This window comes from Sus scrofa, chromosome 6 (assembly GCF_054392235.1).
Source record: "Sus scrofa isolate SSC_HxYL_T2T_F1_AM1 chromosome 6, Sscrofa_HxYL_maternal_Yorkshire_Landrace_v2.0, whole genome shotgun sequence".
NCBI classification, from domain to species: domain Eukaryota; kingdom Metazoa; phylum Chordata; class Mammalia; order Artiodactyla; family Suidae; genus Sus; species Sus scrofa.
Window position 1 is genome coordinate 50209957 of NC_139388.1, and position 71884 is coordinate 50281840.

Genomic DNA, 71884 nt, shown 5'->3' on the forward strand with positions numbered 1-71884 from the left:
ACGTTGAGGCATCAGCATTCTGGGATCTTGATCCATGAGGTCTTGAGTCCTCCGGCCCCACCTTTAAACTTTACTCTGTCTGTACATCTTTCTTTGTCACCGTTTAACATTTCCTAAGATTTGCAGCGCCCGTCCTTCACCCCTGCTCGCTGAGCGAGTCCCGGCGCTGGGGCATGGGTAAGGGTATTAAATCTCAAATTAGAGGGCTGGCTAACCAACCTACCCTCCAGTTCCCACCTTCCCCCCCCCTTTTATTTTGTCTTTTTAGGGCTGCACCTGCAGTATATGGAGGCTCCCAGGCTAGGGGTGGAGTCAGAGCTGTAGCCATTGGCCTACGCTGTGGGAGGCTTGCCAGATGTGCATGTATACAGGCCACAGTGAATCAAAGAGACTAGATGGCTCTTGAAGAATGATGCTAATCTAGGTTTGCAAAATATATAAGACTTTCCCAGACCTCTGGGGGAAAGGGAGTGAGATGGGAAATGTACATTGTATGAGTGGCTGCTTGAAAGCAAGTTGCCAAATACTCCAGATGGCATCGAAGGAAAGCCACTGACATTGTTGTTCTCATGACCAGAACCCTAAGGGAGTTGGAGGAAAGGGTGTAAGAGCCTTAAGCATAAACAATATAATCTTTCTCTGGAGGGTTAATCATTTATAGCTTCTATAAATACAAAGGGTCTGTGCCTTGCATATCTGTAGCCTTTTTTTTTTTTTGTCTTTTTGCCATTTCTTGGGCTGCTCCTGCGGCACATGGAGGTTCCCAGGCCAGGGGTCTAATCGGAGTTGTAGCCACCGGCCTATGCAACTCGGGATCCAAGCTACATTTGCAAACTACACCACAGCTCACAGCAACGCCGGATCCTTAACCCACTGAGCGAAGTCAGGGATCGAACCCGCAACCTCGTGGTTCCTAGTCGGATTCGTTAACCACTGCATATCTGTAGCCTTGATCAGTAACATTGTAAATGCCATATGTGATCCTGTACATACAAGGAAGTGGAAAATAGCAAATAAAAATCATGACTTGGCTCAGAGGGTTGCTATTGCCTCTCGAAGGTGGTAGCTCCCTGATCCCCACTCTATTTCTTTGTCTCTTCTTTCTTAATTCTGCGTCACCGCTGACTTTGGGACCTGGGTTGACGAGCAGGTCTTGTCACTACACCACAGCCACAGTAATGCCAGATCCAAACTGCATCTTCGACTTACACCACAGCTCATGGCAACATTGGATCCTTAACCCACCAAGCAAGGCCAGGGATTGAACCTGCATCCTCATGGATGCTAGTCAGATTCCTGCTGAGCCACAACGGGAACTTCCTCCTCCCCATGAATTTACCTCACCCTGTGTGGGACACTTGGACAACCTCAACGCTACTTCATTCATTCATACATTTAACTAACTAATATCTAATAAATAAACTTAAATGTATGAATGAATGAGTATGAGTTTCTATTTTGTGCTAGTGCCACACTGGGCACCTTGGACACAGCAGGGACAAGACAAAGTCCTGACAACATGAGGCTGATGGTCCAGTGGGGACGGGAGAATGAAAAATTTAAAAAAGAAACATTTACCATTAGTTTAGAGGGAAGTACTTGCAGCACAAGGTTAGTACAAAATAGGAAGTGACTCCATGAAATGTTACTTCATATACAGTAGTGTGTGTGTATGGGCCCCCCAAAAATGGGAGAGGGCAGCAAGCTGCTTGGATGCTGAGGAAGCAGGGTACTCTCAGAGAACACAGCCAGCAAAAGCCCAAAGACAAACAAATTCATGTTAAGCACAGCCAGAATGGGCATGTCGACAAATAATAAAAATGTTGACAAGCTACAACTACAGGTTCTCCAGACCCTATGCCGCTTTTTATTATAGCTATAATTTTACACTATAAATATTAAACATGTAAAAATACAAATAAATTTTATGTGAAAGATTGATATACAAAGTATAAAAATTACATAACCCAATAAAATATATAATCATACAGTACATATTATATATTATAAAATAGAAACATTTTTATTGTAGTAAGGAATATACAATAACAAATGGTATTATGATGTACTATAACTGCACAATATTAATATAGTACATAATGATATGCAATATAAAATTATAACTAATGTACAAATCTATGTATATTTATTATCTAATAACTAATAAATAAATTTTATTAAACATAATTTAAATTATTACATGGTAAAACAATGCTTTTGAGATACATGTATGTTGTAGCTTGTGTCAATCATTTTTATGGTGTTATAAATCAGCCATTTTATGACTGAGTAGTAAGCATTCCATTATATAGATGTACTTCACTGAGTTTAGTTATTCACCTATTGATGGATATTTGGGTCGTTACCAATGTTTTGGTGATTATGTATGCAATTTCTGTGAACATTTGAGTACATACGTAATTTCTCATCTCTCTAGCAGAATTACCAGGGAGTTTGACTACTGGGTCGTAGGGTAAGTATGTTGCTAACTTTATATGAACCTGTGACACTTTTGTCCAGAATGGATATACCATTTTACCTTCTCATCCACAGTGCATTAAAATGTCCACTGCTTTACATCCTTTGGTCCTATGTTTATTTATTTGTTTGTTTACCACCATCCTACTATGTAGTGATATGGAAGTTCCTGGGCTCGGGGTTGAATCAGAGCTGCAGCTGCTGGCTTACACCACAGCCACAGCAACATGGCATCCAAGCTGCCTCTGTGAGCTACACTGAAGCTTGTGACAACACCTGATCCTTAACGCACTGAGCAAGGCCAGGGATGGAACCCACATCCTCATGGACACTGTGTTGGGTTCTCAACCTGCTGAGCCACAATAGGAAATGCTGTCATTATGGGGTTTTTTTTAATTTAATATTTTAAAAAATTAGTTTATTTACAATGTTCTCACTATGGTTTAATTTGCATTTTCCTGATCTCTAATGGTATTTAGTGTCTTTTTTTAATTTAATTTTATTTTTTTTTGTCTTTTCTAGGGCTGCACCCACAGCATATGGAGTTTCCCAGGCTAGGGGTCTAATCAGAGCTGTAGCCACCGGCCTACATCAGAGCCACAGCAATGCCAGAACCAAGCCGCATCCACAGCTCATGGCAACGCCAGATCCTTAACCCACTGAGCAAGGCCAGGGATGGAACCTGCAACCTCATGCTTCCTCGTCAGATTCGTTAACCACTGCACCATGACGGGAACTCCCGTATTGAGTCTTTTCATGAGCTTATTTCCATTTGTATCTCACTCAACCATACGGATGAATCTCAAATACATTACATCAAATGAAAGAAGTTAGACTCAAAAGGAGACACATATTTACATATACATGGATACACACACATTTATATGATGCATGAAAAGGGCAAAACTATAAGATAGGAAACAGATAAGTGATTTCAAGGGGTTGGGAGTGGATAGACTGACTAAAAAGAGATAGAAGGGAATTTAGAGGAGTGAAGGAACTGTTTTTTTAATTGTGGCATTGATTATATGATTGTATACATTTGTCAAAACTCTCAGAAGTGTACATTTTTAAGAGTGAATGTTGGAGTTCCCGTCGTGGCGCAATGGTTAACGAATCCGACTAGGAACCATGAGGTTGCGGGTTTGGTCCCTGCCCTTGCTCAGTGGGTTAACGATCCGGTATTGCTGTGAGCTGTGGTGTAGGTTGCAGATGCGGCTTGGATCCCTTGTCGCTGTGGCTCTGGTGTAGGCCAGTGGCTACAGGTCCGATTGGACCCCTAGCCTGGGAACCTCCATATGCCGCGGGAGCGGCCCAAAGAAATAGCAAAAAGACAAAAAGACAAAAAAAAAAAAAAAAAAAAAAAAAAGAAGGAGCAAATGTTACTGTGTGTAAATTATACCTCAATAAATCTGACTTTAAAATATCTCAACAATATAATGTAAAAGAGAAATAACTGAAGGTAATTTACACTAAAATAACATGATTTTCCCTCTGAGGTTTAGGCACAGCCATATGAGGTTAGTCAGATGCTTATGTCAATTTACAACTAGTTATATGATTAACTAGTAACAGGATATTCTCACTGGTCTCCACTAGCCCTATTCTCAAGAGACCCATATTAAGCCACTTCATCCTCCATAATTCTATTTTACAGATGAAGCAATTGAGGCTCAGGGGGAGGTTACTGGGCATTGGGATTTTAATCCACATTGACGTTTTCATGATTCAGCTTGCATAATTCCTCATGTAGTAAATGGGAAGCTCAGTCTGTGACCTCTCAGGGCCCCCAGATCCTCCTCAGCCTACTCTAGGCCAATAATCCCTGGAGGTTATCTACGAGGCTAGGACCCCATCTTCATTCCTTCTCCATCCCCTGGGGTTCCTGACCAAGCAAAGAGTGGGGACTTGGAGAAGCAATGCTGGGGGACTTGCAGCAGCCAAAACTGAGTGGCCTCACAAAGCACTGTGGGCAACTGGGAATCGGTAGACACTGTATTTACTGGGGGCCAATAGGGAAACAGTAGGTATTATTAGGCTTTAATGGAAGAATCACAGATACTGTATTAGTGGGTAATGGGCATCAATAGACTTTGTGCCATTCTTCCCCCCCCCATACTTTTGTCACATGGAAGTTCCCAGGCCAGGAATGGAACTCATGTCACAGCAGTAACTAGAGAGATGGCTAATGTAAGTTTATGTATTTCATCAGTCATTGCCCCTACAATGGAAGGAAAGCATGTTAAGGGCACACACACCAGTGTTTCAAGAGTATGCTCTGTTGGGGATGGTTAAAAACACTGCTAGGTTGGGAGTTCCCACTGTGGCTCAGTGGAAAGGAATCCGACTAGGAACAACGAGGTTACAGGTTCAATCCCTGGCCTTGCTCAGTGGGTTAAGGTTCTGGCATTGCTGTGAGATGTGGTGTAGGTTGCAGATGTAGCTTGGACCTGGTGTTGAGAGCTGGTAAAATGATTAAAATGCAGTATTTAAAAAACAAACAAACAAAAAACACTGCTAGGTGAAGTAATGGAATATAACTCATCACCATCATTGTAACTGACAAGCAATGGAGGGAGACATAAGCCATCCTGATAGAGGTTGTAATGAAGTTATCAGGGGATAATATTAAAAATTGGATTAGGTGGAGTATACCATGGTTCCCTACTCAGAATTGTAATAAATGGTCGTTAGTCACTAGTTAGGTGAACACGGGAATAAATGGGGAGGCAGAGGTTACCAGACTGTTGCACAAATGGAATGAAGTAACAAACATTATGCTGGAGGTAACTGTAGAAGAGATAATGACAGGATCTCCAGATACTATTTCATGCAATTAATAAGAGATGACAAACACAGTGATGGAGTAAAGTAAAAAGGGAATAATGGAAGTATCCAGACATTGTGCTGGGGTGGGTTAAGAAAGGGGTAATGGAGGGAATTCCAGATACTCTCCTGAGGGATCAGCAAACATTATCCTAGTTGGGGAACAGTCGTGGGTCACAAGACATTGAATGAAGCCCTAGATTAGTTCTTAGATAAGGTAAAAGTGGGTAGTGGATCACCAAACGTTGTTCTAAGATAGGGAAGTGTGTATGGTGGCTTATCGGAGACTGTGAAAGGTGACATAAAGGGGAGCTAATGATGGATTAGACATGGGTCTCAGGTATGGTAATGGGATATACCACAAAGCACTGCCCAATTTGGGTGAGGAGATTACAGGAGAATCTTTAGTCTATGGCATGAAGATGAGTAGAGAGAAGATAGCAAAGGTATGTTGGGGTCTCTTTTAATGAGTTATTGATTTGTTAATATCATTTTAAAGGTCAAGTGTTTAAGGAAGGCAAATGAGCTGGAAGAAATGTGACAGTGAAAGGGAGACTGAGGTGAAGAATTGACCGAAGTGACTGAACATTCTTACTTCAGAAGCTTTCCTGAAGGTAGTGAGAGTTCCCAGGACACTATGCTAACTGAAGGTCAGTAATTCTGGAAGATAATGGCAGTTAGCAGACATGATGTTTAGCACTAACAGGCAGACATAATACAATTATGAGTCAGAAGACAATGTACTATAATAGAGCTGAAGTCACTCTATTGGTGCTGGAGGATAATGGGTGAGTCAACATACACTCTGAGGTTTATACAGGTATACATAAATAACTTTTTTATTGTGGCATCCCTTTCTTGATAAAAATAAGCAACTGGGGATTGGATATGTAAGACCACATTGGATTCAACAGAAGAATGACACCAAAAATCCTGTTAGACAATGTGATCTGCAACAAACATCTTACAGAACTTACTAGGGTTTATCATCATTGTATACATTATACTGTTCTACCATTCAACTTGTTGGCACTTTACCTATTCCATAGTAAACAGAATTATCATTAACATGACTTCATGTAATATTTTCTACACAGAATTTGGTGACAGTGTTCCATTATATTTTTCATGAGGTGGGTTCTTTTAATGTATCACATTGACAAAGTTTCTTCTCAGTATGTGTGCCCCAAGGTTTACTAAGACTGGTGACAATATGAGAAGGGATCCCCTTGTTCAGGGCCCTTATGGGGGTCCTCTTCTGTATACGTGTGACATTTTGATGCAGCATTTCTACTTATATATTTTTCTGCTGCATGGATTCAACAAATGTAAAATCAGATCTGATCTTACTAAGGTTTTCTCATACTGTTCTCTCAAATGTGAATACTCTGATGCACACTAAGCACTGATTTCTGAACGAAGCCTTTCCCACAGACTACACACTTATAGGGTTTGTCTCCAGTGTGTGTTGTCTGGTGTTTATTCAAATTTGATCTGTCAGTGAAGGCCTTTCCACACTCAGAACATACATAAGGCTTCTCTCCTGTGTGAATTCTTTGATGCACTTGGAGCTGTGATTTCTTAGTGAAAGATTTGCCACAGTCACTGCATTCATAAGGTTTCTCTCCAGTATGAATCCTATGATGTATAATCAGCTCTGACTTTTGTCTGAAGGTCTTCCCACATTCAGAACAGATGTAGGGCTTTTCTCCAGTATGAGTTTTCTGGTGTTTGCTGAGATTTGACCTGCCACTAAAGGCTTTACCACACACAGCACACACATATGGTTTTTCTCCTGTGTGAATTGGTTGATGCACAAGGAGCTGAGATTTAGAGGTGAAGGATTTCCCACAATCATTGCATTTATAAGGTTTTTCCCCAGTATGAATTCTCTGATGAGTAATAAAGTTTGACTTTCGGATGAAGGCTCTTCCACACTCAGTGCATACATAAGGTTTTTCTCCCGTATGAATTTTCTGATGCACAATGAGTATTGATTTCTGGTTGAAGGCTTTCCCACATTCATGACATTCATACTGTCTCTCTCCAGTGTGAATTTTCTGGTGTATATTTAGGTGTGACTTCTGGGTGAAGGCTTTTCCGCAGGTACTGCATTCATAAGGTTTCTCCCCTGTATGAATTCTCTGATGTGTAATCAAGTCTGACCTTTGTGTGAAGGCCTTGCCACATTTAGGACACATGTAGGATTTTTCTCCTGTATGAGTCTTCTGATGTGTAATGAGATTTGACCTGTTGGTGAATGCTTTCCCACATTTAGTGCACATATAGGGTTTCTCTCCCGTGTGAATTCGTTTATGCACATGGAGTTGTGACTTAGAAGTAAAGGATTTCCCACAGTGACCACAGTTATAAGGTTTCTCTCCTGTATGAATTATTTGATGGGCAATCAAGTGTGCCTTCTGGATGAAGGCTAAACCACATTTCATGCATACATATGCTTTTTCTCCTGTATGAATTCTCTGATGCACTGTGAGTGCTGACTTCTGAGTGAAGGCTTTTCCACAATCACTGCATTCATAAGGTTTTTCTCCAGTGTGAATTCTCTGATGTATAATCAACTCTGATCTGTAGGTAAAGGCTTTACCACATTCAGTACATATAGAAGATTTCTCCCTAATTTGAACTTTCCTATGTGTATTGAGATTGGAACTATTGGTGAAAACTGTCCCATATTCATTATCTAGAAAGGTTTTCATTCTTGTGTGAGTTCGTTGATGGACCTGCAGTTGTGACTTGGAAATGAAGGACTTCCCACAGTTACTGCATTCATATGGTTTTTCTCCAGTATGAATTCTTCGGTGTGCAATCAAATGTGTCTTCTGGATGAAGGCCTGTCCACAGTCAATACATATGTAGGATCTTTCACCTGTGTGAATTTTCTGATGCATCTTGAGTGTGGACTTTTGCGTGAATGCTTTGCCACAATCACTGCATTCATGGTGTCTCTCTCCAGTATGAATTTTCTGATGTATACTAAGATCTGAGTTATAAGAGAAGCCTTTCCCACATTCACTGCATTCATAAAGTTTTTCTCCGGTATGAATTCTCTGATGCCGGAAAAGAGAAGATACTTGGAAAAAGGCTTTCCCACATTCACTGCATTTATAGGGCTTCTCTCTAGTATGGGTTCTCTGATGTGTAATGAATTCTGGTTTCTGTACAAATGCCTTCCCACAGTCAATACATACATAGAGTTTTTCTCCTGTATGAACCTTCAAATGTACCTTGAGTTGTGACTTCTGGGTGAAGATATTTCCAAATTCAGCACACTCATAAGATTTCTCCCCAGTATAAATTTTCTGATGTTGAGAGGGTGCTTGTTTATAGCTGAGGATTTTTCCACATTGATTATGGTCCCAAAATTTCTCTCTTGTTGGAGTATACTCATGTTCAGTATAGGAAGAAATTTTACCATATTCTGTAATCTTATTAATGTTCTTTGATCCACTGTTCCTGTTATGACTGTGTAAATCTAAATTATGCTTCAAAGCATTTCCAAATAAGTCACATTGATGGGGTTTCTTTGGAGAAGGAATGTTCTGGCTCACTTGAATTATTTTTTTAATGTCCTTACAGTCATAATCCCTCTTGATAGTCAATATTTTTTTGATGAAAGCAACATCTCTTACATATTTGTTTTCTTTTTGCTGATAGCTCTCTATCTGGTCACCGATCTGCCACAATTCTTCTAGAATAAAATACAAAAAAATGTGACTCGTAGTATCACCTTCCCTCTCAATGTAGAAAAAAGCTTTTTCAGAAATTCTCTTCTGTGAGGTTTGAAGCCCAAACTCTCCTTCTCAAAGGAGAATGAGAAGATGATTTTAAGCTCAAAGAGCAGCTAGCAGAGGCAAGCGGGGAGAGTCATATGGCTCATCCAGGTTGAATACAGAGAAAAGGGTGAGAGTGAATCATTGGTTGAGAAAGCTTAGTGATAGTCGTGACAGGAAACATTCTGGGATACAATTCAATTTATTTAGAAAAGAAATTTTATGAACATAATGCAGTGCATGCAGAAATTGGAAAGAACAAGATACACAGCACAGTAACATTTATATAAACTAATAATACACCTCTAAAGTCACTATAAATTTTATTTATTTATTTATTTATTTATTTGTCTTTTTGCCTTTTCTTGAGCTGCTCCAGCAGCATATGGAGGTTCCCAGGCTAGGGGTTGAATCGGAGCTGTAGCCACCGGCCTACGCCAGAGCCACAGCAACGTGGGATCTGAGCCGTGTTTGCGATCCACACCACAGCTCATGGCAATGCCAGATCCTTGACCCACTGAGCAAGGCCAGGGATTGAACCCGCAACCTCATGGTTCCTAGTCGGATTCGTTAACCACTGTGCCACGATGGGAGCTCCTAAAGTCACTATAAATTTTAAAAGAACACGTATGAATTTTAAAATACGTTTTTATCATATAAAACAACTGCCAATGGGAGTTCCCGTCATGGTTCAGTGTAAACTAATCTGACTAGCATCCATGAGGACTCAGGTTTGATCCCTGGCCTTGCTCAGTGGGTTAAGGATCTGGCGTTGCCATGGGCTGTGGTGTATATCACAGAATTGGCTTGTATCTGACGTTGCTGTGGCTATGGTGTAGGCCAGCAGCTACAGTTCTGATTCAACCCCTAGCCTGGGAACCTCCATATGTCTTGGGTGTGGCCCTAAAAAGAAAAAGAAAAAAAAAAAATTGCCCATGATGGGAAGTAAGATGAGTATGGGGAAAAGAAGGAAAAAGGAGAGAAGAGGATCCTTACTCATACTGAAGATAGGGTGTCCTGAATGAAGACATGATTAAACTCAAACCTCATCACATCAATTACATAAACAGAGCAATTACAGAAATCAGCCAACCAGGCAGAGAGCTGTAGTCAGTGTCAAATCTAAAGCAACACTGGAAGGAAAAGTCAGAAACGTACTCCTAAAGGTAAAGCAACAGTGACCCCCTAAGTTATCAATTGGATGAATGGCATGGGGAATGGGAAATGAGAAATCTTGTCAGTAACTATAGAGAAAATAGGAAGAGAGCATGACTGGAGTTCTAAAGCATCTCATAATGAGAAAGAAAGAAATCAAAGAGGACTATCAGGAGTGGGAGTGTGTGACATATAGTAACTTTAAAGGAGAGCAGATCCATGAATAAATGAATACTTAAGGAATGAATCTTGGATGATGGGGAAGGCAGGGGGAAAAAAAAAAGAATGATAGAGAAAAGGAACATAACCAAGAAAAAAAAAAAAATGTAATGAGACAGATTGACATGTGATCCAGGCTCCAAATCACCAAGGAAAAAGAAACTTAGATATGACAAAGGCATTTAGTTATTTGAGAGGCTAATGTCAAAGGTCCTCAAACAAAACAAATCAGAACTTTCCAGCATTTCAAAGATGCCAGTCTTTCTCAAGAAACCTGAGATTTACTCCAGCTTCCCATTAGTCTAGGCCCCACTCACTCACCTAGACAGCTCTGATGTGGGCTCTCACCCTGCAATGCCCATGGATCCTTTCCTTGTTCCAACTTGAGAACCTCTGGATCAGGAACTTGATACCCTATTCATGAGAAATGATAAAAGTCTGAGTTCAGCTAATTGTGTTTCAGAGCCCCATCAATCAAGTCTTGTTGTTCAGTGAGGCTCTGTTCTTCAGGAAAATAACAGTGTATCTCAGAGAACAGAGTATAGTTAACTCCACTGCATGGAACCACTTAAACATGGATTTTATTGGAAATATTGGAAAATCTTTTTGAGATCTGTGACAATTTGAAAAAACTCAAACTGCATTGCCTAGAAATATAAAAAAAAATTTAAGTATGTCATAAATGCATAAAATACATGTAGGTACTAGTCAGTTTTATCATTTGCTAACCATAATAGATTCACAAATCCATTATAAAAAGTTAAAATTTATCAAAACTTACACACACACAAAAGCTTATAGGCTGTATAGCACCATTCACAGTTGAGAGAAATGTAAGCAAATGTAAAGATGCAGAATTAAATCATAACTGCAAAAAATTAACTGTAGTACATATTGCACTATTTTAATAATTTTGTAGCCAACTTTTGTTACTATTTCAGTGAGCTCAAGTGCTGTGAGCATCCACTCAAAATGCCCTAATCATCACCTCCTGAGTAGTTCGCTGTACAGCAGTAAAATCTAATTGCTCTGGGTTCTCACATATTTTTCATGTTCAGTGCAACACCATAAATCTTGAATAACATCAGGGAACCCATACTAAGTGCAAGTAGTGATGCTGGAAATGCTCCCAAGAACAGAAAAAAAGTCATGATATTACAGGAAAAAGTTGAATTTCTTGATATGTGTCATAGACTAAGGGCTGCAGCTGTAGCTGCCAGCCATTTCAAGATAAATGAATCTAGCATAAGGACCATTGTAAAAAAAAGAAAAAGAAATTCATGAAGCATCACTGTAGCTATACCAGCAGGCATGAAAACCCTGCACTTTTTGAAAAACATTTTTTAAAAATCTCGTATTAAAAATGTAGCAAGTCCCCCATGTGGATTAGGTTAAGGATCCAGTGTTGCCACAGCTGTGGCATAGGTTTGCTCCCTGGCCTGGGTGTGGCCAAAAACAAACAAAATGTAGTCTTTATGTGGATGCAGGATTCCTGTAAAAGCGCACCTTAGATGCTAATATGATTTGAGAAAAATGAAGTTATGATATGATAATTTATTTTTATTTACTTATTTTTTAATTTATTTTTTATTGTTATTTCCCCCAACACACTTTTTTTTCCCACTGTACAGCATGGGGACCCAGTTACACATACATGTATATATAATTTTTTCTCCCATTGTCGTGCTGTGTTTTAAGTATCTAGACATAGTTTTCAGTGCTACACAGCAGGATCTCATTGTAAATCCATTCCATGAGCATGATATGATAATTTAAAACAAAAGGAGGTTCTTTTTTTTTTTTTTTTTTTTTTTTTTTTTGTCTTTTTGCTGTTTCTTTGGGCCACTCCCGTGGCATATGGAGATTCCCAGGCTAGGGGTCCAATCGGAGCTGTAGCTGCCAGCCTACGCCAGAGCCACAGCAACGCAGGATCCAAGCTGCGTCTGCAACCTACACCACAGCTCACGGCAACGCCGGATCGTTAACCCACTGAGCAAGGGCAGGGACCGAACCCGCAACCTCATGGTTCCTAGTCGGATTCGTTAACCACTGCGCCACGACGGGAACTCCAGGGGGAGGTTCTTAAGCTAAAGAATTTTCATCTAAATTTTTAAAAACTATTGTGGCATAAAGCTAGAGAATTTAATGCCAGTAAAGGATGTATTGATAATTTCAGAAAGAGGTTTGGCTTAAAAGAAAATCAAGATAGCCGGAGAAAAAGCTTCTGCTGACCAAAAGACAGCATATGAGTTCCTAGATGCCATTAAAGAAAATCATTTAGGAGAAAGGATATCTGCCTAAATGGGCACCAGGAATTAAGACAAGAACTTAAATCCTAACCAGCTCCACTGTTTTGGCAAATGCAGTTGGGTTTATGATCAGGACTGTCCTTATCTATAAAGCTGCTAACCCCCAAACCTTGAAGGGAAAAGATAAGTGCCAAATATGCTAGCCTTTTGGTTATAAACAAGAAAGCCTGGACAACAAGAACCTTTTTTCTGGATTGATTCCATTGATGCTTTGTCCCTGAACTCAGGAAATACCTTGCCAGTGAGGGACTGCCTTTAAATTGCACGTGTGTGTGTGTGTGTGTGTGTGTAGCCCATGGAAGTTCCCAGGCTGGGGGATGAATCATGGCTGCTGCTGCTGGCCTTCACCACAACCATAGCATGTTTCCAATACTGCATTATGAATATGACTATAATACTGTATGCCATAAAAATGTTATAACACTTCATTCATTAGTGTATAGGCTAGGCTACCTATAAGTCATCTTATCAATTACATTAGGCTACCATAAAGCAATAATATTGCTGCTTCTTCATTATCAATACATGAATTATTCATGATACCTGTAGTAAATATGAATTTCTTATTTTTATTTTTTTAGCTTTGTAGGGCCACACCCACGGCATATGGAAGTTCCCAGGCTAGGGGTCAAATTGGAGCTGAAGCTGCCAGCCTACGCCACAGCAACACCAGATCTGAGCCACATCTGTGACCTAACACAGCTGACAGCAACACCAAGGCCAAGGATCAAACCCGCATCCTCATGGATACTAGTCAGACTCGCTACCACTGTGCCACTACAGGAACTCCATGAATTCCTTTTTCATATTATATTTTCATTTGCAATGCCTAGTGCTGTAATACATATACCATCTACAGTGTTTTATATTATTTAAGACAATATTGATTTAGGTACTGACAGACAGATGATTCATCTTGCAAACAGATGACATAAATCTAGGGTGTGAGGAGTTCGCATAGTGGCTCAGTGGGTTAAGAACCCGACTAGTATTCATGAGGAAGCAGATTAGATCCCTGGCCTTGCTCAGTGGGTTAAGGATCTGGTGTTGCTGTGAGCTGTGCTATAGATTGCAGATGCAGCTTGGATCTGGAGTGGCTGTGGCTGTGGTGCAGGCAGGCAGCTGCAGCTCCAATTCGACCCCTAGCCTGGGAACTTCTATATGCCATAGGTGTGGTCTTAATAAGCAAAAAAAAAAAAAAAAAAAAAATGTATGGTGTCAATAAATACAGCATAGTAGTGCTGTACTGTTAATGCATTTTCTCTTTTTTAGATTTTCTCAATAACAGTTTTTCTCTAGCTTCCTTTATTGTAAGAATACAGTTATGTGAAACATATACAAAATATGTGTTAATCAAATATTGATGTTATTGATAAGGTTTTCAGTCAACAGTAGGCTATTAGTCGTAAGTGCTAGGAGGTCAAAAGTTACGTGTGGATTTTCAACTGTGCAGGGCATCCATGCCCCTAACCCCTGTGTTGTTCAAAGGTCAACCGTAATATGTGGAGTGCCCAAACGGGATAAAGAATCCTAGACAAATTAAGGACAAAACCATTATATAAGTCAGATGTCTCACAGCATTCAGCAACTGAGAATGAAAACACTCTCAGTAGGGTCTTTTCCCAGACAGCCAGGTGACTGCTTACCTACTGAGAGCAGGTGGCTATAGGTCTCCAGCATCACATCCCGGTACAAGTTTTTCTGATCAAGGTCTAGTTGCTGCCACTCTTCTCTGCTGAAATCTACAGCCACATCCCTGAAGGATACTGATCCCTGTAAGGGTACATTTCTGTTCAGTATGAATAGTTAGCTTTGGGAATTGGAGGGACTACATTTAAGAATATGGTACTTGGATTTTGTTGTTAATTTACCTCCTCTTTCTTTTTTGTGTGTGCTTTTTAAGGCCACACCCACGGCATATGGAGGCTTCCAGGCTAGGGGTTGAATCAGAGCTACAGCTGCCAGCCTATACCACAGCTGCAGAAACACAGGATCCGAGCTGCGTCTGCGACCTACATCATAGCTCATGGCAACGCCGGATATTTAACCCATTGACTGAGGCCAGGGATCAAACCCTCAACGTCATGGTTCCTAGTCAGATTTGTTTCTGCTGTGCCACGGCAGGAACTCCATCCCCTATTTTTTTTATTTTTTCTTTTTATGGCCACACCGGCAGCATATGGAAGCTGCAGACCAGGGGTTGATTTGGAGCTGGCCTACGCCACAGCCATAGCAACACTGGATCTGAGCCACATCTGTGACCTATGCCACAGCTTGGCAACAACACTGGATCCTGAACCCACTGAGGCCAGGGATAGAACCTGTATCCTCACAGAGACTACCTTGGGTCCTTGAAACAACGAACCACAGTGGCAGCTCCTACCTACTCAAAAACTCATCCCCTCTTCCCTAACATTTAACTATGACATTTTACAAACATAAGAAAATGTGAAAGAATTATATAGCAAAAACCTATATATCCACTACTGAAACATTAGTAATAATGAATCTATCACTAACATTTCACTCTACTTGTTTTATCACACATTTATCCACCTTTTTTTTTTTTGGCCATGCCCGATGGCACGCAGAAGTTCCCAGGCCAGTGATAAAACCCACACTGCAGCAGTGGCCTAAGCTCCTGAAGTGATAATGTTGGATCCTTAACCCCTTGCACCACAAGGTAACTTCCACCCATCCTTTTATCCATGCACCAACCCATCTCACTTTTTTGTGCATTTCAAAGTGGACTACAGATGCCAGTACACTTGACTCCTAAATACTTCAAAATGCTAATCATTGATCAGAGTATAATATTTTTTTCACCCCCTCACTTTTTTTGTCTTTTGTCCTTTTAGGGTCAAACCCGTGGCATATGGAGGTTCCCAGGCTAGGGGTCAAATCAGAGATGTAGCTACCGACCTACGCCACGGCCACAGCAATGCGGGATTCAAGCCATGTCTGCAACCTACACCATACATCACAGCAATGTCAGATCCTTAACCCACTGAGCAGGGCCAAGGATGGAACCCGCATCCTCATGGATACTAGTCGGGTTCGTTAACCACTGAGCCACGATGAGAACTCCACCCCCCCCCCCTTTTAAGGTTAGCTTTATATACAATGAAATGCACAAATCCTCAGTGTACCATCTGACGTTTTTACAAATGCATACCTGTGTAATCCAGGAACTTTAAAAAAAATGGTATTTCATATAGAGTATATATTAAATATCAAGTTTTACATAATATTTAATGGAAGAAAGAAACCCAAGAAAGAATTTCTGCTATTATTCTATACTATCGTCAGTTAACTATCCTTTTTTTGCTTTTCTTTTTCAGCCACACCCGAGCCTCATGGAAATTCCTGGGCCATGGATTAAATCAGACCCTATACTACAGCTGCAGCAACTCCAGATCCTTAACCCACTGCGCCAGGCCGAGGATCAAACTGGCATCTCCACAGAGACAAGCAGGATCATTAACCCACTGTGCCACAGAGGGAACTCCAATTATTCATTTTTCAAACCTGAAGACTGAAATAAGCTCTCTGTAGTCTTCTAGCAACTAGACCTGTGATAGTTTCTGAGCAATATAGGACCAGCCATTATGCTAGTCCTGGGAACACAACAATGAATTATTTATGCTTCTAATTTTCTGACAACATAAAAGACTTGGAAAATAGGAGTTCCCGTCATGGAGCAGTGGAAATGAATCCAGCTAGGAATGATGAGGTTGTGGGTTTGTTTCCTGGCCTCACTCAGTGGGTTAAGGATCCAGGGTTGTTGTGAGCTGTGGTGTAGGTCACAGACAAGGCTCAGATCTGGTGTTGCTGTAGCTGTGGTGTAGGCTGGCAGCTACAGTTCCAATTAGACCCCTAGCATGGGAACCTCCATATGCCATGAGTATGGCCCTAAAAAAGGACAAAAAGACAAAAAAAAAAAAAAAAAAAAGACTTGGAAAATAAACAAGACCTATGTTTTAAAAGAAAAGAAAGACATAAGTTCACTAAGGTGTCAAAAAGTAAATCTCTATGTGGAACACACTGAGGTCCCCCAAAGGGAAAAAGCATATTCTACATAGGCGTGCAAATTTAAATTAGTTGAAGAATTTAAGTTGGAAGATGAGAAGTGTAATGCAGACTGGGTGTAGGAGGTCATTTTCCAGAAAAGACAAGAGCAAAGGTGTGGATATAGGAAAATACATGAATTTGGAGAAAAGCAAATAACTCTGTAAATGGAGAGAAGGCTGCATGACATGCCAGGAAGGTGGTTAAGGGAAAAACAGTTTGCTCACAGTACAAGTACAAATTTTTCACTTTAAGTGAAGGTAATTAAGATAATCAGATTTACATTAAAAAATTTTTCCTATAAGAACTGTATCACAGGGAGTTCCAATTGTGGCTCAGTGGTTAACAAATCTGATTAGGAACCATGAGGTTGCGGGTTTGATCCCTGGCCTCACTCAGTGGGTTAAGGAACGGGCATTGCCGTGAGCTGTGGTGTAGGTGGCAGACGCAGCTTGGATCCCGCACTGCTGTGGCTCTGGCGTAGGCCGGCAGCCACAGCTCCGATTCAACCCCTAGCCTGGGAACCTCCATATGCTTCAGGTGCAGCCCTAGAAAAGGCAAAAAAAGGCAAAAAAAAAAAAAAAAAAAAAAAAGAACTGTATTGCAGAATAAGCAAATGAATAATGAGAAAAAAAATCCTTATGAAATGATTTCTAGCTAATAAATGAAGAAGTTAGGACAGAATTAGAATAACATCATTTTATAACTCCTAATGAAAAAATGGATTCAGACAATAATCATTAAGGGTTGCTCAACTGTTTCATGTGAAAAGCTAAAGAGGATTTTTTTGGGGGGACCACAGTGTGCAGCAGCTTGATGAGAGATCTCAGTTCCCAGACCTGGGACTAAAGCCAGGCCACAGTGGTGAAAGCATGAATAGACCACCAGGGAAGTCCTGAGAATTTTTTATTTTTTACTTATTTATTTATTTTTTGTCTTTTTAGGGCCACACCTGTGGCATATGGAGGTTCCCAGGCTAGGGGTCTAATCGGAGCTACAGCTGCCAGCCTACACCACAGCTCACGGCAATGCTGGATCCTTAACCCACTGAGAGAGGCCAGGGATCGAACCCACAACCTCGTGGTTCCTAGTTGGATTCATTTCCTCTGCGCCACGATGGGAACTCATTGAGAATTTCTTAAATGGGTGAATCAGCTAATAACATCTGCATCCACCAATCAATTTTAACATCACAAAAAGAGAGACTGTCAGGTATTAAGTGTCTCCTGACATGATATAGTAATTAATTTCACTATACCACACATACTGTATGATCTCACTCTTATGTGGAATGTAAAAAATAAAAAAACCTAAGTCACAGATACAGAGAACAGATTGGTGGCTCCCAGAAGTGGGGAGTGGGTGGTGGGCAATGTGGGTGAAGGTGGTCAAAAGTACAAACTTCCAGGTGTAAAAAGTAAGTCATGGGGATATAATGTACAGCATGGTAACTACAGTGAATACTGTATTGTATGTACATTTGAAAGTTGCTAATTTTTGAAGGTTCTCAACACAAAAAAATTTTTAATGATATGTGGTGATTGATGTTAACTAAATTTATTGTGATGAGCATTTCACATTGCTATATATCAAATATCATTGATATCACTGACATATATAAATATCAAATTATGTTGCATATCTGAAACTTATGTGCAGTATGTCAATTATGATTAAAAACAAGGAAATGGAAAAGTTCTTAAATCAATAATCTAAATTCCTACTTCATTAAACTAGAGAAAGAAAAGCAAAATAAATCCAGAGCAAGCGGAGAGAAAAAAGTAATAGAATAGGTATCAATGAAATTGAAAACGAAATTAAAAAAAAAAACAGAAAAATCAATAAAAACAATGTAGTTACTTTGAAAAAAAAATCAATAAAATTGATAAATCCTGCTGACTGACCCAGTAGTAAATGAGACTGACAAGGATAGAAAGACGAGAACAAATTACCAATGTCAGGAATGAAACAGGAGTATTGTTACAGATCTGGCAGCCATTAAAAGAAAAATAAGTGAATAAAAAACTCTATGCTAATAGTCAACAACTTAGAAGAAATGGACCAATTCCTCAAAAACCACAATCTACCAAAACTCAACATTTGTGAAATAGATGATAATTTCATAACTATTAAATTAAATTAATAATTTAAAAGCTCCTGCAAAAGAAATCTCCACGCCTAGAGTTAGTCTCATTTTCACACAATCTCATTCAGAAAATAAGAGGAGGAAACACTTCTCAATTAATTTTGTGGGGCCAGTATTACCACCCTGATACCAAAACAGTACAAAGTACCAAAAAGAAAACTAAAGACCAATATTTCTCATGAACTTAGATGTAAACATCCTAAACAAAATATTGGCAAATTGGGAGTTCCCATGGGATTGGCAGTGTCTCTACAGCACCAGGGTGCAGGTTCACTCCCTGGCTCAGCACAGCGGGTTAAAGGATTGGGCGATGCCGCAGCAATGATGAAGATCAAAACTGTGGCTGGGATCTGATCCCTCGCCCAGCAACTCCATGTGCTGCGGGGAGGCCAAAAAAGAAAAGTAAAAAAAAAAAAAGTATTGGCAAACTGGATCCAATGATGAATAAAAAGAATCATGTACCACAATGGAGGTCCCATTGTAGCTCAATGAAAATGAACCTGACTAGTATCCATGAGGATGTGCTTTGATCCCTGGCCTTGCTCAGTGGGTTAAGGATACAGCGTTGCTTCGAGCTAAGGCTTAGGTCACAGAAGTGATTCGGATCTGGCATTGCTGTGGCTGTGGTATAGGTCAGCAGCTGCAGCTCGGATTTGAGCCCTAGCCTGGGAACTTCCATATGCTGTAACTGTGGCCCTAAAAAGAGAACAAAAAAATCATGTACCACAATAAACTGGAATTTGTGGGAGAACTGTATAATATATTTTGCAATACCCTTTGAATTTATAATCATTTCAAAATAAATAAAAAGTTTAAAAAATAAGTTGAAAAGGAAGTTCCTGCCGTGGCTTAGTGGAAATGAATCTGACTAGTATCCATGAGGATGCAGGTTCCATCCCTGGCCTTGCTCAGTGGGTTAAGGATCCGGCATTGCCACAAGCTGTGGTGTATGCTGCAGAGGCAGCTCAGATCCTGCATTGCTGTGGCTGTGGTGTAGGCCAGCTGCTATAGCTCTGATTCAACCCCCAGTCTGGGAACCTCCATATGCCACAGGTGCGGCTCTAAAAATACCAAAAAAAAAAAAAAAAAAAAAAAATACCGAAGGAAGATTAGTCTCAAAATAGAGTATTTTGAAATGGGCAAGACAGAAAAATCAATCATGAGAAACTGCACAATTCAGATGAAAGAATACAAATTTCTTATCTAAAGTAAAGCTGTAGGAAGGCCAAAGAAGAGAATGATATTAATTATTAAGGAGGTAAAACTGATACTGAGTGTGAAGGTGAGAAAGGGGGACTCAAATAACTCTTTGGTTATCAGTTTTGTGTTGCTATAGATTATGTTGTCACAGATGAATTTAAGGACGAGAGGAGGAGGCTGCAGGAAGAAGACAAGAAATAATCAATTTTGTATGTATTGAGATTTAGGTGATAAGACACATTCAAGGATGGACACTAGGTAGGTGGATAGGGAGTTGAATGGAGATGAAGATTCAGGAGGTGTACACAGACAGCAGGTCACTGAATTCAGGTGAGGGGATGAACATGAAGGAAAGACAGGATAGAAAAAGTATTAAAGATATTTTTGGTTTTTAGCATCTAAAATTATGATGCTTGAAAGCTATCCTTTTTTTGGGAGGGGTGACGAAAGAAGTTTATTCAAGCTTATCCCTTGATAAAGCCATACATGTAAAAAAATATAACTTAAAGTCAGAAAAATAATCCTCTCTGAAAAGTAGAAAATACAAAGGAAACAGTATGTATAACCACACTTCAGAAAGAGAGCAGAGAAAATATTTGTGTTGGGGGAAGCAGTTTAGGAAGAAATAGAAAAATACTTTCAAAGTCTCGCATGTACGTGATTTCCAACCAAGAATTTCATCCTCGGCCGAAAGATCAATACAGCATTAGATCAAAATAAAGGACAGTTTTCCCTGACATCCTATCTCTCCACTGTCATAGCACTGGCCTCCAGATGTGGAGACATTACATGTGCGTTGCTCACTCTTGGCAGAAAGATCAAGATGTTTCGGGGCAGTGGAAAGTCTGGCAGCTTCCCCTGGCCCAATCTGCCTCTGCCCTGAGGCTCTGGCGACAGATCAGAGTTTATCTACTCCCAGAATTAATTCCCACCCCCTTGGACTCCTCATCCTTACCTCACGTGAGCTTCCATGTTCCTCTGAAGCCAGGCCCAGGCATTTCTGGGAAGAGGTCCAAATAGCTGGCATGGTCATGCTGGGTCTCAACCTTTATTCTCTCAGGCGCCTAAAGTTTGGCGGACATCTACGAACTCAAACAAAGCTGAGGGGGAGAGGTGAGCTGGAGTCTGAAGGAAGATCTGGCTCAGGGGTTCCCCAGAGACACAAAGAAACCTGGAAAGACAATGACCACATGGTCAGTCATCACATAAACATTTCCAGGGAACTCCAAGGTATAGCTTCCTGAGCTAGCACCACAGACCAGTGGCTCTCAAATTTGACTATGCATTCGAATCACCTGGAGAGCTTATTAAAATACAGTTAAAAATCCTAGGGTAGGGCCTGTTTTAGTGTATTCAGGCTGCTCTAACAAAATACCATAGACTGGGTAGCTTATAAGCAATAGAAATACATTGCTCACAGTTCTGGAAGCTGAGAAGTCCAAGATCAAGCTGTCAGCACGATCACGTTTTGGTGAAGGCCCTCTTCCTGGTTTATAGTCAGCACCTTCCAGCTGTCTCCACATGCTGAAGGGGGCTAGGGAGCTCCGTGGAATCTGTTTTGTTGTTGGGTTTTTTTTTTGGGGGGGGGGTTTGGCCACACCTGCAGCACATGGAAGTTTCTGGGCCAGGGATTGAACCTACACTATAGCAGCAATCCGAGCCACTACAGTGCCAGTGCCAGATCCTTAACCCACTGTGCCACAAGGGAACTCCCTGTGAGATCTCTCTCTCTCTTTTTTTTTTTTTTTTTTTTTTGTCTTTTGTCTTTTTAGGGCAGCACCCACGGCATATGGAGGTTCCCAGGCTAGGGGGTGAATCAGAGCTGTAGCCAGCGGCCTACACCAGAGCCACAGCAACACCAGATCTGAGATCCGAGCCACATCTGCAACCTACACCGCAGCTCACGGCAACGCCGGATCCTTAACCCATTAAGCAATGGCCAGGGATCGAACCTGCAACCTCATGGTTCCTAGTCGGATTCATTAACCACTGTGCCACGACGGGAACTCCAACAAGATCTCTTTTTTAAGAGTACTAATCACATTCATGAGGGCTCTACTTTCATGACCTAATCATCTCCCCAAAGCCTCACCTTCTAATACCATACATTTGGAAATTAGTATTTCAACACACGAATTTGGGGGGAATAAACATTCAGATCATAGCTAGGCCCAAGAATGTGCATTTCTTTTTTTCTTTTCAGGGCCACACGTGCGGCATATGCAAGTTTCCAGGCTAGGGGTTGAATCAGAGCTGCAGCTGCCAGCCTACACAGCAGTGCTGGATACTTTACCCACTGAGTGAGGCCAGGGATCGAACCTTCATACTCATGGTTACTAGCTGGGTTCATTACTGCTGAGCCACAATGGGAACTCCCAAGAATGTGCATTTCTAACTAGTACCCAGGCAATGCTAATGTTGCTGTTCCAGGAACCACATTTTGAGAGCCAGTGTTGTGGAGAACATAAAGTTTAACAAAATTTGTGACAGGTTAATATCACGGTAAAATACGGGAAAAAGATGGAGTAACATTACTGAAGATGTGAATTATATCTATACTACTTTTTTGGTTATGAGAAAATGAAGAAGTTATTTTAGCTTTAGTTTCAAAAATGAGAATGAGATTGCCTACCTCACAGAGTTATGAATATTAAATGAGATGATGCTTGCAAAGGGCTCAATACCTCCATACAAGAAGCATGCAATAAATATCAGCAATTATCATGCACTATTAGATATTAAAACTTAATACAAAAATATAATCAAAGCAAGTAAGACAACAGACCAGACAATACTAATTTACATATGACAAAAGTGACCTTCAACTGAGAGTACACAAGACATTCATTGTATAAACTGTACTGACATGACTGGCAACCCACCTGGAAGAAAATAAACTAAATCCCCATCACACAATATACATTAGACTGAATTCCAACAGGAATAAACATTTTAAGTACATGTATTTTTTTTTGTCTTTTTGCCATTTCTTGGGCCACTCCCGTGGCATATGGAGGTTTCCAGACTAGGGGTTGAATCAGAGCTGTAGCCGCCAGCCTACGCCAGAGCCACAGCAACTCGGGATCCGAGCCGAGTCTGCAACCTACACCACAGCTCACGGCAACGCCGGATCATTAACCCACTGAGCAAGGCCAGGATCGAACCTGCAACCTCATGGTTCCTAGTGGATTCGTTAACCACTGCGCCACGATGCGAACTCCCCAAGTATGTGTATTTTTAAAACCTCACAGAATATTAAAATAAATTTGAATAATATACATTTGTATGATATTATGGTGGAGTAGGTGGAATCTTATTATACATGAGAGAAAACTCAAACTATAAAAGAAAAAGCAAATATTTCCAATTAGGTATTTCCCAATTACATGTTAAGATAATTACACCTTAAAAATAAAAATGAAGGCGTTCCCGTGGTGGTTCAGTGGGTTAGGAACCCAACTACTTCTCCATGAGGATGTGGGTTCAATCCCTGGTCTCGCTCAGTGGGTTAAGGATCTGGCACTGCTGCAAGCTGCGTTGTAGGTCGCAGATGCAGCTCAGATCTGGTGTTCACTATGACTGTGGTGGAGGACAGCAGCTGCAGCTCCAATTCAACCCCTAGCCTGGAAACTTTCATATGCCACAGGTGCAGCCCTAAAAAAAGAAAAAAAAAAAAAATAGAACAGACATGAATATGGGATTTCCCTTATGGTGCAGCAGGTTGAGGATCTGGTGTCACTTGCTGTGGCACAGCTTTGATCCCTGGCCGAACAACTTCCATATGTCACAATTTCAGCCAACAATAAATTTTTAGAAATGAAGATTTTATACACACATATATGTATATGTGTATATATACATATATACACGTCTTTCAATATGCGATGGTAGGTTATTCCTAATTTTTTTTTTTAATCTAGCAATCAAATAGAAAAAAAAGCCCAGAAAAAAAGGAAAAAGGGAGTTCTCGTCGTGGCACAGTGGTTAACGAATCCGACTAGGAACCATGAGGTTGCGGGTTCGGTCCCTGCCCTTGCTCAGTGGGTTAAGGATCCGGCGTTGCCGTGAGCTATGGTGTGGGTTGCAGACGCGGCTCGGATCCCGCGTTGCTGTGGCTCTGGCGTAGGCCGGTGGCTACAGCTCCGATTCAACCCCTAGCCTGGGAACCTCCATATGCCGCGGGAGCGGCCCAAAGAAATAGCAAAAAAAAAAAAGACAAAAATACACAAAACTGTTCCTAGTAATAGTTTCAAATATTTAAGAAACTGGTAGAAGCAAAGGCAGGTGGACAAATTACCTTTTCAGTGTGAGTTTACCTTTCTCGGTAATTAATTAAGCAGTAATCTATATAATACAATATATGCATGAAACAATACAGTACAATGAATAAAGAACATACACATTATTTTTACGTAATAAATGTGACATTTATGAAAACTGACCCTGGACTGGGCCATAAAGCAATTTTTACAGTCTAGCATCAACCAGAGGCATTATTTTATTTTTTGTCTCTTTGCCATTGCTTGGGCCGCTCCCGTGGCATATGGAGGTTCCCAGGCTAGGGGTCGAATCGGAGCTGTAACTGCCAGTCTACGCCAGAGCCACAGCAACGCGGGATCCGAGCCGCGTCTGCAACCTACACCGCAGCTCACGGCAACGCCGGATCCTTAACTCTCTGAGCGAGGCCAGGGATCGAACCTGCAACCTCATGGTTCCTAGTCGGATTCGTTAACCACTGAGCAAGACGGGAACTCCCAGAGGCATTATTTTAAATAGACAATGTCCTTCTAACTAATTCATGCGTTAAAAAAAAAACCTGACATTCAAAAAAAGATAAAAACAAAAACACTGAGATATGAGCAATAAAGAGAATGCTATACATAAACTTATGAATATTTAGAAAGCAAGCTCATCACAGACCCCCATTAAATCCTCATAGTGACGTAACAGGCTCTATCACTGACTACAGTCTCCCATCACCGGACCCCCAAATCCCACTCATCTCAAAGATACTCATCATTGCCTAGAACCTTAGCACTGACCAGTCTGACACCCATCAACGGACGCCACAGACCCCACCCCTCAACAATGAATCCCAAAACTACCATCATTAACTCCATAGACAATCCTTCCATCACTGACTCCACAGAATTCCTAGTCAAGACTAAACAAAAATCACCTGAGTCCTCTCTGAACCAAAACGTGAAGATGCTCCTGACACAAGCGTCAAAAAAACCTCGGAGGGCTACTTCCGCTACCAGCCAGACCTCTAGCACCGCCCCTTACGACTGTGGGTATTGCGCATGCTCTAATTACCTTGGAAGCCGTTTTCAGCCAACAGATAACGCGGCGAAAGTACGTTGTTAGGGACTTTGCGTAGTTTCCGTTAAGAGGCGCTGTTGGGCAGAAATCATGGCGGCATCTAGTGGCGCTTCCGCATGCGGGTCGCCATCTTGGACGAGTGTGCCTTCCGTACAGCGGAGGAATTGGCCTCATATCTATCGGTTTTCCTAGAGTCGGACTAGGTTGACACATAGAATGCAAGAGTGTGGCCCCGGTCTAGGTAGTAAGAAGGTATTGGAGATTGGGTCCTGGGCTCCATGTTATATTTAGAAAACCTAAATTGCCCCTCAGGATACAGCACTGTGTGGAGAGCAATTACCTGCTTGGAGAAACCACCAGAGAAGCGGGGAGCCAGGGAGGAAAAACAAAGAAAAAATCACCAAGCGAGGACAGATGTTTTCTCAGGTCCTGGGAGAACCTGACTAAGGAAGAGGGGGAAATTCTGGATGGTACAGTGCACTTTTTGGAGAAACCGCTCAAGGAGTGGAGAGGTCAGAGTGGGAGTCCGCCGCTGGATGAAACCACTGGGAAGATGGAACAATGTCGGAATGAGCAAATCCGCTACAGGAATGATGGTACACCCTTTAGCGTGAGAAAGCACCGGGGAAAATAGGGTAGAAGTCAGAGTAGTCCTATCCTCTCCTGAAAGATAATACCATAAGAGGTTATCACCTTCTGAAGGGCCAGTGGGGAGTGGGGGGGGATGGAGACTTAACTACCTCAAGTAAAACAGTAGTAGGCAGCAATAATAATAAGTAATAATAGTCTTTAGGATGGTCAATTGTAACTAAAAGCATTTAATGAAAACTATTTTTTTCGATAATCGTACTTTTAAAATTTTCTGACAATTGTGTATAAAAATGACATTACGATTTTAATCTGTATTTTCCTTATTAAATAGTCAAATATATCTTTATATATATATATAATGATTTTTTAAAATTAGAGCTGGTTTACAGTGTTCTGCCAATTTTCTACTCTACAGCATGGTGACCCAGTTACACATACACATATAGGTTCTTTTTTCTCACATTATCATGCTCCATCATAAGTGACTAGATACAGTTCCCAGGGCTACACAGCAGGATCTCATTGCTTATCCATTCCAAAGGCAATAGTTTGTATCAATTAACCCCAAGTTCCCAATCCATCCTACTCCTCCCTTTTCCCCTTGGCAACCACAAGTCTATTCTCCAAGTCCATGATTTCCTTTTCTGTGGAAAGGTTCATTTGTGCCATATATTAGATTCTAGATATAAGTGATATCATATGGTATTTGTCTTTCTCTTTCTGACTTACTTCACTCAGTATGAGAGTCTCTAGTTCCATCCATGTTACTACAAATTATTTTGTGCTTTTTTATGGCTGAGTAGTATTCCATTGTGTATATATATCATATCTTCCTTATCCAATCATCTGTCGATGGACATTTAGGTTGTTTCCATGTCTTGGCTATTGTGAATAGTGCTGCAGTGAACATGCAGGAGCATGTTTCTTTTTCAAGGAAAGTTTTTTGGGGACATATGCCCAAGTGTGGGATTACTGGGTTATATGGTAGTTCTATGTATAGTTTTCTAAGGTACAACCATACTGTTTTTCATCGTGGTTGTATCAAACATCTTTTTATGTGTTTATTGGCCAAGTTTCTTCTCATAAAATCTCCATTTATACTTTTTGTCCTTTTTTTTTTTTCGGCCTCTCTGCATAAGGAAGTTCCTGGGCCAGGATCAAAAATCCGAGCCACAGCTTTTCTGGATCTGTTGAGATGATCAGGTGGCTTTTATTTTTATTCTGTTAATGTGAAGTGTTACTTTGGTTTTCATTGATTGGTTTTCATGTTTCACATATCTCGCATTCCTGCGATAAATCCTAATTGGTTGTTTACTTGCATTATTTTTTTTATATATTGCTGGATTCCATTTACTAGTAATTTTTGAGGATTTTTGTGTCTTCATAAACGATAGTTGCCTCTGGTTTTTGTTGTCTGATTTTGGCATCAGGGTAATATTGACCTCAAAGAATTAGTTGAGAGGAGTTCCTACTGTGGTGCAGTAGGTTAAGGATCCAATTTTAGGAGTTCCCGTCATGGCTCAGTGGTTAATGAATCTGACTGGGAACCATGAGGTTGCGGGGTTTGATCCCTGGCCTTCCTCAGTGGGTTAGGGATCCAGCGTTGTGGTGAGCTGTGGTGTAGGTTGCAGACGCAGCTCAGATCCCGAGTTGCTGTGGCTGTGGCATAGGCCGGTGGCTACAGCTCTGATTAGGCCCCTAGCCTGGGAACCTCCATATGCTGAGGGAGTGGCCTTAGAAAAGGCAAAAAGACCAAAAAAAAAAAAAAAAAATCCAATTGCAGCTGCTTGGATCACTCCAGAGGCATGGGTTCAATCTCTGACCTGAGAACTTCCATATGCTGAGGGTGTAACCATAAAAAAAAAAAGTATTTTTTAAAAGAATTAGTTGAGTGTTTAATATAATAGCTTTTGAATATTTATTTTGCTTAACCTAATCCATGCATGTTTTCCCTGATCCATATGATCCTGAGAAAAAATTACTATTATCAAAATTTTTGGAAGGTCCCGTCGTGGCTCAGTGGTTAACGAATCTGACTGGGAACCATGAGGTTGAGGGTTCGATCCCTGGCCTTGCTCAGTGGGTTAAGGATCCAGCATTGCCATGAGCTGTGGTGTAGGTCACAGATGCAGCTTGGATCCCACATTGCTGTGGCTGTGGTATAGGCGGGTGGCTACAGCTCTGATTAGGCCCCTAGCCTGGGAACCTCCATATGCCGCAAGAGCGGCCCTAGAAAAGGCAAAAAGACCAAAAAAAAAAAAAAAAAAAAAAAGATTGTTGATGATACTGGGCACAGAGCACAAGTCATTTGCTCAAGGTCACAAATAGTAATTTGCCTTTTTTTTTTTTTTTTTTTTTCTTTTTAGGGCCTCACCCATGGCATATGGAGATACCCAGGCTAAGGATTGAATTGGAGCTGCAGCTGCTGGGTCTATACCACAGCCACAGCAACAGCAACACAGGATCTGGGGCTTGTCTGCAACCTACATCACAGCTCACAGCAACGCTGGATCATTAACCCACTGAATGAGGCCAGGGATTGAACCCACATCCTCATGGATACTAGTCAGGTTTGTTACTACTGAGCCACAACGGGAACTCCAGGAATAGTAATTTTCAGAAATGGAATTTGAATCTCAGGCCTGTCATAATCTGAAGTATTAACAAACCTAACAAACTATTTTATTTCACATTTTATGCTATTCTCCATAATTATTTTCTTCCCTCATGCCTTTTTAAAAAATTCCAGTAGTTTTATTTTATTGATTTTTTTTTTTTTTTTGGCCATACCCACAGCATGTGGAAGTGCCCCTGGCCAAAGATTGGATGCTCGCCACAGAACCACAGCAGTGACAACACCAGATCCTTCCACTGAGCCACAAGAAAAACCCCCCACATGTCTGTCTCTCTCCCTCTCTCCCTCTCTCTCTCTCAACTGTCAGCCTAAACCACAGCCTGGGCAACGCCAGAACTGAGCAGCATCTATGACCTACACCACAGCTCGAGGCAATGCCTGATCCTTAACCCACTGAGCAAGGCCAGGGATTGAACCTGTATCCTCATGAATATTAGCCAGGTTCTTAACCGGCTGAGCCACAATGGGAACTCCCCCCTTCCATGTCTCTAATTGCTTGCATCCATGCCCTTTTTTCTTCTAAGGATTTCTCATGCCATCTGCTCCATCAATCCTACTCATTCTATTCTAATTCCTCCATCCTCTTTCACTCATATCAGGATCAGTCAACACTTTGGTGTCTTTTTTTTCTTTTTTAGCTACTTTTTATATTTTAATCACCATCCTCCGTTTATTCTTATTAGCATGAACCAGTCTACTCTTTTTTTTTTCCCCTTGGCCTCTCCTGCAGCGTGCATAAGTTCAAAGGCCAGGGTCAAACCTGTGTCACAGTAGGACCCAAGCAATGGCAGTGACAATGCTGGATTCTTAACCTGCTAAACCACCAGGTAACTCTGAGACGTATTTTAGTTTTCTGGATCAATTTTACCTTAAACATGACTCCTGATCTTGGCACATGTGTTCTACCTGTTATTCTGCTTGACTCTACTCGCTTCACAGCAGTTCCCTCTCCAAAGTTTACCCTTTATTTATTTATTTATTTTTTTGGTCTTTTTTTTGCCATTTCTTTGGGCCGCTCCCTCGCATATGGAGGTTCCCAGGCTAGGGGTTGAATCGGAGCTGTAGCCACTGGCCTACGCCAGAGCCACAGCAACGAGGGATCCAAGCCGCGTGTGCAACCCACACCACAGCTCACGGCAACGCCGGATCCTTAACCCACTGAGCAAGGGCAGGGACCGAACCCGCAACCTCATGGTTCCTAGTCGGATTTGTTAACCACTGCGCCACAACGGGAACTCCAAAGTTTACCCTTTAGAATAAGGAACTACTCTTCCTGAAATGATTTTTCCCCCTATTTCTGGAGTCTTCTCTAATAGGAGTTACTAGCTCCTAAGCATTACTTCTCACGTCTGCTTACCAGTCCTCATTCTCTGACATGCTTTTACCTAATTTCAACTCTATTGGGAAATGCTTGTGTGTCTTTTGGAGTTCATGGGCTTTTCCTTGTCTGACTGTCACAGAAACTGGAGTTTTCTGTTTTGTTTCCCACTTGTGACTTTTAATTATTTCCAAGAGGTGAAAGGGGTGGAATTTATATGTAAGCTGTTGTACTGACCATACTAATGAATTATTTCCCCCTAACTGGGAGAGTCAGAGGTCAAAACCAAGACTGAGGAGGAATTGCTAAATGCTACAAAGAGAGATGGAAATTTGTGAAAGGAAACTAAAAATGGAGCCAGTATTGCTAACAGAGCTCTCTAAAACAGAGCTGGGTGGCCATGGAAAAAGTATGTCCTATGTATGCCTCAGCCCAGGTGTAATCCCAACTTCCAAAAACTCAAGATACTTATTAGAACCTTACCCTAAAATGACAGTGACAGGCTACCCTTACTGACAAATATTTCCTTTTCTACAGTTAGAGTCAATCACAATCCTTCTAGACAACTTTAGTAACTTTGTGGAGTTTGCCTTTATAAACCCCTCTTTCTCTTCTGAAACACTCGGTTTTACCCAAATCTGTTTCCGGAATTGCAACACCTAAGATGCTCAATTAAACTCTTATTTGTAGCCTTCTGCATTTTCTTGGAAGAAAGAAAACAAGATCCCTAAGGCATCAGCGGGTAGAGATCCACAGCCATACATGAACAGAGATACGATTTTATAAAAAGACAAATCTGAACCTACGTGTCAGACCAATTGGTTTGCTTTTTGCTTCTTCAAAAGTCAAATAAAACTGACGGTAGCAGAACATACACCCTGCAGCATCACTGTTTTCCAGATGAAGAGAGTGGTAACTCATCCAATTTCATCTATGCCCTTACATACTGAGGCCATCACCAGAGTCAATACTGCTATCCCCAACAAACACACTGCTGGATGCTGCCATCCCCCTCAGCCCCATTCCAGCCTAGCCACTCTCCTTCAGTTTCCCTGGTGCACGTCGGGTCTCAGACTCCCGGCTTTCGGCTCCCCAAGCAGTACAGGTCCCACACCATGTTAATCCACACAGTAAGGCAAAAACGGCGATTCAGCCAGTCCGGAATATTTTCAGCGTGAGCTACAACTCCTAGAAGATCTTGGGCGCCATTCCTTCACTGTGGGGTAAGCTCTGTGCAAAAAGCCAAGGCAATCTTCTACTTGGACCGGGGCTTCACCCACTCTGACTCTAGCCTACATTTCCCAAAAGCTCTTGTGGCTCTAATCAACTTCCGGCGCGAATCCAGTGATCTTTTTCTGTTTCTCAGGGAACATATGTCTCCCCGGGATTGGCCAGGCCCTTGCAAGAAGCTTGTTCCAGGGTGTGGGCACTGTATCTCGATTTCCAGGCTCCAGGAAGCGATTCCGAGAGGGGAAAAGGGGTGTGGCCTGGCCCGGGCTGTGCGATGGCGGATAATTTGAGGGCCGGGAGCCATCTTGTCCGAGCGTATCTGTCCGGACTACATTTCCCAGAGGCCCCGAGGCGGCATAGGGCCGCCTCTTCACTCGCCTGCAGGACCCTCGGCCTCCGGGGAAGGGGAAGGGCAAGGTGAGCGGCCTAGGTCTTGGGGGCTGGACCAGGTTCCGGAGGTGCATCTCTTAGGGTCTGAAGAAACAGTCTAGGCGGGTCCGGAGTATCGGGCCTGTAGGATTTGATTGGGCTGGGGGAGGGGGAAGTGTCGGATTCCATGTGTGCGATGGTGACTTTTTGTGACTGTGCGGCGCAGTATGAGAGTGTGATTGTATGTCCCTGTGGTGGGTGTGTCATTGTGACTGACCATGCGCGTTGAGCGCTGTGTGCAGGTGTAACTGAATATCCTCATTGTGGTGTGTAATTGTGACAGTGTTCGGTTCTGTGTGTAGGTGTGATCGTGTCCCCGTAGTGGGACTGTGGTTGTATGTATCCAGATAACTTTGTGTCATTGTGTGTGTTGGGGGGCGGAACTGTAGAGAATCTGTGATTATGCTGCTATGACTGTGTTATCTGAGGGCAGTATGTGATTGTGGTTTTATGGATGTTAGCAGTACTAAGTAAATGTGCTGGCTGGCTGTGCCTGTGAGGATGTGTGAGTGTGATCATGTAGCACTTTACATGGCACTGTGTGTGGGGTCGGACGGTGCTTGTAATTGTGTCAGGCTGACAGTGTGTGTGTTCCTGTGGTTGGTGTGTGAGGTCAGGACTGATTTTGGTCTCAGGCAGCAGACTTTTCCCTTTCTCAAACTAGGAATGCTCAGGGCAGCCTAGATTTCCTCTGACTTCTTTACATACCTCCTCTCCTTGAGTGATAGGTGTAAGTCCAGGGTAACCTCTGATCTGATCAGTCTGAGCCACAAGAAAGACCTGGCATTTCACGGTTCCTTTCTCCTTCCTCAGCTCTGCTTTTCTCAGAGAGGTCCCCAGAGGAAGAAGGAGGAATGGCTGTAGACCAAGCCAAATACAAGGTGCGCTGGGATTTGGTTTTCGATTTATAAGTAACCTGGAGCACATATGCATGCTTTCCTAGGGTATAAACATACTAGTGGAATTGCTGGACCATAGGATATGTGTATTGTGGTGGTATACTAAAAAACATTGAATTGTATGCTTTAAATGATTAACTTATGTGGTGTGAAGTGTATCTCAATAAAGCTATTAAAAAATAAAGCTAACCTAAAATGAGTGGATTAGAATCTAGATAAAACAATTTTGGCAGTGACTTGATAATTGTTGCAACCTGTTAATGGGTACATGGAAGTTTTTTATACTATTTAAATTCTGCTTTTGTGTATGTTTGGAAATTTCTATATTTAAAAGTTAAAACAAAAAACTAATGTCCAAGAGTGAAATACTGGAAGCCTTCATAGTAAAATCAGGAAGAAGGCACCATGGAAAGTATTATTTAACTTTTTTTCTCTAAATCTGTTAGAAAAACAATACTCCATAGGAAACAACTACAAAACAACTGCCTTATTCTTTCCCATAACTTCTGCTATCAGACTTTTCAATAGGCCAGTTGATTTCCTGCCCATAGATGAGTTTTTAGTCAGTGTTGGATAATAAACAGTGTCCATTTCACTGAACTAATCAGTACCATAAATTTTTTTTTTTTTTAAGTTTAACTTCCTGGTTCCTTTAGGTAGGAGTTTGCAGTGAGTGAGATAGGTTTTTGTTTTGTTTTGTTTTTTGTTTTTTGGCTATAACCATGGCATGTGGAAGGTCCTAGGCCAGGGATTGAACCTAGCCACAGCAGTGACCTGAGCCACTGCAGTGACAGCACCATATCCTTAACCCGCTGTGTCACAAGGGAACTCCTGCAGCGAGATAGTCTTGATAGCTTCTCTTTCCTTTACCTGAACTTCTCCTCCATCGAACTAGATATTCTAAACTACCTGAGGTTGGGAGCAGGGAAGGGAAGAGTGAGTAAGAGACAAGAAAGGTATTAATTATATTGACACTGGTCCTCTCTTGCCTTAGGATATGTTCACATACTTTTTTGTTATTCTTGTTGGCCACGCCTGCTGCATGCAGAAGTTCTAGGGCCAGGAATCGAACCCATGCCACAGCTGTAACCAAAGCCTCAGCAGTGACAATGTGAGATCCTTAACCCTCTGAGCCATGAGGGAACTCCCTCACATCTGACTTTCATGAGGAGAAGGCAATGGCTCTGTAGTTCCTACATTCAACCCTTGGGCATTAGTCCTTCATGGAGCCCTTCTCTAGAGGGCAAGGTCCCCTACTGGAAATCCTCTTGGTAGGCTTGGAATAAACCTAAACCCTGTCCAGATCCTATTGTTGTGTCCATGTCTAGTCCCAGGGGGGGAAACAGTCCCCATTCTTTGTGCCTTCTAAACTCTGGGGACACAAGGAAAGTTCTCCTAAGAACTCTCATTCCATTCCACTTGAAATCCTGGTGGCACTGGGGTCCCCTCTTTTTCCTTATGAGATAGCATACCATTGCTTTCCAAAAATATACCTATCTCATACACTCTTCAATCTCTGAAATACCTTTGGAATAGCAATTGAAATGAACCGAGGACACAAAATCAGTTTCCAGCCAGCTCTTATGCATCATAACACAGCCAAGGCTTTCACTGTGGAATCAAAGTTTTGTGGCCCATGTTATCTGGCTCTCCTCCAGGGTTTCTCTTAAACTGAGGATGAGAGAGGCACATTTTAACATCTCGTTACACACTGAAAACTAGTGCAAATAATAAAATTCAAATAGGTACTAAGTCAGCCTCCTTAAATCAATAGACTTTGTCTATTAAAAAAAAATAGGTGGAAGATATATTGGGAAAAGACACCATTTAAACAACCATAGGAGGATAGTGTAACAGAGCTCCCACCATGGTGCAGCAGGATCACTGGCATCTTGGGAGCACTGAGACCCAGGTTCAGTCTTCAGCCCAGCACAGTGGGTTGAGGATCCGGCGTTGCAGAAGCTGTGGCTTAGGTTGCACCTGTGGCTCAGATCTGATCCCTGGCCCAGGAACACCATATGAGGCCAAAAAAAAAAAAAAAAAAAAAAAGTGTAGCAGATTTCTCATTGTGGCTCAGCAAGTTAAGAACTTGACAATAGTGTCTGTGAGGACAAGGTTCGATACCTGGTCTCGCTCAATGGGTTATGGATCTGGTGTTGCCACAAGCTGTGGTGTAGGTCACAGATGGGGCTTCAATCTGGTGTTACCATGGGTTCAGCATAGGCCTGCAGCTGCAGCTCCATTTTGACCCCTGACTTGGGAACTTCCATATGCTGCAGGTGTGGCCATTAAAAAAACAAAACAAAACAAAATATGCCGCAGGAAGCGGCCCAAGAAAAGACAAAAAGAGAAAGAAAGAAAGAAAGAAGAAAAACAGTGTAAGACACCTAGGAATAATCTGAATAAGAAATGTGCATGATAGATATGAAGAAAACTTTTAAATGTTCCTGAAGGTCACAAACATTAACTTGAATACATTAAAAGTTATTCCGTGTTCAAGGGAAGCAAGGCCCAACATAATCACAGAATTCCTTCAAGTAATCTATTCATTTTATGCAGTCTCAGGGGGAAAAAATGCCGGTACAGTTGTTTTTTTTTTTTTTTTTTTTAACTAATCTGTGTTCACATGGAAACTTTTGAAAAAGATGAGTAATGAGAAGTTATTATTATTTTAAAAAATCTAGATAGTCGGGCTTTGGAGTCAGAATCTCTTTTTCTTTTGCTCATTCATTAGGGCAGTTTTAGATTTACTGCAAATTTCAGAGGAAGGTATGGTGATTTCTCATATACACCCTCCCTCCACCTGTGCTTAGCCCTTTTTTTCTCTTTTTTTCTTTTTTTTGTCTTTTGAGGGCCGCACCCGCGGCAAATGGAGTTTCCCAGGCTAGGGGTCCAATCAGAGCTGTAGCCAACTGTCTATACCACAGTCACAGCAACATGGGATCCAAGCCACGTCTGCAGCCTACAACACAGCTCACAGCAATGCCTGATCCTTAACCCACTGAGTGATGCCAGGGATCAAACCCACAACCTCGTGGTTCCTAGTCGGGTTTGTTAACCACTGAGCCATGATGGTCCACTTAGCCCATTTTTGACATCCCCCACAATAGTGGTACATTTGGTACCATTGATGAACCTACATTAACATATCATCACCCAAATTCCATAGTTTACAATAGGGTTCAATCTTGGTTTTGTATAGTACGTGGGTTTGGACAAATGTGTAATGGTCTATATCTGCCATTGTGATATTGTACAGAGTTGGGTTTTTTTGGTTTTTTTTTTTTGTCTTTTTGCCATTTCTTAGGCCGCTCCTGCAGCATATGGAGGTTCCCAGGCTAGGGGTCGAATCGGAGCTGTGGGCACTGGCCTACACCAGAGCCACAGCAACTCGGGATCCGAGCCACGTCTGCAACCTACGCCACAGCTCACGGCCACGCCGGATCCTTAACCCACTGAGCAAGGTCGGGGATCGAACCCGAAACCTCATGGTTCCTAGTCAGATTTGTTAACCACTGAGCCACGACGGGAACTCCTGTTCAGAGTATTTTAACTGCCCTAAAAATCCTCTGTGCTTCACCTATTCATTCTTCTGCTCCTCTCTTCCATCCTAACCCCCCATCTTTTTAATGTCTCCGTAGTTTTACCTTTTCCAGAATATCATATCGTGGGCAGATACAGCTTTTCATATTGACTTCGTTCACTTAGTAATATGTCTTTCCATCACTCCATAACTCATTTCTTTTTAATTGCTGAATAAAAAACTCCATTATTTAGAAGTCCCCAGTTTATTTAAGCATTCATCTACGAAAGGACATCTTTTTTTTTTCTAATTATAACTGAATTTTTTTTAAACGAATGTTTTTGTAATTATGACTAAAGCTGCTATAAACATCTGTGCACAAGTTTTTGTGTGGCCTCATTTTTCAACTCCTTTGGGTAAATACCAAGGAGTGCCGTTGTCAGATCATATGGTAAGAGTGTGTTAACTTGTGTAAGAAGCTGCCAAACTGTCTTCCGAAGTGGCTGTACTGTTTGACATTCCTACCAGCAATGAATGAGAGTTCCTGTTGCTCCACATCCTCACCACCATTTGGTGTTAATCAGTGTTCTGGATTTTGGCCATTCTGATAGGTATGGAGCAGAGGGGTCTTAATATATCAAGATGTTAAAACTTTTTTTATTTTTTCATGTTTGGCCACCCCACAGCACATGGAATTCCCAGGCCAGGGATCAGATCTGAGCCACAGTCACAACCTAAACCGTAGCAATGCAGGATCCTTAACCCATTGTGCTGGGCTAGGGATTGAACCAGTGTCCCAGCGCTCCTGAGACACTGCTGATCCTGTTGTGCCACAGCAGGAGCTCCTAAAACATATTTTTAAATTATAATAAATAGAGAATGAAACGGATCACTGAATCACAAATACAGAATCACACATACATCCAAACATGTATCATCTATAATGGTGGCATTTATTTATTTATGTATTTATTTGCTTTTTAGGACTGCACTTGCAGCATATGGAGATTCCCAGGCTAAGGGTCTAATCGGAGCTACAGCTGCCAGCCTACACCACAGCCACAGCAACGAAGGATCCAAGCCGCGTCTGTGACCTACACCACAGTTCACAGCAATGCCAGATCCTTAACCCACTGAGCAAGGCCAGGTATTGAGCCCACAACCTCATGGTTCCTAGTCAGGTTGTTAACCACTGCGCCACGATAGGAACTCCGATGGTAGCATTTAAATCAGTAGGGAAAATATATTCCATAGTCGTCTGTTCTGAGGCTCATCTTTTTTCCCCTCATTTCAGCATACCCAAAGTCAGGTTATATCTTAACTAGTTTCTTTCTTTCTTAGTGGCATATAAAATAATGATTATTTTGAAATATTGTATTACTCATATGTGACTTGGCATACTTGGGTAGGCCCCTGTGGGGGAAGATGAAGTAGAATTCCTAACTCATATCTTATACTAAAATAAAATTATAATTCATATTCTTATTCTATTTTCCTTTACCAAATAGTTTTATACCAAAATAAAATAGCAATTGATTAAAGACTTAAATGTAACAAATGAAAGCATTAAAGTTGTAGAAAAAAGAGAAATTTATATAAATATGTCTAGGTAGGGGAGCCCCATTGTGGCTCAGTGGTAACGAATCCCACTAGTATCCATGAGAATTTGGGTTCACTTCCGGGGCTCGCTCAGTGGCTGTGGTGTAGGTCACAGATGTGGCTTGAATCCTGCGTTAATGTGGCTGTGGCATAGCCTGGCAGCATTCCCATAGGCCTGGGAATGCTGTGGATGTGGCCCTAAAAAGCAAAAAATAAAAAAATAAAAATAAATAAAAACCAACCAAAGCCAGAGCATAAGGATGAGGAGTGCCCCACTGTGAGTATGGGTGTGGGTATGTAGTGGGAGAAGTTGACTTTCTTAGCTTTGGGAAATGAGATTTGATTAGGGAAGCCTTTTTTTTTTTGTCTTTTTGCCATTTCTTGGGCCACTCCCACAGCATATGGAGGTTCCCAGGCTAGGGGTCGAATCGGAGCTGTAGCCGCTGGCCTACACCACAGCCACAGCAACACCAGATCCTTAACCCGCTGAGCAAGGCCAGAGATCGAACCTGCAACCTCATGGTTCCTAGTCGGATTTGCTAATCACTGAGCCACGACGGGAACTCCCTGATTAGGAAAGCCTTTTTAAAAAATTAATTTTATTTTTTATTACTTTAAAAAATTATAGTTGATTCACAATGTTGTGGCAATTTCTGCTGTGTGACAAAGTGACGCGATCATACACATATTTTATATTTTATATATATACATATCCCTTTCTTATATTATCTTCCATCATGGTCGATCTGATTAGGGAAGTCTTTAGTCCTTCTAATTAGCGTGAACTATGTTCCTGTCCAAAGGTACCATTTAGGTGAATGTGGCTTGGGGACCTGAGGGCTGCAGAGGAGGGATCTGCTCAGAGCAACAGCATCACCGGGATGGGGCAAGGTCTTGCCTGAATCACTTGGCTGAGGCAGGAACCTGGGTTGCTCGGGTGGAGGAGAGGGAATCTGCTTCTGCGTTCGTTTGGATCACCTAGCCAGGGTCTATCTTGCTGCAGCTAAAGCGGGGGTTTCTGGGGTTGGAACGGAGGAGGATTTATTCCATACTCCCACTAACTGGAGTTAAATCCTGAGATCAAGGGAAGTGGAGGTAGTTTTGCCTGGACAGTCTGAGAACTGTAGGGTCAGTGTGATTTCTAGAGTATGTCTTTGCTTCCCCTGCCCTCTCAGAACACCTTCCTTTTCCAGGAGAACGGCCCCAAGGAGGATTGATTGTCTCCTCTAACACTGAAAGCCATGGCCCAGGTGAGTTAATTAATGTTTTTTTTTTTTTTAACCTTTCTGACATCCAGGTTTTCTTAAGAAAAAAACCCTTCTTTTAAGGGCATGTGAGAGTTTGTTTTCCTTTTCCTGACCTTTCTGGCTGTTAGGGTCCTAGTCCCCCTTTCCTCTCATTCTAACCAAATAATCCTGTGCCTAAGCGCCCCTCTTCTTTTGACTCAGCATTAATATTTTCATTCAGTAAATAATTGAGCATCTCTTTTCTCAGCCCTCTCCCAGGGCCTGAGGGCGGGGAAATGCTTTTTCTTAAAGGAAACAAGAGAAGATTTGTAGAATAAACTTGACCTATCTGGGTGGTGATTTGATGAGGCGGAGGTATGAGTTGCTTAGCTGGGAGATAAACATGGAAAAGATTATCTCTGCAGGGTAATTCCATTGGGGCTCAGTGGTAATGAACCTGACTAGTATCCATGAGGACATGGGTTCCATCCCCAGCCTTGCTCCATGGGTTAAGCATCCAGCAAAGCTGTGAGCTGTGGTGTAGGTTGCAGATGTGGCTCAAATCCCACATTGCTATGGCAGTGGTGAAGGCCAGCAGCTACAGCTCTCTAGCCTGGGACCTTCCATATGCTGAGGGTGTGTTCCTTTAAAAAAAAAAAAAAAAAAAGATTATCTCTACAAATCAGTATTTTCTAGTAAAATAGTTCGGGTGTGGCCCTAAAAAGCAAAAACAAATAAAAAAAAAGTGTTGCTCAAATTTCACATGTTAAAAATTCAATGAGTGGAGTTCCTGTTGTGGCTCAGCAGGTTAGGAACCTGGCCAGTATCCATGAGGGTTTGGGTTTGATCCCCAGCCTCACTCAGTGGGTTCAGGATCTGGCGTTGCTGTAAGCTATGACATGGGTCACAGATGGGGGTCAGATCTGGCATTGCTGTTGCTGTGGCTTTGGTATAGGCTAGTAGCTGTGGCTCCAATTCAGCCCTAGCCTGGGAACTTCCATGTGCTGCAGGCATGGCTTTAAAAACAAATCAAAAAAAATTTTTTTTTAATAAATCTAGGAGTATTAAGACCAGGCCCCTGCCTTACCACTTCATCCTACTCCCTAAAGGCAAACATTCTCAACTCTTAGCTAAATCCAATAGAATTTAACTATATTTTATTTATTTATTTATTTTTGTCTTTTGTCCTATTATATTTATATATATAAATATAAATATAAAATTTATATATATATATTTTGTCTTTTGTCCTTTTGCACCCTCCACATATGGAGGTTCCCAGGCTAGGGGTCCAATCGGAGCCATTGCTGCCTTTGCCACAGCCACAGCAACACGAGATCCGAGCCGCGTCTGCGACTTACACCACAGGTCAGGACAACACCAGATCTTTAACCCACTGAGCGAAGCCAGGGATCGTACTGGCAACCTCATGGTTCCTAGTCAGATTCGTTAACCACTGCGCCACGCACGACAAGAACTCTGAATTTAACCATGTTTTAAATTAACATTCCTGTGTTGCTCTTTCTTGATTAATCCATTTTTAGACATTTTCTAGGTATTTAAATGAAGGTATATGTGGATTTAGAATTGCTACCTCAGGAGTTCCCATCATGGCGCAGCAGAAACGAATCCGACTAGGAACCATGAGGTTGCGGGTTCGATCCCTGGCCTCAATCAGTGGGTTAAAGATCTGGTGTTGTCCTGACCTGTGGTGTAGGTCGCAGACGCGGCTCGGATCTCGTGTTGCTGTGGCTGTGGCATAGGCCAGCAGCTACAACTCCAATTTGACCCCTAGCCTGGGAGCCTCCATGTGCTGTGAGTGTGGCCCTAAAAAATAAAAAAAAGAAATTAAATAATATGAAGGAGTTCCCATTGGGGCTCAGAGGGTTAAGGAAAAAAATAAAAAAACAAAAAACCAAAAAGACAAAATAGAATTGCCACCTCACATTCTCTACTTCCTTCCTCCACAACAGAGTTATATTACAATTATGCTTAAATTGATGCTATACACATGATTAGGACCTTGTAAATATTCTACTGTAACTATTCTTTACTACCTCACTTTAGAAAACCTTATAAATAATAACCTAATAAATTCCAGGCACAGAAAAGTAGTCTTCTGAAGTACCACATGGTCACCACTGAGTTTCTGTTATTATCAGCTCCAGTCAATCTTGTTTCACCTGTTATGCCACCCATTTCTCCCATGCATACTCCCCTCCCCTCACTCCCGCACACAGGATTCTTTTATTATTTTGAAGCAAATACAAATTAACATATATCGCTAAAATATAAATATTATTTATTTTTTGGCCATGCCTGTGGCATGTGGAGGTTTCTGAGTCAGGGATCAAACCCATAGCAGCAACGCAAGCTGCTACAATGACAATGCTGGATCCTTAATTTCCTGTGCCAGAAGAAAACTCCAAGATAAAGACTATTTTAGAAAACAATCAGTTTGCCATTATTGCATTGGAAAAGGTTGAAAATAATTTGTTAATATCGTCATCTAGTCATTCTTCAACTTTTCCTAATTGTCTAATTTTTTAGTTGAATCGGTTCCAAGTCAGGACTGTGCCCTGCAATTGTTTGCTGTCTTTAGAGTCTCTTACTTTGTAGGTACCCCTTCCATCTCTTTTCTCTTTGTACGGTTTTTTAGGTTTTGCTGCTTGCTTCTCTGTGATATCATGTAAGTGTTTCCTAAAAATTGGTAGTTGGATCTAGGAGCTTGATCAGATTTAGTTGGGATTTTTTAGTCAAGAATATTTCATAGGTGGTGATGTGTGATTCCATTAGGAAGCACATTATTTCTGCTTCTCTTTCCTTTTACAGTGTTAGCCATTGGTGATGCTTATTGTCTAGATTCATTAGTTCATTAGAAGTCACAAAAGGAATTCCTTCTTCATAGATTGGGTAGAGTACTATCTGTACAGTAAAACATCAATTGTTCTTTTACCCTAAAGGACAGCAGGACAGCTTGTATGGAAGAGAATCAAGCTTTTTTTTTTTGCTCTTTTAGGGCTGTGCCCTCAGCATACGGAAGTTCCCAGGCTAGGGGTCTAGTCAGAGCTAGAGCTGCTGGCCTACACCACAGCACAGCAACTCGGGATCCGAGCCATGTCTTCAACCTACACCACAGCTTGAGGTAATGCCAGATCCCTGACCTACTGAGCAAGGCCAGGGATGGAACCTGCATCCTCACGGATACTAGTCAGATTTGTTTCTACTATGCCACAATGGGAAGTCCAAGAATCAAACATTCTTTATTTGCCTTTTTTTTTTTTTTTTTTTGTCTTTTTGTCTTTTGGGGGTCGCACCTGCGGCATATGGAGGTTCCCAGGCTAGGGGTTGAATCGGAGCTGTAGCTGCCGGCCTATGCCACAGCCACACCGGATTTGAGCTGTGTCTGCGACCTACAGCACAGCTCATGGCAACGCCAGATCCTTAACCCACTCAGTGAGGCTGGGGATCGAACCCAAAACCTCATGGTTCCTAATTGGATTCATTTCCACTGTGCCACGACGGGAACTCCTATTTGCCAATTTTTTAAATAATTAGTTGGTTTCTTAGAATCCTACAAAGATGACTAGCAATTTTTTATTCAATATTGTTATGAGCTATGGATTTAAACATTTTTGATCTGATCAGACGTTTGATCCTTGAATTATACCATCTTTGACTAGTGGGAGGCTCTTCAGTTTGGCTCCTGTGTCCTTTTAATATGATTCTAATAGTTTTTTATTGCTCTCTTGTTTGCTGATATAGCAATGTTCAGACTCATCCAGTGCTTTCTGATTCAATCCTGAAATCATCTCTTTCTCCAAAGAATTTTGACTCTTTTCATTTGAATAGGGTCCTTAGAGACTATAATCTAGACAATAAGGATGTTTATTGCTGCTGGGTTAATTATTGTTTTTAGGTCTTCTCTATGGATTGAGTCAGGAATTTACATATATAAATTGTATATGAATTTGTAACAACTCTGGCACATTTTTCTAGGATTCAAATATGTATATAAATGATATATATCATATATATCTTTTTATAAATTATATATCTTTTTCTAGGATCCAAACATTCTGTTCTCAGTGACACCAATGAAATCGCTCATTTGCTTTGCCCCCAAACATAAGCATAATGGTCTCTGAAATATTTCTTTTGTTACACAAGTCATATACGTGTTTATTGTTTCAGGGGTCAGTGATGTTCAGCGATGTGTCTGTAGACTTCTCTCAAGAGGAGTGGGAATTCCTGGACCCTGCCCAGAGGGACCTGTACAAGGACGTGATGTTGGAGAATTACAGCAATCTGGTGTCAATGGGTAAGGGCATCTATACCAGTAATTTTGAGTTCTCCTCTGGAATGTCAGTTTCTTCCACAGTGAATTTCTCAGCTGCTTTTCAAGTCCCCTGCTGGATTTCTGCTCCCTGTTCCCAAATAAGTGGTTTGAACTGAAATGAAGAGTGGGAAATAGGAAGCTCCAGCTGGCAATGGCTGAGCCTCATCTTCTTCTTTCTTTGACTGTTCCTCTAGTGGCATCTCTTCCTTGATCATCAGGAGTCTGGGATCTTATTTCTGGACCTGATTTACCCACAGCATAACTATGTTCCATATCTTTTCTTGTGAGCAGGACTTTGCATGCCTAAGCCGCAAGTGATCTCCTTATTGGAACAAGGGAAAGAGCCCTGGATGGTTGGCAGAGAGCTGACAAAAGGCCTGTGTTCAGGTGAGTGAGAAATGATTGGTCAGCAGCAGGGCATTGCAGGTAATAACTGATCAGTGAAGAAACAGCATTTTTGAGATGTTCTCAAGCGCTCCCATCAAAACTGCAGGACTGTTGGAGCCTTGCAAGTGACTGTAGTCTCTGTCTATAGTCTTTTTAGCATGAGTTTACAAATGACCTGTTTCATTCCTTCCGTCACCTACTGCCCTTTCTACTCCTCTTCTCCAATACCCCTCTTAATTTCAAGTGGAAGGTGCCCTCACCTCCCCTGTAAAGAAAACTCTTTTAACCATGGTTTTTCAGGTTTTTTGTTTGTTTGTTTGTTTTTTGTTTTCCCACCTTGCCCAGAGCATGTGGAAGTTTCTGGGCCAGGCATTGAACCTGAGCCACAGCAGCGACAACACTGACTCCTTCACTGATAGGCCGCCAGGGAACACCTACCCATATTTTATGGGTTCCTTGCCAGCTTTTCTTCCTTTTGGACTCATCTAAATAATTTGTATCCACACTCCCAAAATAGTAGATGTGTATGCATGTATCTGCACTTCCACTCCCCTCCAAGTACTGGTCTTCATTATAACTGCTTGCCAGTGACTGACTTTTTTCGGTTTGTTGTCCGTTTTTCCTTTATTCAATAGTTTTGATTTCCTAATTTGTTCAAAGTAGTCTGCCTTAGGCTGCAGTTTGCTGATTGTGTCACTTCTTAAGAACTCAGAGTCTAAGGGAGTGGATGGGATGGACTGGGAGTTTGAGGTTAGTAGATACAAACCATTATATTTATTTTATTTTATTTTTGCTTTTGAGGGCTGCACCCATGGCATATGGAGGTTACCAGGCTAGGGGTCTAATCGGAGCTACAGCTGCAGGCCTACACCACAGCCACAGAAACAACAGATCCAAGCTACGTCTTCGACCTGCACCACAGCTCATGGCAACGCCAGATCTTTAACCCACTGAGCAAGACCAGGGATCGAACCCGCAACTTCATGACTCCTAGTCAGATTTGTTTCCGCTGAGCCACGACTGGAACTCCCAAACCATTACATTTAGAATGGATTTATGGAAAGGTCCCACTGTGTAGCACAGGGTACTATATCCAATCTCCTGGGATAGACCATGATGGAAAATATTATTAAAAAAAGAATGTAGGAGTTCAGCAGGTTAAGGATCCAGCATTGCTGCAGCTGTGGCATAGGTCCCAGCTATGGCTTGGACTCGTTCCCTGGCATGACTGAGTCACTTTGCTGTTACAGCAGCTGTTGGCACAACATTGTAAATCAACTATACTTTAATAAAAATTAATTAATTAATAAAAGAACTTGGAGTCAAAAAGTAATGTATATTCATAAATAACTTTCACAAAATAGAGTCTAGTAAAAGACTCACTTGATTTTACCCAAAGGCAGAGAAGTGATTAGTAAAAGAATCAGACAGGGAGATTAGCAGAAACTCAGAGGCTAAATATACAGAAGTGGAATGAATTCATACTGACCCAGCAGTTGGAGCCTTGCAAATGATTGCAGTCACTATTTATAGAGACAGTGTTGGGAAAACAAAAAGGTCTTTGCTTAAATTGGGAAGGAAGAGGTAGCTGAGAAGAACAGATTTGAAAAAAAAAAAAAAAGGAAGAGATTTGGTATAAAGGAGGAAAACCAGAAGAGTGCTTATGGAAGACTCTATATGCTAAGCATTGGTCTAGATGCTGCAATTATAGTATTGAACCAAACATTTAAATCTCTGCTATCCTAAAGCCTATATTCTAGAGAATATGAGAGAGAAATTATATTTATATATATATGATATCAGATTATGATAAGTGTTAAGAAGGGAGGTAGAGAAGGCCTTTTTTTCTTTCTTTTTTTTTTTTTTTTCATTTTAGGGCTGCACCCACAGCATATGGAGGTTCCCAGGCTAGGGGTCGAATTGGAGCTACACCTGCCGACCTACACCACAGCCTCAGCAATGCGGGATCCGAGCCGCATCTGCAACCTACACCACGGCAATGCCAGATCCTTAACCCACTGAGCAAGGCCAGGGATCGAATCTGCAACCTCATGGTTCCTAGTCAGATTCATTTCCACTGTGCCAGGATGGGAACTCATTTCTGATGAAATGGTATTTTTAAGATCTGAAGGACGTAAGGGAACAAATAATGTAAATATAAATTAAGGATTATCTCCCTTTTACAGATGAAGAACTGGGGACTAGAAAGGTTAAATAAGTGGCTAGGAATGTATAGTGAGGAGCTATCAGTGTTGAGACTCAGCTCTCATTAGTCTGCTTCTGGCTCCTGTTATCTTTCTATGACAGTGTCTTACACTATGTCTTTTTTTTTTTTTTTTTTTTTTTTTTTTTTTTTTTGTCTTTTAGGGCTGCACGCACAGCATATGGAGGTTCCCAGGCTAGGGGTTGAATCAGAGCTGTAGCTGCTAGCCTACACCTCAACCACAGCAACGCAGGATCTGAGCTGTGTCTGTGACCTACACCACAGCTCACGGCAACGCCAGATCCTAACCCACCGAGCAAGGCCAGGTGTCCAACCCATGTCCTCATGGATGTTAGCTGGGTTCATTAACCACTGAGCCACGACGGGAACTCCTCCTCTTTCATTTTGTAAAACAATCCTTGTATGAAACTCCTGAGAATTATTTTTCCCTTTAATCATGTTTTTTTAAAACTGAAGTATAGTTGATAGACAATGTTATGTTAGTTTCTGGTGTACAGTAAAGTGATTCAGTTATATGTGTGTGTGTATATATTTATGTGCATGTATATATGTATATATGTGTATATATATTTATAAATACACATATACTCTTTTTCAGACTCTTTTTCATTATAGTTTATTTCTAGATACTGAATATAGTTCCCTGTGCTATACAGTAGGACCTTGTTGTTTATCTATTTTATATATAGTAGTTTGTATCTGCTGATCCCAAACTCCTAATTTATCCCTATCCCCACCCTTCCCCTTTGGTAACCATAAGTCTGTTTTCCATGTCTGTGAGTCTTTTTGTTTCATAAATAAGTTCATTTGCATCTTTGTTTTTTAGATTCCACATGTTAAGTGATGTCATATGATGTTTGACTTTCTCTGACTTACTTCACTTAGAGATGATAATCTCTTTGTCCATCCATGTTGCTGCAAATGGCATCATTTCATTCTTTTTCATGGCTGAATAGTACTCCACTGTTTATATGTACTATATCTTCTTTATTCATTCATCTGTCAATGGACATTTAAGTTGCTTCCATGTCTTGGCTGTTGTAAGTAGTGCTGCTATGAACATTGGTATGCGTATATCTTTTCAAATTATAGTTTTCTTGGAATATATACCCTGGAGCAGGATTGCTGGATCATATGGTAACTCTATTTTTAGTTTTTAAAGGCATTTACTGTTCTCTGTAGTGGCTACACCAATTTACATTCCTAACAACAGTGTAGGAGGGTTCCCTTTCTCCATACCCTGTCTAGTATTTACTGTAGACTTTTTTTTTTTTGTCTTTTTGTCTTTTCTAGGGCGGCTTCCCGCAGCATATGGAGGTTCCCAGGCTAGGGGTCTAACCGGAGCTGTCGCCACCGGCCTACACCAGAGCCACAGCAACGCGGGATCCAAGCCACGTCTGCAACCTACAGCATAGCTCACGGCAACACCGGATCCTCAACCCACTGAGCAAGGCCAGGGCTGGAACCCGCAACCTCATGGTTCCTAGTTAGATTTTTTAACCACTGAGCCACGACGGGAACTCCCTGACCATTTTTTTAATCTTATTTTTTTAAAATATTGAGCTGGGAGTTCCCGTCGTGGTGCAGTGGTTAACGAATCCGACTAGGAACCATGAGGATGTGGGTTCGGTCCCTGCCCTTGCTCAGTGGGTTAACGATCCGGCGTTGCCATGAGCTGTGGTGTAGGTTGCAGACGCGGCTCGGATCCCGCGTTGTTGTGGCTCTGGCGTAGGCCGGGGGCTACAGCTCCGATTCAACCCCTAGCCTGGGAACCTCCACATGCTGCGGGAGCGGCCCAAGAAATAGCAACAACAACAATAACAACAACAACAACAAAAGACAAAAAAAAAAATAATAATAAATAAAATAAAATAAAATAAAATATTGAGCTGTATGAGCTATTTGTATATTTTGGAAATTAAGCCCTTGTCAGTTGCATCATTCGCAAATATCTTCTCCCATTCCATAGGTTGTCATTTTGTTTTCTTTTTTGTTTCCTTTGTTGTTGCACTGTGTCTTTTTTTCTTTCTGTCTGCCTTAAATCTCAGTGGCCTCCCCATCAATCACTTCTGTGGTACTTGAGCAAGTCTCTCTCTTGAGATCAGCATCATAAAATTCCAAGGCAAACAGTATTTTCACTGAGTTCTCAGCCCATAGCATGTTCTGAGCCTTCCCTGTCTGCCACTCACATCGAATTAGTTCACTACCTTAGACTTAAGCTGTTTCTTCATGTGGTTAACCTCTGTAACCGCTTTCAAACTGCATTCAATATGTGCTTTATAAGGGCTCTATTCTGTTTTATACCCAACTGGATGTGCTGAAGTTTAATTCTGACATTAACTACCCAGAGTTAGCATAGACCCCACAGGTTAACAGCCAGTCAGTCCTACATAAGACTCCCCTGGGAGTTCCCGTTGTGGCTCAGTGGTTAAGGAATCTGACTAGGAACCATGAGGTTGCAGGTTCAATCCCTGGCCTTGCTCATGGGTTAAGGATCCGGCATTGCCGTTAGCTGTGGTGTAGGTCGCAGATGTGGCTTGGATCCGGAGTTGCTGAGGCTCTGGTGTAGGCCGGAGGCTACAGCTCTGATTAGATCCCTAGCCTGGGAACCTCCATATGCCGCAGGAGCGGCCCAAGAAAAGGCAAAAAGACAAAAAAAAAAAAAAAAAAAAAAAAAAAAAAGACTGCCCTTACTTCCAATGCTAACTTCAAGTCTCAGGGGATCCTCAGACCACCCACACTTCTAGTTAAGTGGCTATAAATTTGCAAATTTCTGTCACCCTTGCATGCTCAATAATTTGCTAGAATCACTCACAGAATCAGGAAAGCGCTATACTTAGAATTTTGGTTTTACTCTAAAGGATACATATTAGGTGAGTTCGAGTAGGCTTCCAGATGTAGAGGTTCCAACCTCCCAGCACCTCAGTGTGTTCACCAACCAGAAAGCTCCACTGAACTTTGGTGTCCAGAGTTTTTATTGGGGCTTAATTGCATTGGCATGATTAAGTAAGTTAATGGCCATTCAATCTCTGGCCTCTCTCTGCTTCCTGGAAGTCAAGTAGCTGAAAGTTCCAACCCTCTAATCATATTCCGGGTGTTTCTAGTGACCAGTCACCACCCTAAAACTATCTGGGGACACACTGTGAGTTACCTCATTAGCATAATGAGAACACTCCTGTCCCTCAGAAAATGCCAAAGGTTTTTGAAGCTCTGTGTTCGCTACTGGAGACAGAGACCAAATATATACTTTATTATACTTCAGAGTCCAAGACTCTTCCTTTATATGTATTCCTCTCAGGAGACTTTTCCTGGAGATAAAAATTTATCCACTTTTTTTAATACGTACAGTATAATAATACACTCTTTCTTACATACACATACATACAAGCTGATGTAGATATGTCTATAGCTAGTCATCTTTCCATGTGCCCAAGCTTTGTATATTTATCAGCCTTTCCAGATAATGCCAATCTACATCAATATACAAGAATCATAGTGGTTTCCTATTTCTGTAGTCTTCTCCCTCCACTTCCTGCATTATACCTCATTAATTTTTGTGCATTTCTTGTCCATATTTCAATTTAAACAGATATACATGAGACCTCTATGTCGTTTACTACCAGATATTATTTTCACTTTTAATTTTTCCATTTCTATTTATAAAAGCTCAACTTTTCACAAATAGGGCAGGGAAGAATATTTACCGTTTTATTTTCTTTCAGATCTGGAATCAATGTGTGAAACCAAGTTGTTATCGCTAAAGAAGGAAGTTTATGAAATAGAATCATGCCAGAGGGAAATAATGGGACTTACCAAGCATGGCCTTGAATGCTCCACTTTTAGAGATGTTTTGGAATATAGAAGCCACTTTGAAGGACAACTGGGATATCAAAATGGGCATTTCGGCCAAGAAATATTCACTCATGAATACATGCCCACATTTCTTCAACAGACATTCTTTACTCTACATCAAATAATTAACAATGAAGAGAAACCCTATGAATGTAAGAAATGTGGAAAGGTCTTTAGTCAGAATTCACAATTTCTCCAACATCAGAGAATTCATATTGGTGAAAAATCTTATGAATGTAAGGAGTGTGGGAAATTCTTTAGTTGTGGCTCACATGTTACTCGGCATCTGAAAATTCATACTGGTGAAAAGCCCTTTGAATGCAAAGAATGTGGAAAGGCATTCAGTTGCAGCTCATACCTTTCTCAACATCAGAGAATTCATACTGGTAAGAAACCCTATGAATGTAAGGAATGTGGGAAGGCCTTTAGTTATTGCTCAAATCTTATTGACCATCAGAGAATTCACACTGGTGAAAAACCCTACGAATGTAAAGTATGTGGGAAAGCTTTTACTAAAAGCTCACAGCTTTTTCAACATGTGAGAATTCATACGGGTGAGAAACCTTATGAATGTAAGGAATGTGGCAAAGCTTTTACGCAGAGCTCAAAGCTTGTTCAGCATCAGAGAATTCATACAGGTGAGAAACCCTATGAGTGCAAAGAATGTGGCAAAGCATTTAGTAGTGGTTCAGCACTTACTAATCATCAGAGAATCCACACTGGGGAGAAACCCTATGATTGTAAGGAATGTGGGAAGGCTTTTACTCAAAGCTCACAACTTCGTCAACATCAGAGAATTCATGCTGGTGAGAAACCTTTTGAATGTCTTGAATGTGGAAAGGCCTTTACTCAGAACTCACAACTTTTTCAACATCAGAGAATTCATACAGATGAAAAACCATATGAATGTAACGAATGTGGAAAGGCCTTTAATAAATGCTCAAACCTTACTCGACATCTCAGAATTCATACTGGCGAAAAGCCCTATAACTGTAAAGAATGTGGAAAGGCATTTAGTAGTGGCTCAGATCTCATTCGTCATCAGGGAATTCATACTGATGAATAATAAATGTGAAAGCTCTTGTTACCTTCGAGGTATTTTAAACAAACAAACAAAAAGTTTGATAGATACCCCCTCCTTTGCTATTTTCTGTTTCTTAATTTTATTTTATATTTCTTTTCAATCCAAATATATTTTACTCTAAGATGTGAATTCAGATTCTGAGCTGACACTTGCCTGTCGGCCCCACTCCCTGCTCCATCTTGTACTAATGGCAGTTCAACAGTTTTTTCCTTCCCTACAGTTTTCTTCTACCTTCTTGGTGATACATTATATTCTTGTTTATATTTGCTTGAGTTTCAAGGCTATTCTTCTCTGATCTCCATATTTGTGCTCGCACCAATATCTCACTGTTTATATTGTGTGACCTTGTATTTTTTTAATTCCTTGTAGAATTATAACTTTATTTTTGAAGTCAGTGTGAGTTTTTGGTCTCATTTCACAAATTTATTTCATCTTATTATAAAACAGAATAGCAGAAAACTAGAAACTAAAAAAGCCAAGATTAATTATAATCATACTAACTATAGATGACTGCTCACAAGCTGGTAGAGTAAGGTCCACCAGACTTTGTTTTAAAAAACATGTAGTCATGGTACACATGTTGTACCTTAACCTGCTTTTATAATGCCAGAAAAGATGATTGGTATTTCTGTAAATATAAATTTTTATTATTTTTATTGATATATTTTATAAATGACTTTTTTAAAAGACCCGATTATTCATGTTAGGGTTGCATCTCATTGTTTTTAGTTACAAAATCTTCCCTGATTAATATGACCCAAAATTTATCTTTGGACGCTTGTTTTTTCTTTTAAAACATCTATTTTAGTTGATGAAATTATCCACACTTTCTCTTTGTAAACTGTTTTGTTCTTTTTCGTCAATCCTAACCCCAATCTCATATTAGAAAGGTAATTAACCATTGTTATCAGTATTATTTATCCTTCCAGATTTTTAAAAACTTTTTACTTATATATGTTATTGACATTTTATTTCTTATGTATTGGTAAATATAATCATGGCATATGTATTCTTTTTTTGTGAGGATTTATTGAATTAATAAAGTGTTTAGAACTATTCCTACCGTGTAAATGTTTAGTGAAAGTTTTCCACTATTATCATTGGTACACTCATTTTCATAATTATCTTATTATTTGTGGTAAGGATTTTTTTTTTTTTTTTTTTTTGGTCTTTTTGCCTTTTCTTGAGCTGCTCCCGCTGCATATGTAGGTTCCCAGGCTAAGGGTCTAATCAGAGCTGTAGCCATCACGGCCTATGCCAGAGCCACAGCAAGGCGGGATCTGGGCACGTCTGCAACCTACACCATAGCTCATGGCAATGCCAGATCCTTAACCCACTGAGCAAGGCCAGGGCTCGAACCCGCAACCTCATGGTTCCTAGTCAGATTCGTTAACCACTATGCCACAACGGGAACTCCAATTTGTGGTAAGGATTTTAGCTGTGTTGTTTATCTTTGTCTAAATCAAATAATTGATACTAAACAAAGAGAAATAAGCATAATGAACATAGGAAAAATTTTTTTTTTTTCTTTTTTGGGCCATACCTGCAGCATATGTTAAGTTCCCAGGCAGGGGTCAAATTGGAGCTACAGCTGCAGGCCTATGCCATAGGGACAGCAACGCCAGATCCGAGCCATGTCTGCGACACATACCATAGCTCATGGCAACACCGGATCTTTAACCCACTGAATGAGGCCAGGGATTGAACATGCATCCTCATGGATACCAGTCATATTCTTAACCCGCTAGGCCACAATGGGAACTCCTGAACATAGGAAATCTTTTCTCATTACTCATTATTCAGCATGAAATTTCAAAAGAAAAATTATGTGTGGGAAGTCTACATTCAGATCATTTTTTAGGAGTTCCCGTGATGGCGCAGCAGAAACGAATCTGACTAAGAACCACAAGGTGGCAGGTTTGATCCCTGACCTCGCTCAGTAGGTTAAGGATCTGGCATTGCTGTGAGCTGTGGTGTAGGTCACAGATGCAGCTCGGATCCTGTGTTGCTGTGGCTGTGGTGTAGGCTGGTGGCTACAGCTCCAATTAGACTTCTAGCCCGGGAACCTCCATTTGCTGCGGTGCAGTCCTGAAAAGACCAAAAAAAAAAAAAAAATCTTTTTTTTATGCTGTGTAAAGATTAATACCCATCTGAGACCCACTCTGTGTAATGATGGATAATTCAAAGCACAGCTGTCAAGCAGGCAGAGATAAGAATATTTTCCTAATAATTAGTTCCTAAAAGAGCTAAAAATATACAAGCTACATTATTTAACCAGAAAGGGGAGTAAAAAAAGTATGACCAGCAAATATCTGAATATTAATTTAGTGTCCCCTCTTTATTTATTTATTTATTTGCTTCTTAGGGCTATACCCAAGGCATATAGAAGTTCCCAGGCTAGGGGTCGGATCAGAGCTGTAGCCGCTGGCCTACACCACAGACACAGCAATGTCAGATCTTAGCCATGTCTGACCTGTACCACAGCTTATGGCAACCCCAGATCCTTTAACCCACTGAGTGAGGCCAGGGATCAAATACTCATCCTCATGGATTCTAGCTGGGTTAGTTACCACTGAGCCTCGAGGGGAACTCTTAATGTCCCCTCTTTATTAACATTGGTTAAAGAACTAAATCCTTAATATACACATTATTTAAATGTGAATGAATATGAGAACACAATTGAAAAATCTTTGGCAGCCCAAGTTGTATTGGAAGTTTTATAACCCAATATGCATGTATATATTAAAAGATTATAAATAAAATCAACATGTAATACAAGGAAATAAACAAAAACCCTAAAACATGGGGAAAGAGGTATTATTAGTTATAAAATGCAGATATGTATGAGAAAAAATAATCTAAAATAGAAAATTTGACCGACAAAATGTAGGCTAATAAAACTGTGAATACATTGGAAATGATGCTATGTGATTCTGAGGCTAGACATAAGAGGTGATATAGCTTCCATCTGAATCTTTCTTGGGACTCTTGTCTTGAGAACCTTGAGCTGCAACGTAAAATGTCTGAGGCTACTGTTAAGAAGCTCAAACTACCTTACTCAGAAAAACCATGTGGAGGAACCCTGAGATTACATAAAATAAGAGATGTCCACTAGCTTCCAATTGCTCCTGGAACTTCACTGTTCTAGGTTCAGCTATCATGAAAAACCTGAGCCGGAACAGTCCAACTACATTGTTCCTGAGTTCCTGACCCAAAGAGACCATGAAAGATAATAAATGGTTGCCATTGTTTGAAACCATTAAATTTGAGAGACAATGCCAGATCATAAATGACAATAGAACTCTGATGCACAAACTCTGCAGCAACTAGTTGGTTTCCAACCTGGAATCCAAACTACAACCTTAGCAGCAATCAGCCCAGAACAGTCAGGACTTGATCAATAACTGTCAGCTTCTCTATTTTTTGCCTCTGCTTCCAACTCAAGACCAACCAGAGAAAGCCAAATACTACCCCCAAGCCAATCACATAAATTGCACTGCTTGTTGCTGGCCTCATTTCCAGTTTCTCTATGCTAATAAGCTCCAAACAGAATACACCTAAAGGCTTTCCTTTTTCACGGTAAGGTTTTGCCACTCCCCTGCCTGATTTTGAGTCTCTGCCAAACATAGGTGTTTGTAGCTGTAATACCAGTAATTTGAAACAACCTAATGATACAAAGATAAAACATTAATTACAAAATTGGCAAAATATTGTGGAAGAACATGTAATTTTCAATATGTATATGTGATTTTAAAAGCAGGTTAAGAAGACATATTTGTATGAATGATATAAGCTTAAACGTAGCTATGTAGGGACAAATTACAGATTTTTTAAATTCATTTTTTCCTTTTTTTTAAGGGCCACACCTGCAGCATATGGGGGTTCCCAGGCTAGGGGTCAAATCAGAGCTACAGCTGCGGGCCCACACACAGCCACAGCAATACAGGATCCGAGGTGCATTTGTGACCTACACCACAGCTCACAGAAATGCCAGATCATTAACCCAATGAGCAAGGCCAGGGATCGAACCTGCAACCTCATGGTTCCTGGTCAGGTTCATTTGCGCTGCACCAGGAGGGGAACTCTCATTCATTTATTTCTTACTGCCACACCTATGGCCTATGGAAGTTTAACTGCCAGGGATTAAATGAGAGCCACAGCTGTGACCCTAGGGCTTCGCATCATTTAACTCACTGCCAGCTGGGGATGGAACAGGCACTTAGGAAAGCGACCCCCGCCACTACAGTCGGACCCTGAACCCACTGAGCCACAGCAGGAACTCTGTATGTTTCTTAAATTTCTGGTTTAGACAATGCGAAGACGCACGTGTCTAGTTTTGTGCGAAGTTTCCAGGAGAGTCTGAGAGTTCCTCTGTGGGGCCCTCGCCACGCCCCCCTCGCGCCTTGGGGAGGGGCTTGGAGCGCGCCCCTGGCCTGCCGCAGGGGCTTCTGGGAGATGTGGTCCCGCCGGCGCGCCTCCGCGGCTGCTTGCGCCTCGGCATGGAGGGGTGGGCCTTCTGGGTCCGCGCCTGGCTTGTGTTGAGCAGGGTCTGTGGCGGCCTTCGTGCCCAAGACCTCCTGCCCTAGAGAAGTGAGTTCCCCAATTTTACTGGCTGAGGGCAAGGGAAATAGTCAGGGGTCTCCGGGTAGTGGGAAGGGGGAACGTGAAAACCGAAGGTTGGGGTTCGCGGAGCCTGAGGGGCGACGCGGGGGGCATCTTTTTGGTTTAATGGCTGCGACCATATTTCCCCAGGTTGGTGGGCTTCCAGGCGTTTTGGGGTTGGGGGCCCGAAAAGGATCCTTAGATTTAAGAGACAGCCCACGCGGGGCCTTATTGTTTGGGAGGCAACTGGGGCATTGCAACCCCAAGTTGGTGGGACAGGACAGTAAGGCAAGGTCTAGGGATTTGGGGGTGTTTTCTGGAAAATACAAAACAAAACGAAAAACTGCTCAAGCTAAAAGTTAAGAATTAGGTTGTATTTGATGGACTTTCTGAGGACTTAAGCCTGGGAGGCAACCTCTCAAGTCTCTGGGAGACTGTTGGGAAGAGGTAAGGGAGGAGCCAGGAAATACGGGAGTTTTGCTGCAGCAAAAACCAGATAGTCGGAACATCAGAAGATTACTGTTAATTAAAGAAAACCAGACATCTCAAGTTAATGAATTTAGCACTTTTCGATGTATGAGGTGATGAAAGAGTCCAGGCTTATTGAATTCTTTCTTTTGATATGTACCTTAATTATCTAGGGCCAATATCCTGCTTTTCTCCATCCTGAATCCTCTCAGGGTACACAGTTGGGGCGGCTGCTGGCTTGCTGGCAGCAGCATCTTTTGTTTACTCCTGTGGCAGGTGGCATTCTTAGTTCACAGGGGGAGCATCTGAGGCTGTGTGTTCTTAGGTGTTTGGGGTGGGGGGGACTAGATCTCCTTTCTAGGAGTTGAGAGATATAGGGAGGAGTTAGGAAGGGCATGCCCCTGAGTTTGGGATGTAGTGAGGGTCATGAGTCTTGGTCTTTATGGTGACAGTGTGTTCTGGTGTCCTTGGGTTTTGGAGATGTGACTTGGACTTTGAGGAGTGGGGCCAGAGTCTTGTATACTCACTTTTGTTGTAGATGATCCTGTGAGACCACCTTCACCTCTGACTCAGGGCTTTTTATATAACTGAGCCAAGGGGTATGTTATCTGAGGGATGAGCAGATTGTTCTGGATGCCAGGGCAGGTGATTCCCCCAGCCAGGCCCTCCAAGAATTGCAAAGGACTGCTGCCACTTTGCATCTGGATAGTTGAGAAACCCCAGAGATTAAAGGGGTCAGCAGCTTCTCTGAATTCCCAGGTGCAGTGGAATTAAATGATCTTCACTTGGGGACTTGCCTCTGGGGTAGTAAAGCCAGGCGTGTCACATCTATAATCACCTCCACCGTTCTCTGCAAAAGAGAATTCTTCACCCTCTTGGCCAGTGCAGGCTGTGGGGGAATATTTCCTTTGTTGTCTCAGTGGACGGTTATAGTTCCAGGTATTAAAGATGGAGATGTCCCCGTTGTGAATTTGTTGTCACAGGTGACTTGTAAGTCACAGGCCTGGCTGTATCTCTGCAAAGCCCCTTGAGTACAAAGGTTGCGGGATGTGTATGCTGTACATTTTCTTTGGTCCTGCACGTCAAGTTTGGCTCACAACTCTTTTATTTTCCTTCAGGTAAATGTGGATCTGCAGAGACTGAATATGAGATTTCTGGCACGTGACTCAGACCTCATTGCTCTTGGCCCCTTATTCTGCCCTTTTTGGGATCTGCTGGCCCTGAGAGATCTGTGAAAAGGGGAGAAAATGGCCACATGGTTCCTGGCAGCAGGATCCTCGGTAAGGGGAATTTAACCTCTTTCATGCAGTAATCCCTGCCCCCCAGTTAGATGACATGTTTGTTCACTACCTTGAAGCACCCACCATGAAGGTGAAGTTTCCCACAGCTTTGGGAAACTCCAGAGGAAAGTCCGCTTTCCCTCCATGATTTACTCCCCACCACATCATAACCCTTGGCACACATTATCCTTTGCCCCTACTTTTCATTAATTTAGTCCACAAATGATTTATCCTCTCTTCCACATGTCTCAGTGTGTGCTGTATACTTTGGAGGTACTGTTCCTTTCTTGAGGGCTCGTAGGCCTTGTTGAGGTGGCAGGGTTTTTTTTGTTTGATTGGTTTTTATCCTTATAGCAGTGGAGTTTAAAATTTGAGTGGTAATTAAATTAACAGTAATTGGAGTTCCTGCGGTGGCACAGTGGGTTAAGAATCTGACAGCAGCAACCTGGGTCTCTGCCAAAGTGTGGGTTCGATCCCCAGCCTGGTGCAGTGGGTTAAATGTTGGCTTAGGTTGCAGCTGTGTCTCGGTTTCGATCCTTGGCCTCAGAACTTCCATATGCTGCCGGTGGGGCCATAAAAAGAAAAAGAAAATTAACGGAAATTGCAGGAATAGTACACATGACACACGTATTCCTTTCTTTTCAAATGTTTTTATTAAAATTAAAAAAAAATTTTATTATTAAAGAATAGTTGAGTTCCCGTCGTGGCGCAGTGGTTAACGAATCCGACTAGGAACCATGAGGTTGCGGGTTCGATCCATGGCCCTTCCTCAGTGGGTTAACGATCCGGCGTTGCCGTGAGCTGTGCTGTAGGCTGCAGACGCGGCTCGGATCCCACGTTGCTGTGGCTCTGGCGTAGGCCGGTGGCTACAACTCCGATTGGATCCCTAGCCTGGGAACCTCCATGTGCCGCCGGAGCGGCCCAAGAAGTAGCAAAAAAAAAAAAAAAAAAGAAAAAGACAAAAAAAAAACCCAAACAAACAAAAACAAAGAATAGTTGATTTACACTGTTTTTCTGCTGTATTTATTTATTTATTTATGACCACACCTGCGGCATATGGAAGTTCCAGGAGTTGAATTGGAGTTGCAGCTGGGGCCTAGGCCACAGCAACACTGGATCCAAGCTGCATCTGTTACCTATGCCATAGCTTATTTATGGCAATGCAGGATTCTTAACCCACTGAGCCACAATGGGAACTCCTATTTTCTGTTAAAGTATAGATGATTTAAGTGTGAACACCTGTATGCCTTTCACATTTACCAACTGCCAACTTTTTGCTAATTACTTTATCATTACATCTCTATATGTATATTTGTCATTTTGAGTCATTTGATAGTACGTTGCAGACATCATGTCTTTTATCCCTAATTACTTCAGCATGCATTCTCTTAAAAACAAGGACATTTCATTAAATAGCCATTAGTATAATTCAGAGAATTTATTATTGTTATAATACTGTTGTCTAATCCCCAGGGGGGTAAGGGCTTGTTATTTTGTAGAATGTTCCTCAAATTGGATTTGTCTGTTCTTCCTTCATGATTAGATTCAGATTATACACTTTTGGCAAGAATGACACAGGAGTCCCCACTGTGGCACTGTGGGTTAAGGATCTGGCATGGGTCACAGCTGCAGCTTGGGGTTCAGTCCCTGACCCAGGAACTTCCATAAGCCATGGGGGTAACCAATAAAAAAAAATAAAAAAAAGAATGACACAGAAGTGATATGTCTTCAATGTGTCATATCAGATTATCAGATGGTACGTAGTATTGATTTCTTTCATCATGATACTGTGAGCATTTAATTAACGTTGGGTCTGCCAGGTTTCTCCACTGTAAAGTTTTCGTTTTGGAACTGGAGAGGAAAGGAACAGATCTCATAAGCTGGCTGTCACTATCACGTGGAAGGCATATCAAAGTAGGGACAGAGAGGGAATAGAATCTTACATAGAAGACTGCCATAGTGGTCCAGGTAAGAGCTAATTGTGTCCTGGACCAGCGTGATGGCAGTGGAGGTGAAATGAAACAGAAATAATCAGGAGTTATGTTCAATTTTGCTATGAACCTTAAACGGCTCTAAAAAAAATAGTCTTAAAAAACATAAAGATTATCTTTTTTTTGTCTTTTTGCCTTTTCTAGGGCTGTACCTATGGCATATGGAGGTTCCCAGGCTAGGGGTCCAATCAGAGTTGTAGCCACTGGCCTACGCCAGAGCCACAGCAACATGGAATCCGAGCCTCGTCTTCGACCTACACCACAGCTCACGGCAACACCGGATCCTTAACCCACTGAGGAAGGGCCATGGATCGAACCCGCAACCTCATGGTTCCTAGTCAGATTCATTAACCACTGCGTCACGACGGGAACTCCCAAAGTTTATCATCTTAACTATTTTAAATTGGACAGCACAGTAGTATTAACTATAGGCACATGGATGCACAGCTAATCTCTAGAACTCTTTTATCTTGTAAAACTGAAATTCTGGGAGTTCCCGTTGTGGTTCAGTGGTTAACGAATCTGAATAGGAACCATGGGGTTGCGGGTTTGATTCCTGGCGTTGCTCAGTGGGTTAAGGATCCGGCGTTGCCATGAGGTGTGGTGTAGGTCGCAGATGCGGCTTGGATCTGGTGTTGCTGTGGTTGTGGTGTAGAACGGCAGCTACAGCTCCGATTGGATCCAGGCCTGGGAACCCCCATATGCCATGGATGTGGCCCAAAAAAGACAAAAAAAAAAAAAGTGTTTAACTTTAGCAAATACGACATTCTGGAAATGGCATACTACTACTGCTGGTTATTATTACATAAATAATAATGTATAAACATATTAGTATATGATTATAATATATAATAGTAACAAATACATGATATTCTGGAAATGGCAAAACTGAGGAAACAGTAAAAAGATTAGCGGTTGCCAGGAGCTGGTGGGGAGAAGGAGAGGTGAGTAGGCAGAAGATTTTTAGGGCAGTGAAAATACTCTGTATGAAAGTATAACAGTGGATACATGTCCTTATAAATGTGTCCAAATCCATAGACTGTACAGCACCAAGAGTAAATCCTAATGTCAACTATGGACTTTGAGGGAGTTCACTGTGGCTTAGTGGTAATGAACCTGACTAGTATCCATGAGGACGAGGGTTTGATCCCTGGCCTTGCTCAGTGGACATTCCTGTGAGCTGTGGTATAGGTCACAGATACAGCTCAGATCCCGAATTGCTGTGGCTGCTGTGTAGGCTAGTGGCTACAACTCCCTAGATCCCTAGATGGGAAATTCATATCCCACACGTGCAGCCCTTGAAAAAAAAAAAAGAAAAAATAATGAAAACAAATAAACTGTGGACTTTGAGAGGGAGTTCCTGTTGTGGCGCTGTAGAAACAAATCCAGCTAATATCCACGAGGATATGGGTTGAATCTCTGGCCTCGATCAGTGGGTCAAGGATTCAGCATTCTGTAGTTGTGGTGTAGCCAGCAGCTACAGCTCTGATTTGACCCCTAGCCTGGGAACTTCCATATGCAATGGGTGTGGCCCTAAAAAGAAAAAAAAAAAAAAAAAGAAAAAGAAAAGACTATAGACTTTGAGTGATTATAGTATGTCAATGTAGGTTCATTAGTTGTACCAAATGTACCATTCTGGGGGAGAATGTTATGTGGGAGGTTGTGCAATATGGGAAGGTTGTGGGGGCAGGGGTTTTACAGGAAATGTCTGTACCTTCCCCTCAATCTTATTGTGAACCTAAAAGTGCTCTAGAGAAGTCTTTTTTTTTTTTTTTTTTTTTTTTTTTTTTGGTGTTTTTGTTTTTTGGGTTTTTGTTTTGTTTTGTTTTGTTTTGTTTTTTTAGTTTTACAGAGGAGGAAAGAGGGAGACTTGTCACTCTGTGTACTTTTACACACATAAACATGCATACATCACCCTTTTTCTTTTTTTAATGTTTTTTCAAAAATAAACATTCTGGAGTTCCCATCATGGCTTAGCTGTTAGCGAACCCAACTAGCATCCATGAGGACTTGGGTTCGATCCCTGGCCTTGCTCAGTGGGTTAAGGATCCTGTATTACCATGAGCTGTGGTGTAGGTCGCAGACACGGCTCAGATCCTGTGTCACAGTGGCTGTGGTGTAGGCTGGCGGCTACAGCTCCGAATGGACCCCTAGCCTGGGAACCTCCATATGCAGTGGCTGTGGCCCTTAAAAGACAAAAAGACAAATAAATAAATAAAATACACATTCTTGGAAAAGAAAGGAGTTTAGGAAGTGATAGTTCAGACAGAAAATGAACAAAATGAAGTCTATTTATAATAACCATACTGATTAGGAAATTAATTGGGGGAGAAAAGATTCCATTCACAGAAGCAACAGATGTCTCAAACACATTACCTTGAACCTAAGAAAAAACATGCAAAAACTTTAACAATGCAACAAACTCCCTGAGCAATAGATCAGAACACCACCCATTGTTCTTAGATTTTAAGGGGTGATTTAAACCAAGGCATATGGAAGTTCCCAAGCTAGGGGTAAGATCCTGGCTACAGCTGCCAGCCTACACCACAGCCACAGCAACAACAGATCTGAGCTGCGTCTGTGACCTACACCATAGCTCGTGGCAATGGGGATCCTTAACCCACTAAGTGAGGCCAGGGAATCACTGTAACTTATAAAATTTTTGTAAAAAAATTTAAAGTGAGATGTAAATTATGTACAATAAGTGGCACAAATCTTTTTTTTTTTTTTTTGTCTTTTCTAGGGCCACACCCATGGCATACGGAGGTTTGCAGGCTAGGGGTCTAATTGGAGCTGTAGCCGATGGCCTACGCCAGAGCCACAGCAACACGGGATCCAAGCCGCATCTGCGACCTAACCACAGCTCGAGGCAACACCGGATCCTTAACCCACTGAGTGAGGCCAAGGATCGAACCCGCAACCTCATGGTTCCTAGTCGGGTTCACTAACCATTGAGCCACGAAGGGAACCCCAAGTTGCACAAATCTTAAGGTACAACTCGGTGAAACTTTACAATGAAATCACCACCCAAATAAATATAGAGAATATTTCTGTCACCTTATGAAATTTCCCTTATGCCCTCTTCCAGTTCCTCCATAGGCAACTACTGTTTCTGATTAGTTTTGCCTATTCTAGAACTGTATAAATACAGTCTGTACTCCCTTCACTGAGCGTAATATCTCTGAGATTCATCCAGCTGTCACCTTGACATTTAATTATTTCAGTGCTCATTCCATAGCTTGTATTTGTTTAAAAACAGAATAGCTTATAATATTTTGCTTCATAAAAATACATTTTTGTTAAAAATAGAAGAATATTGGAGTTCCTGCTGTGGAGCAATGGGATTGGCAGCCTCTCTGCAGCGCCAGGACACAGGTTTCATCCAGGCCGGCGGCAGTGGGTTAAAGCATCTGGCGTTGCTGTAGCTGTGGTTTACGGCACAACTGTGGCTCAGATCTGATCCCTGGCCTGGGAACTCCATATATGGCAGGGCTAAAAAAGAAAGAAAAAAAAAAAATAGAATACAGTTGGAAATAAAATTGAACATGAGGCATTCCCATCATGGCACAGCGGAAATGAATCCGAGTAGGAACCATGAGATTGAAGGTTCGATCCCGAGCTTTGCTCAGTGGGTTAAGGATCCAGCGTTGCCGTGAGCTGTGGTGTAGGTCGCAGATGTGGCTTGGATCTGGTGTTGCTGTGGTTCTGGAGTAGGCTGGCAGCTACAGCTCCAATTAGACCCCTAGCCTGGGAACCTCCATATGCTGCAGGTGTGGCCCTAAAACAACAAAAAGACCAAAAAAAAAAAAAAAAATTGAACATGAAATTATTCTATGTCCAATTTCCCATCAAATGCATGAGGATCATTTACATCTATGTCAAATAGTCATATTTAAAAAAAAGAACTAGGAGTTCCCGTCGTGGCCCAGTGATTAACGAATCTGACTAGGAACCATGAGGTTTCGGTTCGATCCCTGGCCTTGCTCAGTGGGTTAAGGATCCGGCGTTGCCGTGAGCTGTGGTGTAGGTCGCAGACGCGGCTTGGATCCCGTGTTGCTGTGGCTCTGGCATAGACTGGCAGCTACAGCTCTGATTGAACCCCTAGCCTGGGAACCTCCATATGCCGCGGGAGCGGCCCAAGAAATGGCAAAAAGACCAAAAAAAATAATAATAATAATAAAAAAAGAACTTATGAAAGTGAATCTTAATAGTTTGGCTGCTTTCTTTGTAAAGTTATACTAAAGTTGTCATTCTTTGTTGGTATATGGAGCTGCCTCATTCTTTTTTTTATTGATTTCTTCTTTGATCTTTATAATTTCCTTCCTTCTGCTGACTTTAGGACTTTTTTGTTCTTTTTCTAATTCGTTTAGGTGGAGGGTTAAGTTGTCAATTTGGGATCTTTCTTCTTTTTTGAGAAAGGCCTGGATTGCTGTAAATTTCCCTCTGAGCACTGCTTTCGCAGCATCCCATAGATTTTGAGAGGTTGTGTCTTCATTATCATTTGTTTCAAGGTAGTTTTTAATTTCCTTCTTGATTTCCTCATTGACCCATTGGTTTTTTAGTAGCATGTTGTTTAGTCTCCATGGAGTAGGTTTTTTCTCTTTCCTTTTCCCATGGTTGATTTCTAATTTCATGGCATTGTGGTCAGAGAAGATACTTGAGATAATTTCTACGCTCCTAAATTTATTGAGATTCGCTTTGTGTCCCAATATGTGGTCGATTCTTGAGAATGTTCCATGAGCATTTGAGAAGAATGTGTATTCTGATTTTTTTGGATGTAGTGTCCTGAAGCTATCAATGAGGTCTACCTTTTGTATTGTTTCCTTTAGGATCTCTGTTGCTTTATTGGTTTTCTGTCTAGAGGATCTGTCCATTGATGTGAGGGGGGTATTTAGGTCTCCTACTATGATTGTATTCTCATCAATATCTCCCTTTGTGTCTGTTAATATTTGTTGTATGTATCTGGGTGCTCCTATATTTGGGGCATATATGTTGATGATAGTAACATCCTCTCCTTGGATGGATCCCTTAATCATTAAATAGTGTCCTTCTTTGTCTTTCTTTATGTCTTTTGTTTTAAAGTCTATTTTGTCTGATATGAGCGTTGCGACTCCTGCTTTTCTGTCATGTCTATTGGCGTGAAATATTTTTCCCCACCCTTTCACTTTCAATCTATATGTATCTTTTGTCCTAAGGTGAGTTTCTTGTAGGCAGCAAATTGAAGGTTTTTGCCTTTTTATCCACTCAGCCACTCTGTGTCTTTTGATTGGGGCATTCAGTCCATTGACATTTAAGGTGATAATTGATAGATGATTATTTATTGCCATTTGAACCTCGTGTTCCAGTTGATTCTATGGTTCTCCATTCTTCCTTTCTTTTTTTTTTGGTTGGATGGTTTCCTGTTATTATCTGCTTGAGTGTATTTTTTTTTTCATTTTTTGCAAATGCAATATTTGGTTTTGGCTTGTGGTTGCCCTGTTTTTTAAGTATGCTAACCCCTTCCCATAAGTGTGTGTTTTAGCCTGATGGTCCTGTAAGTTCAAACACTTCATTACTATATTAAAATTAAGAAGAGAGACGTACATACAAGCAAAAAGGGTTATTTACCTCCTGACATCCCTTGCCCACATTTTATGGTTTTGATGACTCTTTTTTATTTTTTTCTTTTTAATTTTATTTTGTGTGAAGCATGTTCATGATTAAATCTGTATGCTGGCTTATTTGAGTGACTTCTCTCTGATTGCAGTTTCCTCAGTCCTAGTTCTTCCTCTTCTTCTTCTTTTTTTTTTCCTTTTCTTTTTTCTTCCCTTTCCTTCCTTTCTTTTTGGTTTAGAGAAGCCCTTTCTTTTTTTTTTCTTTTTTTTTTTTTGTGTCTTTTGTCTTTTTTTTTTGTTGCTGTTGTTGTTGTTGTTGCTATTTCTTGGGCCGCTCCCTCGGCATATGGAGGTTCCTAGGCTAGGGGTTGAATCGGAGCTGTAGCCACCGGCCTACGCCAGAGCCGCAGCAACGCGGGATCCGAGCCACGTCTGCAACCTACACCACAGCTCACGGCAACGCCGGATCGTTAACCCACTGAGCAAGGGCAGGGACCGAACCCGCAACCTCATGGTTCCTAGTCGGATTCGTTAACCACTGCGCCACGACGGGAACTCCCCGAGAAGCCCTTTCAATATTTCCTTTAAGCTGGGTTTTGTGTTGCTGTATTCTTTAGGTTTTTGTTTGTTGGGAAAAATCTTTATTTCCCCTTCTATTTTAAATGATATTCTTGCTGGATAGAGTATTCTAGGTTGCATATTTTTTCCTTTGAGCACTTTAAATATCTCTTGCCATTCCCTCCTGGCCTGTAGTGTTTCTGTAGAGAAATCAGCTGATATTCTTATGGGGGTTCCCTTGTAGGTAACATTCTGTTTTTCTCTTGCTGCCTTTAGGATCCTCTCTTTATCACTAACTTTTGCCATTTTTATTATGATGTGTCTTGGTGTGGGTCTGTTTGGGTTCAGTTTGTTTGGGGCCCTCTGTGCTTCTTGTATCTTGAATCCAGTATCCTTTAGATTTGGGAAGTTTCCATCGATAATTTCTTCAAATATATTTTCCATCCCCTTATCTTTTTCTACTCCTTCTGGAATTCCTATTATGCGTAGATTGGCCCGCTTTGTATTATCCCATAGGTCTCTTATATTGCTTTCCAGTTTTTTGATTCGGTTTTCTGTCTGTTGACCAGATTGAGTGATTTCCATTATTCTATCTTCCATATCACTGATTCGTTCTTCTGCATTATTCATTCTGGTTTTTACTGCCCCTAGTTCGGTTTGCATCTCTGCAAATGAATGTTCTAGTTTTTCTTGGCTCCTCCTTATATTTTCTAGTTCCTTTCTGAGGGTATCTGCATTACTGTTCATATCTTCTCTTAATTCCTTCAGTATTTTCACTATTTCTCTTTTGAACTCCAGGTCTGTCTGACTGCAGTGCCTCATTCTTTAGCAGATAATGGAAAGTTCTTTAGTATCACACATGCGACTATAACACACATCTCTGCACTCATATCTTCATGCTCTTGTGCAAGTCTAACATGTAGAATTGGAACTGTGGGACCAAAGGAGTTCTGTACATTAAAAAACATTCTTTTTAGTGAACTGAATTTTTTATTTTGAGAATTAATTGACACATGATAAACTGCACATATTTAAAGTGTTCAATTTGATATATTTTGACATTTTTATGCAATCATGAAACCATCATCTTAATCAGCATAATGAAAGTTTCCTGGTTCACTTTTGGCAGGGGTTACCCTGCTTCCTGATCCTCCAGCCCCCCTTAATTTGATGGATACAATCAAATCACTCCCCCCAGGAGACTGTCTTTTTTATGTTCTAACAGCATATGAGAGTGATCATTTTCCCCTGGCCTCACTAGTGATAGGATTATCAGATTTTAAAACCTCTACTGATCTGATAGCGAAAAGAAAAGTTGAAGAATTTCCCAGATTCACCTTTTGAGAATTGTAGATTTATACCCCAAAATGGGAGGTTTCCAGGAAAGCTTCACAAAGGAGGCAGCATTTGCTGCCCTGTGACTTGATCAACCTGTGAAGCTACCATCCGGAGAAAGTCAGAGCTGGGAACCCCCAGGAAATAGAGTCATGCCTTGTACACATGAATGCTTAGTAAATGCTTACCGCCACAACTGCGCCTTAGGTTATTAACTGTGCTCTCACTTAGACAGAGACATAGAACCCAGCGTGAAGTCTGGGCTGCTGGGACATCTCCTCTCCTACCTACAGGAACAAAACAGCTACCTGAGCATGAAGGCTGCAGGAGGCCCTCTATGTGCAGCAGTTCCATCCTTGGTGGAGACAACACCTCCTGAAACCCCCTCTGGATGTTCCAGGTGGAGTTTGGAGAAGCTGAAGAAAGATTACTCCGGAGCCACTGGGGCTGAGGGGACTCCTCTCCTAACAGGGATGGCAAGAGGGGAGACCATGTAGAAGTTGGAGTGACCTTGAAGTCTAAGAAGAAAGCTGAAAGTTAAATCATTACCAGGCACATAGTGGGTATTCATTAAGTTTGGGGAAGGAGGGAGGGAGAAAGTGGGTTGAAGGGCCATCTGTAAAAGCAGAGAGGACCATGTTACCAGCTGAACACAGTGTGCCCCCTTCTCCCTTCTTGGTAACTGAGATGCTTGGTCTCCAGTGAGCCAGGTTCATTTTTCACTGCTGCCTTCTTCTTCCCCAGCACTGCCTTCTGAGGGCTCTGTCTTTCTTCAGGAAGAGGAGGAGATGCCCAAATTAGAGGTATGTTAGGGTTTACCTTCTCTCCCTAGAAATATCACCTACATACTTCATTTTGGGATTGGGGAAGGAGAGCAAATAGCATGCACATCCATTGTGCTAGTCCTGGGCTAGACATCTTTTCCTCCAGTTTCTCACAAAAGTAGCTGTCTGAGCATTGCTGGTAGGAGTGTAAAATGGTATAATATATTTTAGAAAACAGTTTCAGAATTTCTTGTAAAATTAAGCAGACACTAGCCATTGACCCAGAAATCCCACTGTACATATTTACTCAGAAGAAATGAAAATGCATGTTCTCACAAAAATCTGTGATTTTTAGCAGCTTTGTTTGTAATAGCCCCAAACTAAAAAACAACCCAAATGGCCATCAACTGATAAGTGGACAAACAAAATGTATTAATCCATGTAATTAAGAACTATTCAGGAAGCTCCTGGTGTGGCCAATGGGATCAGCAGCATCTTGGGAGCCCTGGGACTCAAGTTTGATCCCCAGCCTGGCACAGTGGATTAAGGAACTGGCGTTGCTGCAGCTGTGGCTTAGTTCACAGCTTGGCTCTGATCTGATCCCTGGCCCAGGAGCTCCATATGCCATGGGATAGCCCCCCCCCCCCAAAAAAAAGAGTTCCCGTCGTGGCTCACTGGTTAACGAATCCGACTAGGAACCATGAGGTTGCGGGTTCGGTCCCTGGCCTCGTTCAGTGGGTTAATGATCCAGTGTTGCCATGAGCGGTGGTTAGGTCGCAGACGCGGCTTGGATCCCGTGTTGCTGTGGCTCTGGCATAGACTGGCAGCTACAGCTCCGATTGGACTCCTAGCCTGGGAACCTCCATATGCCGTGGGTACAGCCCTAGAAAAGGCAAAAAGACAAAAAAATGAACTACTCGGGGCAGTGGTGGAGGGAGGAATAAACTACTGATACATATAACAACATGAATGAATTTCAAAAGCATTAGGCTGAGAAAAATAAGCCAGACACAGAAAAATACATGCCGTGTGATTCCGTTTATATGAAACTCTAGAACAGGCTAAATTAGTCTGATGTCACAGCAGATCAGTGGTCATTGAGTGTCGGGAGTGGGAGCAGAGATCAACTGGGACAGACAGCACAAGGGAACTTTCTAGGGTGATGGAAAGGATCTGTGTCATGATTGGTACATGAGTTACACAGGAATATTCTTTTGTCCAAACTCATCAACTGGCACAATTAAGATTCATATAATTTACTGGCGTTCCCATTGTGGCTCAGTAGTTGACGAACCTGACTAGTAACCATGAGGTTGCAGGTTTGATCCCTGGCCTCGCTCAGTGGGTTAAGGATCTGGCATTGTGAGCTGTGCTGTAGGTGGCAAACGCAGCTTGGACCCCGCTTTGTTTTGGCTGTGGTGTAGGCTGACAGCTACAGCTCCAATTTGACGCCTAGCCTGGGAACCTCCATATGCCCTGTATGCGGCCCTAAAAGACAAAAGACAAAAAAAAAAAAAAAAAAGGATTCATATAATTTACTGTCTATTTAACCTAAATTGGAAAAAAAAAGTAAACAGAAACAACATGAAAAACAATTCCCCTCTCAAAAAAAAAAAAAAAAAATCTGTGGTATTGAGGACATACCTATTTTAAAGAAGAGGAAGGAAGATCAGAGAAGATAATTTTTTTTGCCCAGCATCGTCTGTTTGGCCTCTTCAACTTTGCACAAAGCACCATGAGAGTTGGCTTGACATTCTGCTTGCCCCTATGTGCTCCCATCATCTTTACCTTGTGAGTTACCAGCCCTTTGTAAACCCTCTTGTCCTCATTCTTTATTTGTCAGGCTTAACATTTATGCCAAAAATCGACCAGAGACCAGGCTGCTGGGGTGTGACACCTGTCTGTTGTCTGATCCTTGTACCCTCGATTCCCCCTCATAGCTGTTCTGTGCCTTCCCCTCTCTTCACGTTTTGAACAAACCCCTCCCCATGAGGGAGCTTCCTCTTCCCCACATTCTGACCTCTAGTACCATAAATTAGTTTAGGCTGATTTTGAATTTTTTAAATAGAATCAAGAGTACTTATGGTACCCTTTTTTTTTTTTTTTGCTTTTTAGGGCCACACCCACGGCATATGGAGGGTCCCAGGTGAGGGGTCCAGTCAGAGCTACAGCTTCTGTCCTATGCCACAGCCATAGCAATGCCAGATCTGAGCCGAGTCTGCGACCCACACACCACAGCTCACAGCAACACCGGATCCTCAACCCACTGAGCGAGGCCAGGGATGGAACCCGAAACCTAATGGTTCCTAGTCGGATTTGTTTCTGCTGCGCCACAATGGGAACTCCAAGAGCACATACAATACACTTTTGTGCCTGGCTTTTTTCAATATTATGTTGTGAGGCTGAACGATATTGTTGCATGTATTTGTAGTTTGTTCATTTTCATTTATGTATAGCAGTAGTTTCCAAAACTTTTTGGTTTCAGGACGCCTTTACACTTTTAAAAATGGCTTGTTATGTGGGTTATCAATATTACTAGATTAGAATTTCAAACTAACAAAAATTTATTATTTTATTTATTTTATTTTGTCTTTTTAGGGCCACACCCGAGGCATACGGAAGTTTCCAGGCTAGGGGTCCAGTCGAAGCTATAGCTGCTAGCCTTCACCACAGCTACAGCAGCGCCAGATCCAGATCTGAGCCACGTCTACCACTACACCACAGCTCACAGACAACACCAATCCTTAACCCAATGGATAAGATCAGGGATCGAACCTGCATCCTTATGAGTACTAGTCGGATTCATCACTGCTGAGCCATGAAGGGAACTCCCTCAAACTAGCAAAAATTTAAAATATTTATTGGAATTCCCGTCATGGTGCAGTGGTTAACGAATCTGACTAGGAACCATAAGGTTTCGGGTTCAATTCCTGCCTTTGCTCAGTGGGTTAATGATCTGGCGTTGCCGTGAGCTGTGGTGTAGGTTACAGATGTGGCTCGGATCCCACGTTGCTGTGGCTCTGGTGTAGGCCGGCAGCTACAGCTCCGATTCGACCCCTAGCCTGGGAACCTCCATATGCTGCGGGAACGGCCCAAGAAATGGCAAAAAGACAAAAAAAAAATAATAATAAAAAATTTATTTATCCATTTGAAAATTAATCCATTCCACACTAATATCACTTTTTATAGAAAATACTAAATTTTCCAAAGCAAAAAGAATTTAAAGAATGGAAAGTTTTATACATCTTTGCTAATCTCTGTAATGTCTGGCTTAATAGAAAACAGCTGGAATCTCATATCTGCTTACACATTTTCTCTCTTGCAAGATCATGTCATGAATCCTCTGCAAAATTCATCTGTATAGTTGTAAAAGAATGAGAGTGAATAAGCTCATTAATATCTTAGAATTATTATCAGAGTTCCTGTCATGGCGCAGCAGAAACAAATATCTTAGAATTATGAAAATAATGAATTAATTGTGCTTTTTAGGGCTGCACCTGCAGCATATGAAAGTTCCCAGGCTAGGGTCGAATCAGAGCTATAGCTTCTTTTTTTTTTTTTTTTGTCTTTTTTTGTCTTTTTGCTATTTCTTGGGCCGCTCCCGCGGCATATGGAGGTTCCCAGGCTAGGGGTCCAATCGGAGCTGTAGCCACCAGCCTACGCCAGAGCCACAGCAACGCAGGATCCGAGCCGCGTCTGCAACCTACACCACAGCTCACGGCAACGCCGGATCGTTAACCCACTGAGCAAGGCCAGGATCGAACCCGCAACCTCATGGTTCCTAGTCGGATTCGTTAACCACTGCGCCACGACGGGAACTCCAGAGCTATAGCTTCTGACCTGCGCCACAGCCACAGCAATGTGGGATCCAAGCCATGTTTGCAACCTATACCAGAGCTCATAGCAATGCCAGATCCCTAACAAACTGAGCGAGGCCAGGGATTGAACCTGCATTCTCATGGATACTAGCTGGGTTCATTTCCATTGCACCACAGTGGAAACTCTCAATTATTGATTTTACAGGTCTCCCTGACATGGTCTCAGGGAACCTCAGGGGTTGGTGAACCACACCTTCAGAACTGCCACTGAATATTCCTCCTTCACATGACTGTATCAGAGTTCAACACATATCATTTCTACTATGGATGTTTGAGTGGGGCTTTGGGGCCTATGATAAATGTTGTTATAATATGTAATCATCAGAGGGAGGTTTTCTAAGTAGCAGTTCTCCTTAACCAGACTCCTTTTTGGTTTCTGTTGTTGTTTGCTTCTTTTTTTGCTTTTCAGGGCTGCATGTGCAGCATATGGAAGTTCCCAGGCTACAGGTCAAATTGTAGCTGCAGCTGCCAGCTTACATCACACCCACAGCAATGCGTCTGCAACCTACACCACAGCTCATGGCAACGCCAAATCCTTAACCCATTGAGCAAGGCCATGGATCA

At 41.7% G+C, this 71884-nt stretch overlaps 3 protein-coding genes across 15 annotated transcripts in view; 2 read left to right on the forward strand and 1 right to left on the reverse strand.

Annotated features, from left to right (window-relative positions):
• Positions 1–6115: 6115 nt before the first annotated feature.
• LOC146402349 (uncharacterized) lies at positions 6116–25478 on the reverse strand. The gene is made up of 5 exons (XM_084960561.1): positions 25372–25478; positions 21148–21363; positions 14425–14551; positions 10791–10883; positions 6116–9013 (listed from the first exon to the last, which is right to left on the reverse strand). Exons 2-5 carry the CDS (start codon positions 21223–21225, stop codon positions 6678–6680), a joined length of 2634 nt encoding a protein of 877 aa, XP_084816687.1. The 5' UTR covers positions 21226–21363; positions 25372–25478; the 3' UTR covers positions 6116–6677.
• Positions 25479–31670: 6192 nt separating this feature from the next.
• Positions 31671–51906, forward strand: ZNF383 (zinc finger protein 383). Of its 2 annotated transcripts, none has more exons than XM_084960763.1 (5): positions 31671–31746; positions 32531–32598; positions 43159–43285; positions 43595–43690; positions 49637–51906. In XM_084960763.1, exons 2-5 carry the CDS (start codon positions 32572–32574, stop codon positions 50830–50832), a joined length of 1446 nt encoding a protein of 481 aa, XP_084816889.1. In that variant the 5' UTR covers positions 31671–31746; positions 32531–32571; the 3' UTR covers positions 50833–51906. The 2 variants fall into 2 exon arrangements, with proteins under 2 accessions (XP_084816889.1, XP_084816888.1); XM_084960762.1 differs by having other exon boundaries at positions 31671–31705.
• A 3417-nt stretch (positions 51907–55323) lies between these two features.
• LOC146402350 (uncharacterized) overlaps positions 55324–71884 on the forward strand; it is a 23225-nt gene continuing 6664 nt past the window's right edge. For 2 of the 12 annotated variants that reach the window (XM_084960808.1, XM_084960813.1), the window contains exons 1-4: positions 55324–55440; positions 57039–57200; positions 66972–67237; positions 67423–67481. In XM_084960808.1, the coding sequence (XP_084816934.1) occupies positions 67467–67481 (15 nt within the window). In that variant the 5' untranslated portion in view covers positions 55324–55440; positions 57039–57200; positions 66972–67237; positions 67423–67466. The remainder of the gene's footprint in view (positions 55441–57038; positions 57201–66971; positions 67238–67422; positions 67482–71884) is intronic. The other 10 variants (XM_084960811.1, XM_084960818.1, XM_084960810.1 and 7 more) reach the window with 6 other exon arrangements.

Excerpts from the sequence above, each read along its gene's own strand:
- ZNF383 (XM_084960763.1), top strand. The coding sequence starts at position 32,572 with ATGGCTGTAGACCAAGCCAAATACAAG. Across the intron at positions 32,599-43,158 it reads TAGACCAAGCCAAATACAAG|GGGTCAGTGATGTTCAGCGA; the intron begins GTGCGCTGGGAT and ends TTATTGTTTCAG. Across the intron at positions 43,286-43,594 it reads CAGCAATCTGGTGTCAATGG|GACTTTGCATGCCTAAGCCG; the intron begins GTAAGGGCATCT and ends TCTTGTGAGCAG.
- LOC146402349 (XM_084960561.1), bottom strand. The coding sequence starts at position 21,225 with ATGACCATGCCAGCTATTTGGACCTCTTCCCAGAAATGCCTGGGCCTG. Across the intron at positions 14,552-21,147 it reads AACATGGAAGCTCACGTGAG|GGATCAGTATCCTTCAGGGA; the intron begins GTAAGGATGAGG and ends GTACCCTTACAG. Across the intron at positions 10,884-14,424 it reads TAGCCACCTGCTCTCAGTAG|GGTATCAAGTTCCTGATCCA; the intron begins GTAAGCAGTCAC and ends TCTCATGAATAG.